At 38.3% G+C, this 72089-nt stretch overlaps 2 long non-coding RNA genes and 1 other non-coding gene across 4 annotated transcripts; 1 reads left to right on the top strand and 2 right to left on the bottom strand.

Annotated features, from left to right (window-relative positions):
- The first annotated feature begins 41094 nt into the window (after window positions 1-41094).
- On the top strand, window positions 41095-41201 carry LOC118489797. Its single transcript, XR_004887811.1, has one exon. It is a non-coding gene; the product is annotated as a small nucleolar RNA R71 (small nucleolar RNA).
- A 3096-nt stretch (window positions 41202-44297) lies between these two features.
- On the bottom strand, window positions 44298-56454 carry LOC110917605. Of its 2 annotated transcripts, XR_004872615.1 has the most exons (4): window positions 55897-56454; window positions 55371-55763; window positions 54108-54195; window positions 44298-44312 (listed from the first exon to the last, which is right to left on the bottom strand). It is a non-coding gene; the product is annotated as an uncharacterized LOC110917605 (long non-coding RNA). The 2 variants fall into 2 exon arrangements; XR_002580692.2 differs by lacking the exons at window positions 44298-44312; window positions 54108-54195 and having other exon boundaries at window positions 55236-55763; window positions 55897-56443.
- A 5497-nt stretch (window positions 56455-61951) lies between these two features.
- Window positions 61952-63173, bottom strand: LOC110917612. The gene is made up of 2 exons (XR_002580699.2): window positions 62627-63173; window positions 61952-62493 (listed from the first exon to the last, which is right to left on the bottom strand). It is a non-coding gene; the product is annotated as an uncharacterized LOC110917612 (long non-coding RNA).
- Between the last annotated feature and the right edge of the window lie 8916 nt (window positions 63174-72089).

Genomic DNA, 72089 nt, shown 5'->3' with positions numbered 1-72089 from the left:
TTTGTTCAAACATCTGTTCTGTGAATGTTGTCCACTGCTGAAAGTTAACCCCTATTCTCTCATTTCCTTGGTAATCATTGTTGTTCAAAATCAGTGTTTTCAACCACTGATAGGCTATCCACTGATAGTTTAAATTCACTCATTGTTTTCATTATAACCGTTGTAACCACTATTATTGCTCCATCAGTGGTTCCATAAAACAACTGTCTTCCATTACTCATCAGGGGTTGGCACGTGGACAGTACATAGCGGTCAGATCTTTTTTAACCGCTGCCACGTCAGCATTCACTTTTTCTCCTATAAAACCCTGATCAAAACCCCCAAACAGGGTTTTCACTGTCGAATCGAATTCAAAATTCCTTTCTCAAAGCAGTTACCATCATTTCACTCAAATCACTCATCATCTTCTTCCTCTCGCACACATACTCAAATCCCTGTTTTCATCATCTCACAAATTCATTCAAATGGCCACAGAAATCCCATTCAAAGCTCCTCACAATTGCTTGGGTGTACTCACAAAACCAACTCACACTGAAACCTTTGATTCCATCATTGATACTATGTCGTCTTCAAAGTACTAAACTTTGTTGACCTCTGATGCTCCGGTTTACTTGGCAACCCAGAGAGAATTTTGGAAGAATGCGAAATTTGAATCTCAAGATAAAACGCCCATAGCCATCAATTCCTCGATAAAGGGTGTACGAGTTAAAATCACACCACAAACTCTATCAGAAGTTTTTGAACTGAATGATCTTCAAGTAAAACTTCTTTTCCTAAAATAGAGTATCAAACATATTTTTTAGAAAGAGGGTATGCTGAGGAAATGAAAAAAGACACTTTGCAAAAAGGCAGTTTTCCTCCTGCCACAAGGTTTTTGTTTCATACCCTCTTAATGTGTGTTTCTAATAAGACCAGTGCTTTCAATGAAATTCCATTGAAGATCCAATACCTGGGTTATGCTATCTTGCATGGGGAAAACTTTAACTACTCCTAGGAGATCTTTGATGACTTGGTCAAAAAATGTTACTAAAAAATCATTTTTACTATTTCCAAGGTTCTTAAGCCTTACACCTGAAACATTTACAAGGCTGTCAAAACCATCTTCCAAGACACAAGCAGAGGCTCCTGAGCAGACTTTAGCAGCTACCACTGCTCCTCAGGCACCTGCTGCTGAGTCCAGTGCTCAAGGTGATCACAGTAGCAAAACAACTGCTGTGAAACCCACACCTAAATCCACCAAAAGACCAAAACAAAAGAAAACACAAAAGCCCCCCAAACCTACAAAAAAGGCAACTCTGGAAGATGAGGTCCCAGAGCAACTGCCAGTGACAACACAAAAGTCACCAGAAACCACTGCTGCTACTTCCTCATAGCAGTTGGCAGAACAATCTCAACCAGAGCCTCAAACTCCTCCTACTTCTTCTAAAAAAGAACAGGTTTTAAGAACAGGGACACCACAATATAATGATCTGGAATCACTTGATTCCATCATCCACAGCCCACTGCCCAGGGCAAATTCACTTTCTACACCCATCCTCATTTCTCAAATCCCCCCACAAACAAAACTTTTGTTGGATGCTCTTGGTTTAGCCCAAACACAAACCAGTTCTTCTCAAACACATGTTAATGAGAATATACCCGAACAAGTGACTGGGTCTTGTGTCTCAATCATTGCTAACCCACCAACAACTGAGGAGGTTACACTGCAGGAAGTACAAGTACTTCCTGTCAGTAGTTCAAGTGGAGCATCAACTACAGGTGTTGGATCCACTGATCTGCACCTGGCCAGTTGTTTCATCAATCAGACTCCCTTGAAGGCAATTTCCTCTCCAGCAACTCTGATATCCGCTGGGGTGTTTGTTCCAACCACTGGTACATTTAAAAGGTTATCAATTGCTTAGAAAAAAAGTCCCCAGTACCGAGAAAAAGGGGCGTCAATGGATGACTTTTGAGAAACTTTCCCTAAGGTAACCACTGATACAACCACTGCCAGTGGGAAATCAGATGATCCCATTAACTTGGGTGATGGTTTAATGTACCGAGAATTGACGGGTAGAGTTGACAAACTTGATACATCTGTTGCAGAAATCAAAGACATGCTGCAACAGTTGTTGAAAGCACAAAAGGTACCATCCACTGTTGCACCAACTCCAACAGCTGCTCCTACTTCCACTGAGCTTTGGAGTTTATTTCAACCTTTGCTTCAACAACAAAGATAATATGCTAATCAGCAACATGAAATTCAAGTTCAAAAGATCAGAAATATTATGGAAGCAAGGTTTAAAGACACCCAGGCAGATATAAAAGCCATCAAGGCTCACTTGCTGAACACCACTGGCACTGTTCCTCCCTCTATCATCTTTGTGGACAACCCACCACCAGCTGATGCCAAAAAGGGGGAGAAAATGAAGCAGTTGAAGAAAAAGGGATATGAAGATGGGTTGTACATTGCACCAGACAATTCTAGTATGCTTGCAGACATCCCTAAGCCAGATGGTACTAAAAAGGTTGATGTAACCACAAATACCATTGCTGATGCAAAAGCAAGGGTAAAAAGGGATATAGAGGCAAAGGATAAAGCAAGGTTTGAACAGGAGAAGAGAGTTTTTATGGAGAAGGATAAGCAGGGTACTTCTGAGCCCAAGGATGAAGAAAATGCTGAGCCTAAAAGAAAGCAGCCCACTAGAAAAGTGAGGCAACCCAAATCCATACCATCCAGATCCACAAAACATACTCCAAAACCTCCTAAAAGCTCCACACATCAATCTTCCAAACCTACAGATGTTAAAACACCTGTTGTATCAACAGATGTTGGTACTTAAGTGGTTTCAACATCTGTTACCCAAACAACTGCCACCACTACTACTTCAACACACACTCAATCCACTTCCTTACCACCACCACCAAAAATCACCTCAAAACCAAAAACAACTCCATTACCACCAACACCACCTGCTAAAAAGCAGAAGACATTAGGTGATACATCATCTGTTGTAATGGCAACAGTGGTTGAAACACCAGTTGTTTCAACAACTGTTAGTCAGACAACCACCACTCAAATCACCACCATTGAACCCACCAACACACCTCCAACCTCTCCTAAACCCAAAAGGAGAAGGGTAATAATCAATGATGAACCTTCACCACCTCCTACATCTTCACAACCATTGACCATTGTTACCATTCCAAACCCTGTTCCAATCTCTTCAGCACAAATCTCAAATCCAAACACTGCCATTGTTCCTGCAGGAGTCCAGTATCCGTTAGATCTTCCAGCAATTAGAGAGGAGATCAAATCCTTCTACTCTGTAGATGAACCTGCTAAAAGGAACCTGCCATCTGTTCAAGGATATCCAAGGCCTGATAACATTGAAGACTACTTGAAGTTAAAGGCTCAACAAGCAGAGGATATCTCCAAAAGAAATACAGAAGGAAAATCTGACAGAAAAATTCAAAGATATTACCAATATCTGCTGACCAAAGTTAAAACTTTGGAGCAGTTTTCAAAAAATCTTTGTCAGCAACTATCAGAAAGAGCTGATGAAACCTTGAGGAAAGATTATGTTGATAATATCATGGCTTACAAAAAGTATAATGGAGAAAGGTACCCGTACAAAGACTGGACTATTAGTGAGCTAGAAAGTGAAGCAGCCAGAATTCAAGATATGATTAAAAACAAGGTGAAGCAGACTCCACCTGTCTGGTCAAAATACATGAAAAATGTGCCAGACAAGGTGTTACAGCTGATGAGAATGAAAGAGGAACTTATTACTGCTGATTTTGGGTCAAGGAATCAGGTGACAAGGTGGAAAGAAGAAAAAGTCACAGCCAGCTACAAAAAGTTGGAAGAATTAAGAAAGAAAAATCCAAAGGTTCCTCAAAAGCCTGTTTACCCTTAAGCAGTGGTTCCAACAAGGCTACAAAAACTGCCTATTAGGAAACCCACTGTTCCACCTGCTGCCATCCTTTATCAAAGAAGGAGACAAAAGCATATGGATGCAGAAACACCAGAAGATGTAGCAGCAGGGGATGCTATTATAAAAAGTGTCCTTCAGCAGATGATAGCAGAGAACCCTGAATTGGCAAACACTTCAAGCACTGCTCAACCTGTTATCACTAGGCCACCATCTCCAAACTCATTTGCAATAAAACCTCTCCCAAGAAACCCACTTGATTCAAAAGTACTAAAGTGGAAATCTGACAAACAGACCCACGTATTGACGCTGATCAAATCCAGTGGTGAAATGAAGAAAATATCAAGGGAAAAAGCACTTGTCTTGGGTGTTGAGGATCTGCAAGATCTCCTTGATCTTACACTGTGCAGGGATGAGAATGACACGGATTCCTTGGACTTTGAATTATAATTCAAAGGACAAGTCAGGGAACTGTTGATGAGGCAATAAAGATTCACAATAATGAAGGGTTTTGGCATCATCTGTTCTGGGGGGAGATTGTTGGGATTGAACCCTACAAAGGAACAGTTGATTAAAGCCAAAACCGGATCAGAGTAGTGGATCCAGAATAAGCAGATGTTTGTATTCAATATCTCCATGTTAGGAAACTTTATATGTAAGTATTGAAGAAAATCAGATTCAACTGGATCTATGAAGAAGATAACAGTCCTGAAGATTACAACAAGAAGAAGAAGATCAGATAGGACAACTGAAATGCACAGCATCTACTTCAAAGAATCACAAGTTGATCAAGAGCAGAATTGGATTATCAGAGAAGGTCATTTCTGATGGATCTGATGATATTTCTGATGAAATATCATCAGTTTCTGACGATTCTGATCATCAGATTTTCTGATGATTTGTTCACCAGAATTTCTGATGAAGTGGTTTATCAGAAATTCTGATGAATACCCCACTTGTCTAAAACTCAGCTCTATCCTTCCACGATGACCGAAGCAACTTGACATTATTGGATACATGATTACAAAGGCAACTTGAACGTTGGATTCAATGAATATGTCAAATTGCTACTTTTTGCAGGACTTATTGCATGAATAAACTATTGTTTATTCATGTACCCAACCTTCTATAAATAGAAGGCTCAACCAGCAGAAGACAATTGAGTTTGAAGCTTAGCATTCGTACATACTACATAAACTCCATTGCCCTCTCACCCACAGAATTCAAGATTCATTTGTATTAGATAATAATCTTACAATCACCTTGTAAACTATTTTGTTTCAAAGTGATATAAACTTGATAATTCTGTAGGTCTTGTTTCTGAAAGTCTGATTTCCATTTCCGCACATCTTTTTCACATCTACTGAAATCACTTGCCAGATTTCGTGAAAAGAAGTTGTTTAGGCCATACTGGGTCCAACAATTGGTATCAGAGCAGATTAAATGAACTATTTTCAAACGATCAATCGCTCATCTTCTTTTCTCTAAATATGGCCAACTTTCAATCCTTGAATAATGCTTTTAATATTGGTTCTATGTCTAAACCTCCGACTCTGGTCAGAGAGAAATACCCCCAATGGAAAATCAGGATGGTCAATTTCCTCAATGGTCATGACCGAGCTCTGTTTCAATCCATTGAAAGGGGTCCACATATACCAATTACTGAAATACCAGCTATTCCAGCAATTGACCAATCACCAGGAATCCCTGCCTCCCGTGCTCCCAAAATTGAAATAAACTGGAGTGCGGAAGAAAAGGATCTGGTGGCCGGGGATGAATGGGCAAAGTCACTTTTAATTATGGCCATCCCCAATGACATATTTTCACAAGTTGATGCATGTGCATCAGCTAAGGAAATATGGGATTAGATGGAAAATCTTTGTGAATGAGGGGAAAGGATGAGAAGAAACAAGAGAACAAACAATGTTTCCTCATATGAGATGTTTAAAAGTTTACCCAATGAAAGATTAAATGATACATATCAAAGATTTACAAAACTTTTAAACGAGCTAAAGAAATTTGGTATAACAAAGTCAAATGATGAAAGAAACATAAAATTTCTTGATGCTTTACCTAGAGAATGGAGAAGTCTAACCATGACTTTGTCCTCAACCTTAGAATTAGGAAACATGAGTATTCATGACTTATACAGCATCTTGATCCCTGGCACATTCGCTCATAGAAAATCGCATTAACTTCCCCATTGCGTATTGGTACTTATCAATTCAACTCTCTCAAAATGGAATCTATTCCAAACAGAGAGGAAGAAATATTTGAAGAAACCATTCAAAGAGGGGGATCTTTAGCTCTTATCTCAAACTCACAAAGAACAACACCTACCAATGATCCACAACCATCAAACAGCCAAAGTTTTGAAATTTCTGATACTTCATCAGATTTTTCAGCTTTTGCTGAAGCAATAGCACTGCGCACCAAAATATTTGAGCAGAGGTTGAGGGGAGGAGGCCAGAGATACCAGAGAAGTGACAGAGGGAGGATGGATGGAAGATCTAAGGAAGAAGTTAGATCTAAGGATAAAGGGAAGGCTGAGGTTGTGTGTTACAAGTGCAAGCAAAGAGGTCATTATGCATCAGAATGCAAGACCAAGAAGCTGAAAGATGTTGCTTATTATGAGAAGAAGCTGGAAGAAGCTAAGAAGCAGCAGCAGCAAGTCGGCTTAATTGCTGGGACAGATACATGGCTATCTGATGATTCTTCTGATGAAGAAGAAGAAGAAATGGCAAATTTCTGTCTCATGGCACTTTCTGATGACATACCAGAGACTTCAGGACAACAGGTAAATTTAGACAATCTTGATCTTGAACACAAGCTAAATGAGCTTATGTCAGATTTTCTAAATCTGCAAGATAAACATCAATCAGATAGTAAAAAATCTGATGAGTTGAAAAGGACCATGAACAAAATCATTCTTGAAAACCAATTATTAATAGAAGAAAGTTTAGATCAAAGAGCTAAAATTGAGTTCTATGAAAATGAAAGAAAAGATATTTACAAGAAAATCAATGATAAAGAAATTAATGTAAGAGGTTTTCAACAAGCCAAAGAATTCATAAACTTCATTGAGTCCAGACGAAAGAACAAAGGAGAGGGTTTGGGTTATGTAAAAACAAGAGATAATAAACCCACTGTCTTTGTAAAAGCAACTCAACAGATTTCTGATAAATTTTCATCAGAATCTGATTCTGAATCTTGCAAGTCAACCTGTTCTGAATACTCTTTTGAAAAACCCAACTTTAAACCAAGCAGAAGTGAATGCAAACAAGAATCTTTAAAGACTCCAGAAGCAGTTCACTCATTTTTTTCAAAATTATCCACTCATTCCGTCACAAGAAAGAATATCAGAAAATTCTGATAAATCTTGTATGTGTGTTAACATACTGAAGCTTGTTCAACACCATCTCCAAAAGAAAAATGTAAAATCTGTTTATGGCTCAGCATATAATAGAATTTCTGATGAAAGGCTAACAAGGGAAAATAATTTGTTTAAAATCTCATCAGAAAAAGTACCCAAGCAAGCTTGGTTACCAAAAACCCTCTAACTCTTCCATTTCAGGACCATCATGTGCAGCAGATCTGGTACTGCGACTCAAGAAGCTCCAAGCACATGACTGGGGACAGGAGCTTACTCAGCAGCTTTGTTTCAAAGCTGGGTAAAATGGTAAATTTTGGAAATGGAGTGAAAGGGAGGATCATGGGATATGGATGCATAAGGTATGGATGTTTGACCATAGAGAAAGTAGCCTATGTTGAAGGCTTAAAGTATAATCTGCTAAGTTGTGGTCAATTCTGTGACAAAGGTTTTCAGGTAACCTTTTTACCAGAAAAATGCTTGCTGATAGGTATGGATGATAACAAAATCTATTTAAGTGGAAAGAGAATAAGACAATTAATATACTACTTTGATTTCAAAGAAGAAAACGAACATCCAAAATTATGTTTATTTTCAAAAATCAACAAAGGATGTAGTTGGTTGTGGCATAAAAGGTTAGCTCACTTAAATTTCAAAAACCTAAGCAAACTAGCAAGCAAGGGTCTGGAAAAAGGATTACCTTTTATATCCTCAAAGAAGGATAAAATTTTTGATGCTTGTGAGATGGGAAATCAAAAAGAAACTCACACAAATCAATTTCCGAGTCTTCTATTACACAAAATTTGGAACTTTTACACATGGATTTGTGTGGACCCATAAGTACAGAAAGTTTTTCTGGAAAGAAATACATACTAGTAATAGTTGATGATTTTTCCAGATATACATGGGTTGAATTTTTAAGGAAGAAAAGTGAAACACCTGATCTGATCATTAATTTTATCAAGAAAATTGAAAATCTATTAAAACTAACAGCCAGAAGGATCAGATAAGACAATGGGACAGAGTTTAAAAATTCAAAATTGAGAGCTTTCTTTTAAGTAAAGGAATCTCTCATGATTTTTCTGCTCCCAGAACACCTCAACAGAATGGGGTTGTTGAAAGAAAGAATAGAACCTTAGTAGAAGCTGCCAGAACAATGCTTGCTTATGCTAAAATGCCCACTCATTTTTGGGCAGAAGCAATAGCAAATGCATGTTTTACTCAAAATAGAACCCTAATCAACAAAAGGCTAAACAAAACACTTTACAACATTATCAATGGAAGGATTCCAAGTGTAAAATTTTTACATACATTTGGTTGTAGATGTTTTGTTTTTAATGATTTTGAAAGCCTTGAAAAATTTGACAGAAAAGCAGAAAAAGGTATTTTTCTTGGTTATTCTTTGTCCTCAAAAGCTTATAGAATTTTTATTATTAACACAAGGACAATCAGAGAAAGTCTGTATATTTCATTTGATGACTCATCAGAAACAGAGGTTTCTGATGAATACATGAAAGAAATAAATTTTTCTGACAAACAAGAAAATTATGAACATCTCTTTGAAATGATAACTGAAGATTTCTTAGAACATGATAATTCTCTCACATACAAATCAACAGATATTTCATGTACTAACCCTGCAGAACAAGTGAATAGTATATCAGAAAATCAAAATTCTGATACACTACACACAATTGAGGCAACTGTTCAGGGGAAACTTCAAATCCATCAGAACCAACAACTTTTCACAACAAGTTAAGATGAATCAAAGGACATGTTTATTCTGACATCATTGGCAATCCAACAGATGGTGTGAGAAGAAGATCTGCAACTGCACATGAGTGTGCATTTGCTGGGTTCTTAAGCAAAATAGAACCCAAGTCTGTCAAAGAAGCTCTGAATGACTCAGACTGGATTCAAGCCATGCAAGAAGAGCTTGATCAGTTTGAAAAGAGCAAGGTATGGGATCTGGTACCCAAGCCTAAGGACAAATCTTCATAAGCTCAAAATGGGTATTCAGGAATAAATCTGATGAGAATGGCATAATCACCAGGAACAAAGCAAGGTTAGTGGTCAAAGGTTATTGTCAACAAGAAGGTATTGATTATGATGAAACTTTTGCACCAGTAGCTAGATTAGAAGCTGTAAGAATTTTTCTTGCTTATGCTGCATCCAAGGATTTCAAAGTTTATCAAATGTATGTAAAATCAGCTTTCCTGAATGGTAAAATTGAGGAAGAAGTTTATGTGCAGCAACCAGAAGGCTTTGTTGACCCAAAATTTCAAAATCATGTTTACAGATTAAACAAAGCCTTGTATGGGTTGAAGCAAGCTCCTAGAGCCTGGTATGAAACACTATCATACTTCTTACTCAATTCTGGGTTTATTAAAGGTACTATTGACACCACACTTTTCCTCCAAACACACAAAGGTCATACTTTGTTGCTCCAGATATATGTTGATGACATTATATTTGGATCAACAAATGAAAAATTTTGTAAAAAGTTTCAAAAGTTGATGACCAGCCACTTTGAAATGAGTATGATGGGTGAGTTAACCTTTTTCTTAGGGTTACAAGTTAAACAAAGAATTGATGGAATATTTTTGAGTAAATTAAAATATGTGAAAACAATTCTACAAAAATACTCACTTGAAAACTGCTCTGTTTCAAAAACTCCCATGGAAACAGGGAACAAACTAGATTCTGATAAAGATGGAATAAGTGTAGATAGTAAAACCTATAGGGGGATGATAGGATCATTGCTGTATTTAACTGCAAGAAGACCAGATATTATGTTTGCAACATGCTTTCTGGCCAGATATCAATGTGATCCCAAAGAATCCCACCTAAAAGCTGTAAAAAGGGTTTTCAAATATCTAAAAGGCACATCAGAACTTGGTCTCCGGTATCCAAAGGATACAAACCTTGAATTAATTGCATATACAGATGCAAATTATGCAGGGTGCAAAATTGACAGAAAAAGCACATCTGGTGCTTGTCAAATCTTGGGAGAAAAATTGGTATGTTGGGTAAGCAAGAAGCAAAACTGTGTTGCCACATCAACAGAAGAATCAGAATATGAAGCAGCAGCAAGTTGCTGTTCACAAGTGTTGTGGAAGCAAACTCAACTAAGAGATTATGGAGTAAATCTGACAAAAATACCAATCCTATGTGATTCAAAGAGTGCAATTGCAATAACAGAAAATCCAGTTCATCACTCAAGGACCAAACACATAGATGTCAGATATCACTTCATAATAGATCATGTGGAGAAAGGTGAAATAGAGATGTATTTTGTTCCAACTGAAAACCAAATTGCTGATATCTTTACAAACCTCTTGATGAAAAGAGACACAATTTTTTGATCAGCAAACTTGGCATGGTTAATATAAAAGATGAAAATTTTTCAGAAAACAAAAAGACACAAATTGAAAACCAAATTGATGATCATCAAAATTCTGATAATCAAAGATTAATTAAACAAGATTCTGATAAAAAAAAATCTATCAATCTGATGGAACATCAGAAGGTTTGATAAATCATCAATGAATGTGATCATTTATCAGAAAATATGAAGAAGTATCAGAAAATATGATGAAATCATCAGAAATTATGATACAACATCAGAAACTTTGTTTAAACATCAAAATGATCACTGATCATCAAAAATCTCTCCATCCTCATGCATATCCCATATGTATAATTTGATAATTGTGTATAGTCTGTTTTTGTATTTTTTTAATTAAAAAAAGGGGGGAAAATAACATGCATTTAGATAAAATTCAATACAACAGAGAAAAATCAACCGTCACAAGAAAATTTTTGCAGAAAATTGAATTATTCTTACACTACCAATGCATGCAACATCATTTTTTAATAAGAAGTTTAAGAGACCTGTAGGCACTAAAATGATTAGGAGCTATGAAAGTACCCGCCTAGCTATTAAATGCTTACTCACACATGGGGCTTAGTAGACTGTCATATTCACTGCAACAGATATCGTCTTAATTGAAGAGATGAAAATGAAAACCTTTTGCTGTTAATATCATTTATGCGGAACTATCACTTTCATCTATAAATATTAACAACCTGAAAAGGACTTTCTTCACACCAAAATCATCTCTTCAAAAGCTCTTCATTAGAAATTTATTATTTTAAAATGGGTCGCCCAAAATCAATGAAAGTTACACAATTCCCTCTCCCTCTTCACAGACATCATAATCTTAGGCTAAGATCTAACTTGGAAGGACCTGCATGGGAGGACTGCAGGTATGTGTATAATATGATCATGCGAAGTCCCTTGGGCTTTGTTGTATCAACACATCTCACTATATATCTAGAACTTCTTCAAGAATTATGGTGGAATGCTCAAATCGTTTTAAGTGGCACTTCCATGTGGATAGATAGCAAGGTTATGGGGGTAAAAATCACCCTAAAGGAGGAAACACTCAGAGATGTCCTCCGGTTGAGTGTTGATCAAGAAAACACCTTCCTGGATAAGGCAGATGTGCAACTGACCTTGACAGAAATGGGCTATCATTCAAACAACGTGTCAAGGCAGGTTAGCAAATCTGATTTTATACCACCTTTCTAGTATCTGGTGACACAGCTAAGTGTCTGCTTCTCTAAGAAGATTGGGCACTTCAACGAGCTGTCCCATAGGATGATAGAGGTGATTCATGCTGTTGTACAGGACAAACCTTACAACTACACTAAGTTTCTCATGAGAGACTTAGAAGCAAACATTCATGACCGTCAACCTTTTCTGATCTACCCTCGATTCGTAACCAAGGTGATCACAAGACATGTATTTGGATATTTCCCTTGAACTCCGCAATATTTTTGATTTGGCATCAATAGTTGAAGGGAATTTTCCGAAGAGAAAATGGATTATGGGAGTGTGTGACTTGAACTATTGATTGGTCTGTGCAGATCTGTGCCTTTACAGTCAGCTGGACTTCGGAGGAGTGAGGAGCTGGTATCCAAGGGCTGAGCTGGCACTTCAAGAAAACATAAGAGAACCTACCCTGGTTGCATCAACGAATCGCACTGGACGAATAACCAGTCTCTCGTTATATGTGAAGTGCATGTACAACGTGCTGGATCAGGAGGAGGAGTAGTTGGTATTTGCTTGTTTTTTTTTGTGTGCGTTTAATTTTTTTTATCGTTATATATTAAGTTTGCCTTAATTTTTTTTTCTACTAAAAAACAACAACAAAAACATGTCAATAGATCTAGGGGGAACTTAGACAACATGTCTGATAAAAACAAGGAAAATCTGGTAAAAATCAACTGAAATCTGATAGGATTTAGTGAAACTAAGAAAATCTGTTGAACAAACAGAAAATCTGGTAATTTTTCAGAAAACCCATTAAGCCATCAGAATCTGTTCATACACCAGAAAATTCTCAAGATAAATAGAAAATTTGATAATATATCAGAAAATCAAATTTTTATCAGAAAAATCTCTTGACAACCAGGAAGTTTGACAAATCAACAGAAAGAAACATCAGAAAACATTGTCTTTAACCAGATTCAAAGAAACTTATGACCATCTAAATTTTTGAAATAAGTTTCTTTCAAAATATTTTTTTTCTGAGGACTGGAACAAGCTATATGACAAATACTTCCTGAAAATCTGAACAAAGGGGTGGAGTTCAGAACTGCAATGTAAGTAAAAATCTTGGAACTCTACTTATTCCCTCTCATCTCAAAAAAAAAAATGTTGATTCAATCTCTGTAAATGAATCAAATGCATTCTGATGATATATAAAGAAAATCCAACTCTCAAAAGTTTTACTCAAAAATTTTATGATATATATCATCAAGAGGAAAACTTGGGAAGAAGCACAATCTCAGAAAAGGTTTCTATTGGACCTTTTTGAAACAAAAGGGGTCCCACTTGGAGAAAAGGTGCAAGTTGGACATTAGTGTTTATCTGCTAAATCCTTGGAATCTCTAATTTTCTTTAAAAATATTTACATTAAATTAGAGATAAACCAAAGGTTTTTCAAAAACAGTTGTTTCCTTAAAGGATTAAAACATCATTAAGGTGTCATTAACCACCTTGAATACAAACAACCCACGAAAAACACTCAAAGATCTCTGTCTCAATACACTATAAATATCTCATTCAAAAACAGAGACTTTCATCTTCAACCTTCATTCTCAAAACCCTAAAAACCCTTTTCCGAAATCAAAACCGAAATTCTCAATGGCTGCTATCAACATCAACATACCAACAATCGAACACTCTGTTCCTTTCATCACCGAAGCTGAATTTCTTCCATTAAAGAGCAACAATGAAGCAATGAATGATAACATTGAAGAATATGATATAAATTGTCAAATTCTCATTGAATTTCTGATCAGATGCCCGATAGCTCAAGCTCTTACAAAGGCCAGAGAGGTACCAGAAAAACTCATACAACAAGCTGTAAAAACTCTCAAGGTCTCAAATCAAACAGAGCTAACAACACATGTTTGGGGAGATATCTTCATTACAATCTCACTAGAGAAAATAAGGGAATGTTTGGAACTACCCTTAAGCCAAAGCTATGAAGAAGAACCAGAAAAAGAAGATATGTTTTCACTACTTGATGCTGTAATGGGTTACAAGACAAAGATTTCAAAGATCTGTGAATTCAAGAGGAATAAGCTACCTGCCTTCTGGCAAGTGTTAATGGAGATTCTGAACAAGTGTTTATCATCAAAAATTGGAGGTTCAGATCAGATAAATATGAATGTTCTGACAATCATGTTCAGTCTCATTAGTGGGTTGAACATTGATTTTGGAATAGAAATATTTAATCTGACCAGAAGATCAATTTTGACTCATATTGGAAGGATAGATTCACATCTACCCTTTCCCAGATTTCTGTCAATCATAATTTCTGATGCATTTTCTGAAAGGAACCTAGAAATTCCAGCATCAGGAAAAATGTGGAAATTCCAGCATCAGGAAAAATGTGGAAATTCCAGCATCAGGACTGCTGTAGGGTCTTGGAAGTCAGATTATGATGTACCTGTTCTGTCAGAAAGAATGATGTATCTGATACCAGAAGATTCACCATACAGAGCAGAATACCTAAAGATGTTAAGAAAAAAGCCAGAAAACAAAGAAGGTTTTGAAAATGTGTCCCCCATGGAGCATGATGCACAAGAGTCAAGCACACCAAGAATGGAGCACCAGGGTGAATCTGATCCTCATGCAGCTGATGAAGATGTGAATATGAGTCCTGTGGCAGAAGAACATCATGCTGAAATCTCACATATGGGAGAAACAGGTGCACAACACTCTAAACTCAATATATTTCATAATTATGGGAGTGATTCTGATGTTTCAATTCAAGGAAATTATGAAATTTTACATAGAGGCACTGTTTCTACAAAACAAAATGTGAGTGAAACTAAAGACCCATTTTCTGAATCAGATTCTGAGGAGGAAAATGTGGTGGCAACAGGTGGAGATCAGTCTACTGATCAAGGAAACCTGGATGAGAAAACTAAGAGTTTCTCAACAACTCATGGAGAACCTTATGACAACTGGCACCCAACCGGTAATTTTCGTACACTTTAATTATTATTTAGTGACTGCAATTATGTGCCTAAATGTCAACATTGTCTGATTACATACTATACAAGTGAATTCATGCACGTTTTATACTACAGGATATTGCTTTATGCATTAATGAACAGCGTTGCGTCAGAAATACTAGTAAATTCACCGGTAAGACACAGTGTGTCAACAATTCTGCAGAAAACAGTTAGACACTAGAATTGGGGCCTAGGTGTAGGTCCAACATCAATAATACATTAAAACCCAAGAGTACATACAAGGGTTAACATATAGACTTTCCGGAAGCTAGAATTACGCACTAAAAAGCACCTGAAACACACTTTAAATGCTGAATTTCATACATTTCAGCAAAATTCAGCATTGAAACAAGATTGTACCATGTAAAAAGATGACAAATTGATCCAGAATACTTTCCTGTGTGTCGGGAATTGAAAGTGTCACAAAAGAATACTTAAAAGACACTAAACAGTGCAATTTAGCACTTTAACGAACCGGTATTTAACCGAATAACCGGACATAACCCGGAACACCAAAATATTGCTAGAAGCATTGTTTTACTTTTTCTGAGCTAGTTATGGTCCCCGAACACCATAACATCCCTTATAACACAATAACACATTAAATCCTTAAACTTTATACTTGAAACTTAACTTACTATTGTAATTAGAGATTGGAAGTTTCACTTTACCCCCCTCCCCCTTAAGAGTGGACGGTCACCATGGGGGTGACCCCACCAAAATCTTGCCAAGATCCTACATGATCTTTCTTGAATCTCCTTGGATTCACTTTGATACACTTAGATACTATAAGATATCTTTATGATTAAAGTTTACACTTAGACCCCCCCCCATATCCTAATAAAAATCGGCCATGTGCTTAATTAAAAGATTGGTAGATTTGTTTAATAGATCTTGTATTGTTCTATGGGTGGCATAAAACCCAAAGGATAACATGAGAGTATGGTTTATAAATATACATATCAAGTTCATGACTTCACACTACAACACTTCACCTCATCTTCCTCTCCTCACTCTCATCTCGGCCGAACCCCAAGCCCCACACCACCATCATTTTCGATTCAATCTCACCCATTTCCAAGTGTGCACATGGTGTAAGATGCAAGATTAGGAGGTTTGGTGGTCTCGGATCTTGAAGGACCTCACCCGTTTGCTTTTATCCACTTCATCTTCACACTTGTTCTTCCCTAGCTTAAAGCGAGTAGTAAGATTCTTTTTAACCTTGTTTACTTCCATTTTGATTGGTTAAAAGATATATTATGATGAAAATCACTAGAACCATAAAAGACATAATCTTGAATCTTGAAACATAAGATGAAATATGATGAAATCTTGTTGAAATGATGTTGTTTAGTACATGAATGATGTTTGCTTGTTGATTACTAGAAATATTGATGTTGATCACTACATGGAGCTTGCTAGATTGTGATTGAACACTTGATCTAGCAAGTTATAGGATGATTATGTGTTAACACAAGAAGATCATCCTCATACATAGACATGAACTTGAAAACAAAGTGATTTCTTGAAAAGTAATAAACAAAGTGAGCTAGTAAACTTATAGATCCAAGATTTATGAATGATTTTCCAAGAAAACCAAGTTCAAAATATGATTTTTGAAAGATCATGGTTTTTACTAAACTTACACTATTTTTGGTGATAAAATAAGTGTAAAAACACTAGAGAAACAAGAAGATGTCATAAATAAACATTTTCGTAAAACATGTTTACAAGTTGTAAACAACTAAATCTTTCAAAAATGAGATTTATAAAAAAATAACCATGTTTTTAAGGGTAACTAAACCCACTAAATAACATGGTAAGTTACTACAAGTTTTCACAAAAACTTCAAGTTCATGATGTAGTGTGATTTACATGATCTTGGTTTGTGGTAAGTCTTGATTGTGTTGTTGATTGTTGTGATGATTTTAAAAGAAAATAAACACACGTTTTGAAAACATGGGAAACCTCCATTTTTAGGGGAAACTATGCCAAAATTTTTATAAATTTTGACACTTAGAAAAATATAAGTTTTTGAGAAACTTATTCCCTAAAAATGTATCTAAAAAATATTTACCAAGGTTTCCATAATTTTTGTGTTAAGAAATGATGATTTCTTCAAGATTAAAATTGATATTAAGTATGTATATTTTTGAGAAAAATATATATATATATTTATTGATCACCAATTTTGTGCTAAGTGTATGTAGTATGTATTACATGTAATAGTGTATTAGGACTCGAACATACACTAAATACTCCTAAGAAGTAAAATACGAAAATACACATACAACATGCTTAGACAAATACAAGAAAATATATTTATGAAAATACATCACTTGATAGATTATATAACTTGGATAAGTTATGAACATGAAATGAAGATTTGGACAAAATACATAATTCGGGTGAAAAATACAAGATACTTATATTTATTTTTGAGAAAATAATATAAGTAAGACACATAGTTAAAAATATAACTTAATTTTAACACAAGAACAAATACATAAAAGATGGTGACTTGTACTTGTGCGAACAAGTCTAGTGACTAACGTTAATAAAACACGTTTAGGTCACGACGCTAGATAAGCAAAAACCGGTGAGGTTTACGGCGCAAGGAACGCAAAGTTGTGAGTTCATGCTCCCCCTTTTCTTTTAACTGTTTTCAGTTTTATAACTTCAGGGGTGAAATACATGTTACAAATGTTACAATGTTTACAAATGGTATGATGGATACAAGAATTGAGGAATGATACAAGAAATCGTGTCACGAATTGGGTACCATAAGCACCATTAATCGTGTACATACTAAGACCGCAGAACAAAAGGTTAGATCTAATGGGTTTTCGGGCAACCACACTCTTGGTGAAAACTAGTACCAAGTAGTGCTTTTGTGTCTCAGTCGTGAATCGACAACTAGGAAAAGGCCTATGGTTTTGATGTTTCCTATGTCGTGTCACATGTTAATGGCCTTGCAACCCATTAACATCTAGATACATACAGAAATACTTGATTTATACAAGATACATACCATGTTTTTCATACAAAGTATACAAACGTTCAATACAAGAACTGCATGAATTCGCACCAACATTATGTTGACGTTTTTCCAAAAACTCACATGTATTTCAGGTAACCAAATTGGATGTGCGCGCGGTCATACTCTTGCTCATGGATGTTGTTTATGTTTATCGTTGAATAAAGTTGTAAACTTTCAGACAATATGTTGTCTTGTGTTGTAAACTCTTAAACTATGATTTCAGTTATGTAATGTTTTGCATTTGGAGTTATTTTTATGAGCATGTAGTATGTTTACCAATCTTATGCAATGAAAACCTTTCATAATCACACCTCGTGCTTCCGCCTTAGAAAGGGGTGTGACAAACCTGAAAGGGTTCAAGGATATGAGGAAAACCAGAACTTGAATATGTTTTAATTTTCTGGTGAGGAAACAGAGAATATGGAATATTTCCATCATCTTAACCTCAGAACAGAAGAAAATGTGTTTTCTGCTGGTGTTAGAGGTGGAACATTTGTTGTTCCTCCTATTTACCAAGGACATCAATCTATGTCCACTGAACAACTTCACAAGGAACTTGAGGATACAACTGCCACTGAGAAAACAGCCACAGAAAAAAAACTTGATCTGATACCGGAAGAAATCAGAAATCAAAAATCAGAGATCAAAGTTTTATCAGAAACTGTCAAAGTTGTGCAGAAGCAGACAGAAGACAACACTGTAGTCCTCAACAAACTACAAGAGCCATCAGAAAACAGAGAGAGCTCATTAGAATTCAAGAAAGCTCTCAATGAACTGCAAGATATCAAGAAACAGATGGCTGGAGTTGCAACTGCAGGAGAAAGCTCAAGTTCAGGAAGTATTATTGAAGAAATATAGTTTCTCAGAGCCAACAACAGCAGCATGGCTGAGACTTTTGAGAAGCTAAAGGTGGAATTGACTGCACAAAGAAATCAAGAAAACCAGGAGTTTCAGAAAATGAAGAAACAAGAAGAAACAAATACTCAAACTCTTGCTAATGTTCATTTGTTTGTAAAGAGATTGAAGTATAATGTTGCCAGACTAGCAAAAGTTGACCTTCATGAACTGAAAGCCCCAATTCCACAAGAAAGAGAAGCAAGAGGATCAGAAACTCCTCAATAACAACCAGAAACCATTCAACAAGATCAAACCAAATAAACAGAAACTCCAACAACTCAAAAACAAAAGCAACCCATGGGTCCACCTCCAGATAAACAAAAGTTACTCATGGGTCCTCCACCAAACATCCCAAAGCCAGATAGTTCAAGGGTCCAACAAAAAGAACCTGTTCCAATTTAGTCTTCTTCCACAGCTCTCACAGGAGAACCAGAGTTCAGCATAAAGATGGATACAAAAGAAAAGAGAAGAATGGAACATGAAGTGACCTACTCAAAAAGGCCAAGAAAAGTGATGAGAGAAGATTCAGATGGAAACATCAAAGAAGTAGAAGTGCTGAAAGGTGATTTACACATAATTATGTACCCTGAAGAACATCTAAAGCACTACTACTAGAAAGGTCCAGAAGACAACCCAAAAAGGCCACTCTATCCATTGAGTAAAGGTATTGTTAAAATCAGGAACAATGGAAGCTGGGAAATCCTACACAAACAGATGACCAATCCATTAATATCCATTGAAAGAATCGATACTTTGACCACTGGAGGAGGTATCTTAGGTAATGAAGGACAAAACAAGTATACCTTGATCAGAAAAGATAACAGTGAACAAAAGAATACTGATGGGAATTTGGCTGATGATATTCACCCAATGGGCATAGTCAAAATGAAGAATATCATTGATAGAGAGAAAGGTAGTTCAGTTGAAATCAGAAGAGCCCTTGACAGCTTCAAAAATGCAGGAGCAAAGCTATACAAAAGGGCTGCACTGTCAGACTTTGATCTATGTATCAATTTTGAGTATAGCAACAAGGTGCTAATACCTCCTCCCAACACCACAATCCCAGCTGAAATTCCTTCTAAACTGGTGAGAACTGGAGCAATCTTTGGCAAACCAGAAATGTGTGTAGTCTTCAAAGATGCTCATGATGAGAAAGCTCTGTTCAGAATCAATGAAATATGCAGGTATTCAAATCAAACTCTGAAATATATAAGGAACTGCTTGAATGAGAAACAAGAGCAGCTCAAAAAGAAGGGAAAGAACAATGAACAGCTGAGAAAAACAAATGAAGATTGCATTGAAAACTGGATGGAATCAAGAGGATGGTACAAAGAAATGTACAAGGAAACTCAAAAGGCAATTGATCACAAGAAAAAACTGAAACCAGGGGATAAATACAGAAGTGGAGTGAAGATCAAATAATGAATTGATGAGATTAAATTTCTGTTTTTGAACAATATTTTATTTTTGTATGTTTTGAACAATGGTTGGTTTGATTATGTTTTATGTTTCTCAACTTAGTTGTTTGATTTTTCTTTTCAAGGATTAGTTGAACGTTGTTTATGTTTGATATAGGTAGTTCATTTTCTTACAATACTTAGGGGGAAACTGTTAGGAAACTTTATTTGTAAGTATTGATGAAAATCAGATTCAACTGGATCTAGGAAGAAGATAACAGTCCTGAAGATCACAACAAGAAGAAGAAGATCAGATATGACAACTGAAATGCACAGCATCTACTTCAAAGAATCACAAGTTGATCAAGACCTGAATTGGATTATCAGAGAAGGTCATTTCTGATGGATCTGATGATATTTCTGCTGAAGATTCTGATCATCAGATTTTCTGATGACTTCTTCACCAGAATTTCTGATGAAGTGGTTTATCAGAAATTCTGATGAATACCCCACTTGTCTAAAACTCAGCTCTATCCTGCCACGATGACCGAAGCAACTTGACATATCATGATTACAAAGGCAACTTGAACGTTGGATTCAATGAATATGTCAAATTGCTACTTTTTGCAGGACTTATTGCATGAATAAACTATTGTTTATTCATGTACCCAGCCTTCTATAAATAGAAGGCTCAACCAGCAGAAGACAATTGAGTTTGAAGCTTAGCATTCATACATACTACATAAACTCCATTGCCCTCTCACCCACAGAATTCAAGATTCATTTGTATTAGATAATAATCTTACAATCACCTTGTAAACTATTTTGTTTCAAAGTTATATAAACTTGATAATTCTGTAGGTCTTGTTTCTGAAAGTCTGATTTCCATTTCCGCACATCTTTTTCACATCTACTGAAATCACTTGCCATATTACGTGAAAAGAAGTTGTTTAGGCCATACTGGGTCCAACACTCCCCTTGTTAATGGCTCTAACATCTGATGGATTCAACTACTGCCCTCCCAACTACTGCTGATCCAAAAGATTGATGAAGACTATGTACGGATGCTCAAACAACTGCCTTGTCTTAAGTACTGCTGAATACTAAAGCACTGCTGGAGCCTAAGCAGTGGAATGAAGAAATCAGTAGTTTACTTTATTTCTTGTAATGTATTGTAATCAGTTGTTTGCTATCAGTGGTTGTAATAGGTCAGTAGTTGGAGTTTGTTAGGAGGTTAGATGTCACTATCATGGTGACGTCAGCAAAGATGCCATAGTGGTTTGTTCATGCCTATTAATAGAACAGTACCCTGTAGTGTTCTATTAGCTCTTTCATCACTTTTCATTTTGTACGAACAAACTGTTGTGAGCTCAGGCTGAGGGGGAGTTTGTGATACATGCATGCATTGTAATTGAAGCTTGAAATAAATTCAATCATTCGGTTCTATGTTAAACATGTGTGTTGAAAGCATTTCTCCTATTTGATTGTGTGTGAAAGTTTTTTTTCCATTTATATTCTGCTACAATTGTTCTTGTTCATCTTCTTAAATTTCAAACAAAAACAAAATCATAAGAAACTTAGATCCTAACACTTCCCGTATCATCTATTCGGTCACAGTAACGATCTTCTTCTGAATCTCTGCAACAATCGCTCCTTTACCTTCTGCTTCTAGTGCATCAAATCTGGCACTTTTCCAAAATTCTTGAACAAGGCATTCATAGACGACAGGATTTTCTCATAAAGCGTGAACTATTCTGCAGCTATTCAAACCCTTGATCAACGACGTATACATCTTCTTGTGCTTCTGTGGAGGTGGTGCTAAATAGCCTGCTTGATTGTGTGTCGAGATAAATTTCAAATCCATATCCTACACAAAACAATAATATTAAGTATAGAATCATGTTTGAGAAATTCAATGTTAACTTAGTTAAATTTCACAAAGATGCAAAATTTTCAAGTCAATAAGTTAGCACAGGTCAATAAGTCATGAGGTTTTGAGTCGAGACCGCGTGGTTTCGAGTCGAGACCATGTGATTTTGAGTCGAGACCTCAGTCGAGACCTCAGTCGAGACCTTAGTCGAGATCAATGAGATTTTGACTCGCAACCACATGTCTCGAGTCCTCATGTGTGTTCAGTCGCAATCTGAGTCGAGACCGCATAAACAACTTTCATCAGTTTGATTTTGGATCAAAATCCAATAACATCTTTGTTTTTCATTGAAGACCAAAATAAGCTCATAATTAGGGTTCTTGATTATGGTCAAATCTTCAACAAATCTTCATCTAATCTTCAAACCACCTGCAAATCTTCAAACAAAACTTCATAATACCTTCAAATAGGATGAATCGACCGAAAAATGCTTCGAAAACAAGAAACTTTGCCAGAATAAGAGAGTTCGCCGGAATATTCTAGAGAGAATTTGAGAAAATTTGTAGCTGGTCTCGAGTGAGAAATGAGGTCTCGACTCGAGACCTGCCTTTTATACCACAACCCTTGTGTGGACTGGGCCATTTGTATTGGGTCGAGACCAAGATTTGGGCCGAGACCATCTCATATTCACAATCAGTTAAAGGACTTTGATTTATTATTATATTTTTACAATTTATTTCAAGAATCCTTTAAAAAACCAAGAATAATTTTAATAACCCAGCTCACTTCCCGAGCACGTTTTACGAAAACAAAAACCTAAAACACAAAAATAAATAATATAAACAATTATTTACAAAAACAAAATAGGAATTGTTGTAATTGCTCAGGGATCAAATCACAAGGCTTCGGGCTTGACTACACTTATCAACACTGATCTACTGCTGAATGATCGAGACGATTGCCGGTATGTTTATCCACCTAAACTCATCTCCCTAGACCTTTTCCATATAACTGCATGTAACTGATTTTATCATGTTTTGATTTCTTAACACTGAAAACCTAAACAAATACTAATCAAATCCTGGAATTATAGGTAGCACACTCTATCATGCAAGCAGATTCCCTACCACATATTTCCACAAGTCCGTTCCAGACTTCTGAAACCATAACTGGGACTAGATTGAGAAGAGAACAGAATAGATCATAAGCAGAGATGATATAATATACAAATAAAATGAGTTTTTTTTTCATTTTGATGTAGGTTACTAGGGTTTCTTTTGGGCATTTGAGGGCCTCTCTCGGGTGTTAATTGATCTATAAGGCGACAAACGCTCAGCTAGGTCTTTGCTCACGCAAAACAGAAGCCAAACGCTGCCTAGCACCTCCAGGTCTTTGCTCACGCAAAATAGAGGAGATACACGACTTTTTCAGAGAATATTTCAGAACCAGACCAAACTTGTGTGTATCGGGACATCACACAAGCATTCAAATAGAAATGAGCTAATTCCCAGTGACTTTCTTTCCTGGGGTCATTAACTATTTTAGGTTCTGAACAGAAACAACCAATGTTTCCAACCATAAGTATAGAGTCTACCAACACATCATACTAGAGTCAAACGATTTTGATACTAGTTTTACATGAGTCAGCCCTTTACCACAATGTGAAAATTCATTTCATTTCCCATATCATGCAATGCCTTTTTTTGTATTTTTCTAAATTTTTAATGTTTTTGTATTTTTCAAAATTTTTCAGTGTTTTTGTATTTTTTTTAGATTTCTCCCCCTAAATTTGTGCATAAATAAAAACTACCTAAGAATAGAAAACTTTATGTATAAATTTACCTAAGAAAACAAAAACATGCTCAGTCGGTATAACGGATCATTTTCAGAAAATCCACAAGCACTTCAAACTTCGAGTTGCTGATAGGTTTTGTGAACAAATCAGCAACATTTGCATCTCTGTCGATTTGCTCCAGTTAGATAAGACCTCTGTCAAAACAGTCTCGTATAAAATGAACTTTAATATCAATGTGCTTGGTTTTTGAGTGGAAGACATGATTTTTCACAATTTGTATAGCAGCATCGTTATCTCAGTAAATGGTAGTGTTAAGATAAGTCAAACCGTAGTCCAACAATTGATGCTGCATCCACACCACTTGGGAGTAAGACGCCGAAGCCGCAACATACTCTGCTTTAGCTGTTGAAATCGCCACCGTTTGTTGTTTGTTGCATTGCCAAGAAATGAGTCTGTCACCCAAAAATTGACATCCAGCTGATGTGGATTTCCTGTCCTTGTCAGTGCCTCCAAAATTACTATCAGAAAACGCAAACAGGTCAAAATTGGAATCCCTCGGATACCACAGACCAAACCGAGGTCAGCCTTTAAGGTACCGAAAGATTCGTTTAACAGCAGTAAGATGAGAAGTTTTAGGATTAGCCTAATATCGCACACAGTTGCAGACAGCAAACATAATGTCTGGACGGCTCGCTATCAGATACATCAATGACCCGATCATAGACCTATAAAGGCGTTGATCAAAAGGGGATCCTTCTGCATCTTCAGTCAATAGAGGTCTTTCTACCATGGAGTTTCAGCCGGTTTAGCGTCAGTGAACTTGAATTTTGCTAGCACATCGTCCACATACTTCCCTTGATGATTAAGAATGCCTAGAGAATCCTGTTTAACTTGTAAATCCAAGAACAATGTCATTTTTCTGAGCGCACTCATCTCGATCTTTTTTTTTCATAAGTCTCTCAAATTCCTTGCAAAGCTCATCACTTGTCGATCCGAAAATAATATCATTGACATAAATTTGAACCAAGATCAGATCCTTGCCCACTCTCTTGATAAACAGAGTCTGGTCTATCGTGCCACGCGTGTACCCATGAGCCAGAAGATGTTCAGTCAGAGTTGCATACCAAGCTCTTGGTGCTTGGTGCAATCCATATAATGCCTTATCAAGTTTGTAAGCATATTCTGGATGATCTGGATGGACAAAACCCGGTGGTTGCTCAACAAAGATTTCCTCCTTCACGTCTCCATACAAAAACGCAGTCTTGACATCCATCTGATAAACAGTGAACCCCATGTAGGATGCGTATGCTAAGAAAATCCGGATGGCCTCAAGTCGGGAAACTGGGGCGTAAACTTCATCATAATCCAGTCCCTATATTTGTCTGAATCCCTGGACCACCAATCTTGCTTTGTTTCGAATAATGACTCCTGCAGAATCTTGCTTGTTTCTGAAAACCCATCGAGTTCCAAGCTTGCGTTTCCCTTTCCGCAACTCCATAAGCTTCCATACTCCTAGCTTTTCGAACTAGTTTAGCTCTTCATGCATAGTCTCGACCCAGCCTGGTTCCTGCAAAGCTACATCAATGGTTTTAGGTTCAATTTGAGAAATGTAGCTAGAGTGTAAGTAAAGATTAATGGTTCCTGATTGGCACCTTGTTTGAACTCCTGCATTGACAGGGCCAATCACGTTCTCAATAGGATGATTTCTTTGAACGTTTGTTGGAATGGCAAATTTAAGTATGGTCTCGTCTTGAGGTGTGTTGATGTTGCTTGACTCCCCCTCATTAGATGCTACCATGCTGTGAATCACAGGAATAGTAACAGTACAATCTTCATGGATAGGATCAGCAAACAGATCTAATCCAGATGTATTTGAGGAAACGCCTCCTGATGGTGCACCTTCAGGGGATTGATGTGACGTTGGATGCTCAGTAAATCTCATTCCTGGTGGATCAATAGTATGATTTCGTGAGCTCCCTTCATCATGTTCCTCTTCTTCTGTATCACCAAATGAAACTGGTTATTTCGGAGTCGAGACACCTGTATCAGGGGAAACACTAGAAAAAATGTTAAAGGATTTGAACAAATCAGCATAATCATACAACCAATCTGGACCAACTCTAGCGTCCGTAGAATTTTCTTTGAGCCATTCAATGTTACACGACTCGAGACTTTCTTGGTTACTTTATTGTACACTCTATAGGAAGATCCTGTAGCGTATCCAATAAAGAAACATTCATCCCCTTTGACCTCAAACTTCCCATTAGTGTCCATGAGCAACAAGACACACGGACAACCAAAGATACGGAAGTGTGAAACTAAGGGTTTACATCCTTCCAGAATCTCGTAAGGAGTTTTCATATGACGTTTGTTTACTAAATCATGATTCTGGATGCAACAAGACGTGCTAACTGCTTCGGCCCAGAAGAAACTAGGAAGCTTTGAGTCGGCCAGCATGGTTCGAGCCGCCTCTATAAGAGTACGATTTCTTCTCTCAGCCACTCCATTTTGTTGTGGAGTGTTTGACTCCCATTTCTGTGCAGAATATATCTAAGATGATATTCTTGAAATCCGTCCCATTGTCTGATCGGATTTCCTTTACCCTTGTACTAGCTTGATTTTCAACTAAAGTAACGAACTGTTTGATCAAACTCGCAGCCTCATTCTTGTGACTAAGAAAGTAAACCCATGTGTAACGAGAGTAGTCATCTACGATCACAAGACAGTACGACTTCTTGCCAATACTGAGCACATTTACAGGACCGAAAATATCCATGTGCAGTAACTCAAGTACAGCTTTTGTTGAAGGTGTAGACTTGGATTTATGAGGCTTTCGATGAGCTTTTCCTTTTGCGCAAGCAACACGCCTTTCTACCAGCATGAAGTCTTTGATTGGTAGATCACGGACCATTTGACCTTTAGCAAGATGATTCAGATTCTTCATGTTCACATGCCCAAGGAGACGATGCCACAATAGACCATTATGTTTTGAAATCTTTGTAAAGTTTTTCATTTTTCTTTACAGAAAAATTTTGTCTTTTCATATCGTTATAATCTTGGATCAACTCAGCGTTGTGTAACCGGTATGCCTCAACTTTATCGCGACATTCAGGAGTACAAAAAACAGAACTTACCACTTCAACAGTGAGTCCATGAACGGGAGCTGACAGAATCTGAGTCATAAGTGCCAAATTTTCAGCTAGAACCTCATCCCCAGGTGCTGCTGAATTCTTATCTTCAGAAGCTGAAGTCATGAAAGCAATGTTCTCTGAGGCAGTCTGATTTTCTAGAGCAGGGATGTTCAAACGATGAATTTCTGCATTCCAATCAAAGGTAGCATTTGGTTGAACTACCAGGGCTGAACTTTGAGTGCTTTCATCTGCAGCTGTTGAAATGTCAGTAGTAGTAACAAGAGCTCTTTCAGGGTTCAGTAGAGCAGGTTGTGCTGGAGTCTGTTCTCTATTGACCCTCGGCTTGGTGCAGTTTCGAGCCACATGTCATGGTTCATGACAGTTGTAGCAGCGTAACTCAAACAGAATCTTGGTGGGTCCTGTAAAAGTGAGACCATCCCACTTGTTTCTTCCAGTTCTTCTTACGAAGTTCTTTGCTCTGAAAGTAGCCATAGCCATCTGCCATGTAATGTCCATCTCTTCCACACATCAGGATGGATCTGATCTAGATCATCCATAGAGTATCAAGGAGGATCCAGTTTACCTGCAACAAAAGAATTTAAGCAATTTATAACAGATGCAGCAATATCCAGATTTTCTTTAGACTGTCGTGTGAAGAAGGCAATCATCTCCTTCTTCACATGAGGGTTGGCAGCAGTAGAGGCAGCAGTTGATGGTGCAGCAGAAGGAGCGGGCGATCCAGATCCAGAGTAATAAACATTTATAGAAGTAGGAGCTGCCTTAGAAGACGCTGTGCTGCTGAACATTTGAAATCCACCTTGAGACATGAGGGCAGCATTGGTGTTGCTTGATGCAGTGGGAGTAGCAGAAAAACCTGCAGCCAGCATACTATTCTTATAATTTGTTTCCCTCTGTTTGTCATCTAGCTCACATGCCATGATATGAGAAATCATCTTAGACAAACTACATCAAGGAAGATCCTTAGTTTTCTTGATCATGGCGACGTGATGATCCCAGCTCTTCGGTAGAGCATTAAGAACCTGTCGATTAGTAGCAGCGTTAGAAACTAGTATTTCTTCCAAATTCATCTGAGTAACAAGCTTCACAAACCGCTGAATTTGGTTTTCTACTGTCTCCCCAAAAATGTGATTGAAGTTGTTGAAGTTTTGGCTGAGCAGATTTCTCCGACTTTCTTTCATATCTTCATTTCCTTCGTAAACATCTATCAGTGCTGCCCACAACTCTTTGGCAGACTTGCAAGTTCGAAAACCGATGGCAATATCTGGTGCCAATTCCATTGTAAGATATGACAAAGCTTTGTCATCTACCTCGACTATAGCAAAATAATCTTCAGTATAATCAGCAATAGGTTTCTTGACTTTAACTCCTGGAGTATTTTCTCGTTCAACCACAATCTCCCTAGGACCTCTTAGAATGCTTCTTCAGATCTTAGCATCCTTAACTTTCACATGTTGTTCAAAACGCCATTTCCACTATGGGAATTCATCACGGCTTAACAGTCTGGGAATACGGGTGGTGGTCCCAATAATGGAGTCTAGTTCCTGATGTTTGTTTATGGCTGCCAGGTCAACACTCTGATTATTTATAGTCATTTTTAATATGATTAATTAATTAACTTGTCAAGTTCAAAAGTCCAAAGTCCAAGATTCCAAGTCCAAGGTTCACAATCTACGTTGTAGAGTGTCATTTCGAGTCAAGACTGTGAGTCGAGACTAAGATTGCGAGTGATGAAGGCTTGAGTCAAGACGGGTGATGCAAGTCGAGACCAGGAACAACAAAGATCTTGTTTCGAGTCGAGACTGTTGATTTCGAGTCAAAAGTTACAACTCGAGACCACTGTTGATGCTAGTCGAGACCTTGAAGTTCAGTTACTGTTGAGTCGAGACGGAAATGTAGACAACTCGAGACCACTGTTGATTGCGAGTCAAGACTGAATTGTTCACAACTCAAGACAGCTGGTTGCGAGTCGAGACAAGCTGGTTCCGAGTCGAGATCCTGCAAAACAGATTGTGAGATAAAACCAACTAAAATCCCTTATTTCCAGCAGCTTCCAAAATTCAAAGATCTCGAAATCTTTGAATTTTTATCCCCAACTACCTCCGACAATTTAGCAAACACCTTTTCAGAGAATCACAGAACCAAAATCAGTACTTTGATGTAATATTTGCGAAGAATAGTTTGAGTGTTTGCAAGTTCCATAATCAGAAAATCACAAACCAACTAAAATCGCTGTAAAACACACTAGCAAAACAAGATCAGTAACTAATATGGCCTTTCTTGAATCAGAATGATATCGAACCGAACCAAGAATTCGTTTCTTGGCTCTGATACCAATTGTAAGACCCGAAAGGATCTCTCAATGATATCAAACGTAACTTGTGAAAGTGTGGAATCCAATCACAAGATGATTCAAGAGCAAATAAATGATAACCGAAACAATATGAATTAAAAAAACAAACCGAGACTTGCATTCAACGATTGTCGAAGACGGATACAAGACTCCAAAAGCTTGGTTTCGGCTGGCCTCTAGTTCTCGATGACTGATCAACCTCAAACTCTAGTTTGAGGTTTACTTAAATACAAAACATGTTGGGTCGAACCCCTAAAGGCCCACTCGAAACCAACCAAGACCCAAACCAAACATACATCGACCCAAATAGACATTAAGCAAAATATTACATATCAACCCATATACTATTGTAATCCTCTATGAATAAACCTTCAGGTTCCAACAAAAAGAATTAGAGTTTATTATATAAATTTCATGTCTTTATCTTGTTGAAAAATATAAAAGTTGTTGATTGATAAGTTGAAAAGTTATTAATGATGATAATTAAAGGAACTTATTGATGTTGAATAAAGGGAAATATTGGCATTTTAGGGGACACCATGCCAAAATTTCTAAAAATATAAGTTGTGATTAAAAACTTGATTTACCAGGGTTTTGCAAGGTTAAAATGGATCAAGCTTTTGATGAAAAACATAAGTCAGTATCACTAGGGTTTTCGTGATACTATATATATAGGACACGATATATATATTTAGCAAACTATGACAATGTGTATATATTTTGTGTGTACATGTATATGGTACTATGATATAGGAAAATATCTCTAAACATATACAAAGTATTTATACTTACAAGAACACGAGACAAAATATGGTAAAGTATACATATATACATACACATATCCACAAGGAACATGAGATTCATTGATAAAACATGGAAATGATATCGGACAATCGGACAAGTTATAAACATATATATATATATATATATATATATATATATATTGAACAAAGAATATATATTAACAAGGCTCGGTGAAATATACCTAATTTCGGACAAGTAACAACATATATAATTTCAACAACGTATAAGAAATATATATTTTTACAACTGATCACCAAAAATATATTATTTTTAGAAGAACACAGAATCGTATTTCTTAACATACAATTTGTTGAAAAACCTATAAAAGACTAAGTGTGGATTAATTCAAGAAAATACAAGTGTGTATATATACACACTTATACGTACAAATACATGCCTACGTTACCATAACACACTTGGTAGAATACAAGGTTACAAGTACTATACATATGTATACGTATACATACAAATATGACACAAGTACCTACTTGAGAAGTATATAAATAAGTATATATACATAGATACACATATACATACCAGTACACAACAAATACATGGATTGAGCAACTATATAAGCAAATATACATACATGTATACATATACAAGACAATGCTAAAAATATTATTTTTAACAAGCATCGAACAAGGAAAAATATATTTATTTCCAAGAATAAATATATTTGTTAATAATTAAATTAATGAAATCATGACATACGATATAAGAATATATTTTTAGAAATAAAATATATTATTTCACTAAACAAAATTGTGACACCTGTGCCTCTGCGACCATCAAACAAAACCAAATCAATGGAATATTGTGTTTCATACTTGGGATTTGTATAAATATGTGTATCATGTGCACATATCAATTCATGTTCGATTTCGAGCTTTAAATCGCTTTCTGGAAGGTTATACGCGAACTGATGCGTAAATATAACCAGTTTAATGCAACAAACACTCTGGAACAGTGACATACGCTTAACATACCTTAAATAACCTTTACATAACTTAGAAATAAGTTTTGGAGGGTTTGGTGCGTTGAAATCAAGTTTATTCGCTTACAGGGACTAATTTCGACAAACTGCGAAAGTATGCTGATTCGTACTGTAATGAACATTCCGGAACTTGATCATAAGTTAAATATGGCCTAAATATCCTTTACATAGCTTAGAAATAGGCTTTGAGGTGTTTGGTGCACAAAAATAAACTTTCTTGATCACTATGGACTAAAAGCGTCAAAAAGTGCATAAGTTTGCATTTTCGCGCATATCTTACGTTCTGAATATATCCGGACTTCCAAAAATTTATGTAATCATTAAAATACGTTATTGTAGTGATTGGCATGATAAAATTACATTCGTCACTTAATTTGGATCGTTTTTGCGTTCGTTACGACTTCCGTCGTAATTAACCAAATAACGCAACCGTACGACCAAATGAACCGACATCTGAGATATTTTGAGCATATTCTAAGTTCCCTATACTTTAACTTCATTTTAGATCCTTGAAATGGGGTTAACGGGACTTAAACGTGTCGAAAATGCATCGAAATCAAGTTTCTAGGCTGCAGGGATTGTTTTTGCCAAATCTGCCAAAGATGGCTTACACGGGGCGCGTAAGACTTCTCTAAGTCTTACGCGGGGTGCGTAAAACCCCCAGAGTAGCAGAATGTTGTTCACAACTTGTTCCAGTTGTTCCCTGGGTTTGCAAATGGTTTTAAGCATTCTATGGGCTTGTTTAGGGGTGCGCATAGTATTCAAATCAGTGGGCACACATGGATGGTTGAGATTGAAGCTCGGGAATCGAGAAACGATCTTAACGGTGGACCGAAATCTATAAATACCCACCAAGATTTCATTTGCAATTCACTCATGATCTAATTTTATGCTCTAAGTTGAAGCTTTATGCTTTATACCTGAGTATTTAAATCAAGATCCTCCTAGCTTGGACCCTTTGTAAGCTTCTTTCGTTCTTTTATGCGTTTTTAAGCGTAAAAGTCAAACAGTGTTTGACTTTCTTCTTTAACCAGTCAATGGTCAACACGAAGTTCGTTTGAACTTCGTAACGTGAGCGTAATCACGATGGTTATAGTCTCTTGTGACTATACCTACTGATTACCACGTTATTTAGGCATAGTGAGGAGTCATAGTTTCGGTCAAAATGCGTATTCTTGTGTATTTTGCAACCAAGCTATTCTTGGGTATCAAAACCCTTTGTTTTGATACAAAACTTGTTTTCAAACTTCGTTAAACATGTTCCAACATGTTTACCTCGTCACTTTTAGATTAGTGCTTGTATAGGATCGTAAGATAAGCGGTCTAAACAACCGCTTAGACTTTCGAACCCGACCCGTTTGGTCGATCTTAGGATCCGACTAAGCATGTTTAGTGACCATAGTTGTATAGGGAATAACCTTCCAAGGTTATACCTTATGGTCACTACGTTTAGTTAGTTGTATGATAGGTAATTTATATGCCTTAGGAAAATGACCAAAATGCCTTTTTTACGCATAAATTCATTTTAAGCATATGTAACATAAATTTTGGCATCTAAACTGATTAGGCAACATTATTAGACATGTTAAGGCATATAATACTTGTCATAGGACTAGTTAGGCGGTCCGAACGCGTTTTACGTGAACGACGCGTTAAAGTGGCGTAAGCTACCTTAACGAGTCATAATGGGTCGTAAGCACTTAGGTTAGGTTTCGTTTTAGTATGTAGGTTTTGTTAAACCATATCATATGAGTTTCAATACTCATTTGGTTTACAAAACCTCATTCTATCCGATCCTCCGAGTTAGGTCCGTTTATTAAGATAGTTACCTATATTAGGTGCCGTTTGATTTTCTGTGATCCCTCTAGCTTTGCTTGGTTGTTAGTCAAGACTTCTAAGCATCCTCAAGTGAGTACATAGTCCCCTCTTTTACTGATTTTCAAACGTTTTGGGGTGATACACATGTGCCTACTTGTTACTTTTGTGCTTTTCATGTTTTTATATCATATGCTTGTTATGTTCATTAGTACATATATAGTACATGATTTCATTATGTTTTACTATGTATGTTCACTTAACATGCTAGCACATTGATTTTTATATATTACATTTTGTTGCATATGTTCATCCAGCATATGGACACATTGTTTCACATTTTGAACCATGTGAAGCTGTTTGATTTATGTGAACCGTTTGAAGCTGTTTAATTTATGTGAACCGTTTGAAGCTGTTTGATTTATGTGAACCGTTTGTAATTGTTTGATTTATGTGAACCTTTGAATCTGTTTGAACCATTGGGTTAGGTAAGTGATAAGGTAACGGGGCGGGTGTAATGTGTTAAAAGCATGGTGGATGCGCCGCTGGTACTTCCTATATATAAGTGCTTTTAACACATTATATATCGTTGCGTTATCTAGATCACTTGGGCAAGGATATCAAAACAAAGTTATATTACAAGGTTTTTCTAACAATATAAAACATTCGAGTTTTATTTCAAAAACGATTTAAAATTTGGGTTTACTTAAACAAATGTTTTGAGTAAGATTCATGGTATCGAGGTTTTATAAAATAAATCTGTTTTGACATGGTTATTTCAATTTATATTACAAGTATTTTACAAAACTTGGTTTTCTAATTTATTAATTAACAAAGGTGTCAAGTTATATTTTCAAAACATAAACGAGCCATGAATCTGACACTCACATAAAACCTATGTACTCGTCGGCATTTTTATGCTGGCGTATTTTCACATGTGTTTCAGGTACCATAGTTGGTGATGTTTGATGATGATATTGATGCATACTCACATAGGAACGGACGAGGCTTTAGTGACTTAATAACAATGAAAGTCTATTGTTCATGTTTTGTTTCTAATTTCAATGTAATGTAATACATTTAGTTCAATAAAACAAAACTTCAATCCATGTGTTATGAAGCAATGATTCTGTTACAACACTCCCCGACGTTTCCACCACGATTTGTTGTTTTACGTGGTCGGGGTGTGACAAAAATAAATGTGTGGGACATGAGTTCATACAAGGGGCTAGGCCCCGGACATAACACAAACAAGTACGAAGCAATCGTGTGGGACACGAGATCATACAAGGGGCTTGGCCCCGGACATACACAAACAAGGATACAAATGCATGTAGATACATTGCACATATGGTCATTTGGATAATCAATCACCAACGAATCGAAACAAGCAAATGTTTTCAAATAAACAAAACAAGTTCAAGTTTTAACAAGGTTTATGGTGAAAGGCGTGTACATGAGCAAACAAGTAGACCTAAGTGTCTTAACAAATTTAGGACACTTGTAGATCGGGTACAAACAGGAACATAGCAGAATTGCTAGCACATTGTCGAGGTTTGGTTACTGGCTTATGGCGACACATATATTAATGTCCTTACAAAACATTAATGATCAACGAATTTCAATGATACTACGCATATCGGTTTTTATTAAAAGCATCAAATGTTTAAAGTTTCATTTGTGTCAAAACAAAACACGTGAACCCATCGACATTATTGTTGACATTGTTCTTAACATGTATTTTAGGGAAATAAGAAAAATTGCATGATTTGGAAGTCAAGAACATGGGATTTCAAGGAACGATGTCATCTTTTGGAGGGTTTGCCTCATATATTTCGCCCTCGTGCGGAATATAGATATCAAGCCTCATTTCAAATATCTATATTTTGTTTAAGATCATTTTGTGACATGAAATACTTAGCTTATATTTGTGAGCAAAACATTTTGAACTTGTATTATCAACTCAAGTAATATATATTTGGCATCGTTGTTTATTTTAAATTTTGGAGGTGTTCACACTATCGAATGCTATGAAAACCTTTTACAGTCACACCTTCGCGCTTCCGCTATGAGTAGGGTGTGACAGTGTAGGATCATAAGACCCTTATATCCATACAATCCCATTGTTTGACCAAGTTGACCCAAGACCCGTTGGTGACCCAATAAGTGAATTAGTGTGTTTTTATGTTCATACAATCATAATAAACCAATAAAGTACATCACATTGCACGTTTGACTAATATCTAAACTTTATTACTAATAAAGTTTCCCTTTCTAACAAGTCATGCATGGAACTCTAGTTCCCAAGAATTCTACACACTGACACTTCTAAACATTCATGGAACTTTAATTCAAGCAAAAGCATACAAATCAGATAAACAATTGTCAGCAAACACTAGACACATCAATTAGTTCAATTGGGATTGAATTTCGATAATCTAGGGTTTTCGACCGAATCTTGAAAAAGATAAAGTCTAACGAAATTAACCAAGAAACTTACTTGTAAGCGATAAAAGGTATTGGAATTGATCAAAAACACCATCTATTGTAAGATCCAAGCAAGTATAAGAGGTTATTGTGGTGGTTGTGAGTGTCGTGAGTTTGAAGAGAGGGAGAGTCGTGGGTTCTTTGTGCGATGTAGGGTGAGTTTAGGGCTGGGTTATCTTATGTTTTATTTTTATTTATTTTTTTAATCCAACTATAGGTAACTATGGGCTTAAGAAAGGGCTTTAGGATCCTCATGTGCCCCTTTTCTAATAAAAACACATTCTTAATTAGAATTTCCCAAAGATACAATTTTCTAAAATTCCCCTGTTATAATCAAAATACAAATCGAAGTAATTACGCGTAATTGCACTCGATTTCACGTAATTTCACATAATGCTCGTTGGTGTGTATAAGATGTGTTATGTTTTTATTGATATTTTAAGCCCATTTTACACATTATTCATTTTAAATTTATAAAAAACACGATATTCTACTAACACTAAACACACACATGGGCAAGTGAACCCATCGTGAGCGTAGTATAGCGTTGGTAAGATACCAAGGTCGTCCAAGGACACAAGAGCTTTTAGTACCAGTTTATCCTCAACATCTAATCAAATCAAAATTTTTAGAAAAGATCCTAAACATTAAAAATAAAAACTAAAATGCCGAAAATAAAAATAAAAGTAAAACAGACAGACAAGATGAATCACTTGGATCCGACTCGCCTTTAATGTAACCTTTGATGATTTCCACACTTTTGTACTTTTTAAGAGATTATCTTAGTTATAGTAGTAGGCCCCTCTTTTGAAGGTGACGTCACCCTCAACCCAGTGGTTTGAGTCAGCAAGGATACAATCCCAAAGGGTCGGAATATTGAAAGATAATTAATTAAGTTATTAATGCATAAAGTGGTAGGCCCCTCTTTTGAAGGCGACGTTACCCTCGGCTAAGTGGTTTGAGTCAGCAGGGATACAATCCCAAGTAGCCGGTTTAATGTATTAATAGTAGTTTACATATGAGGGGATCAAGCCATTCGCACCCCCACCATCCAATACTAGTGGGTATTGAAGGAGGTCCTAGTAAGCTTGGCCCAGTTCCTTACAGGATCTATACACTGAACAAGGCAAGAACCTTACCAAACCATTCCCTTAACCCCAGACCAGGTAGCCAACATATCTCTATATAGATCGTAGAGATATGAATGGTGAAAATCTTTTACTTTATATAGACATTAAAGTAATGCCAATACACCACGGACAAATGATAAGGAAGTTTCACTTTCAACATAAGAAACTAGTTATTAAACTCATTAATTAAAAACCAAATAAAAAGTACGAAAAGATAAAAAATCGAAAGTATTACATTAAATGCTTGTCTTCACCAAGTGATGTAAGAGACTTAGCCAAACACGGCCTTTGATTGACAAGAACTCTTACGATCAATCTTGGATCCCGAGACTACTACACATACTCTAAGGTGGATTATGGATGATGGTGGTGGATGTGGGTGTTGTAGTGGTGGTGGAGTGGTGGGAAAGTGGGAGAGAGGTGGTTTGCCAAGGGATGCCTTTGAAGTGAGCCAAGCACCCCTATTTATAGCCTGAACAGAAGCTCGGCCACGGCCCCGTGTCCGCTGGACACACCCCCGTGGCCATCCTCTTTCTCATCCTTCATTAATTGCTCTTGTCTGCATTAGGCTCCACACGGCCCGTGTTCGTTGGGCACGGCCCCGTGTGCAGAAGCGTATCTGTACTATCAAGATTTGCAAGACTCTACAAATGTTAGCGTTGACCACGCCCCGTGTTGAGCTGGGCACGCCCCCGTGTCAGGAATAGAAGCTTCCACAACTTTGTCCATTTCTGCAGACACCTGACCATGCCCCTGTGTCCGCTGGGCACGGGCCGTGGTCAGCCTCCTGTTTCTTGTTTTTGCTTGGGGAGATGCTGTCGAGGGGTCAGGCATGCCACGTTTATTCGTTTTCTTTGTATTTATGTTAGTGTTTGCTGCATATTTGTTCCTTTTGTTCATTTAAGCTCCTTTGGTCTTGAAAATACAAAAGGAAGACAAAAGCACACTTTTTCCAACAATAGTAATAAAAAAGAGTTAGTTTTATGCCTCATTTGATGTAATTTATATATTGCATTTTACACACATTAAATACCCACACACTTGAATCTTTGCTTATCCTCAAGCAAAACTCTTTATTATGTGGCTTACACACCCAAATGGAATGGGTAGAAGAGAAGTTTTGGGCTTGTCTTGAGTGTTGGGAATCCAAGATCTTTATTGGGTTTTATTTTTATACTATTTACAATCCTATTCGTTATGATTTATTTAGAATGTTTCATAAGAGAAATTACTTATTTGGGCATAACATGCCTTTTTAAAATTCCATTTATATACAAGTTCACATACCTCACGGGAGATCACTCAACACTCGGCCGAAGATGTATTTTTGTTAAACACTTGAGACCAGCATGGAACTTATCTCTACCATATGCTTGCCAAGCAATCAATCTTTCTCCTTTTTAACTATAAACCTTTGTAAATATCAAGAGGAATTGGGGAAGGGTTAGGCTTGGGCTAAAGGTAGGTGGTTTTGGGTTAGTGGTTAGTAAAAGGGCTAACAGCGTAAAAAGCGTCGGTCGTCGTAAAACTTTTTATTTTTGTGACTTTTATTCAAACTAACCATTTTCAAACAAAGTGTCTTTGAGGACTTTGTTTGTTTATTGCTGGACTTCATTTTCTTTTTTGATAAAGAAATGTCATAAGAAAGCCGAGCTTTTTACTAAAATAAAGGGTTGAAAAGAAAAGGGTTTTTGTGGGTGAAGGGTGTTTGATTTGTGGGTTTAGAAATGAAAAGATTTAGGCTCAAAGGGGTTAACTAGGGGGATTTTGGGTAGGTGAAAAAGAAAATGAAAAATAATGGTGTTGAAAAGAAAATGGGTTAGTCCTAATGCCTCTATCATTTACTTACTTAGGTTTAAGTTGGTAAGGCTCGGGAATGTATCGTCTTGGCAAGTTCTAGAGTCGTAAGAACCAAGCGGCTATTCACACAAGAAACGAAAAAAATTAGCATTTAATTTAAAGATGTATACTTGTATGCTCAATAAAGGCTCAAAACTCACTTATTGTGGGAATGGGTTTATAATGTGACCAAGTATATATAATCAAATTTTAACTAGATTTGTCATGTCATTTCATAATTTTCTTACGTTGGTTCTTTTTATCATGACGCTATCGGTTGTAAATTTATAAAAATATAACCTTTTGGAAATTGTTATTCCCAAATTAAACTAAGACAAGTAAAAAAATGAAAAGTTTTTGAAAAAAATTAGGGTGATTAGCGGTTCCAATAGAGTTTTGTGTAAGGCTTATTATTAGGACTTGCAAAATTCAAGGTTTTAGCATCCCCCCCCCCCTCACACTTAAATTACACATTGTCCTCAATGTGTCCCAAAAATAAGTTTTTAGGTTGATTGAATGTGTAAAAAGGTGTTTAAAAACAAAATTTATGTTACTGGGCGTCTAGACACGGGCCCGAGTTGGTCTGGGCACGGCCCCGTGCTCAGATTGCCAGTATCATATTAAACAGAAGGCTAGGAACGGGGGCGTGTTCAGTGAACACGGCCCCGTGTCCAGTTACTTGAACTAGGCGTTTTCTGCAGAACGTTGGGCACGGGGGCGTGTTGGGCTGAGCACGGCCCCGTGCTGAACTTGCTGTAATGAAGGAAAATTGTTGGGAGGCTCTGTTTTTGTGCATGGGGTGTGGGTTATTCTTTCCCTTGGTAACCTCCACCTTTTCGAGTGTATTTTATTCCTGAAAAGTAAAGCTAAACTAGAAAACATAAAAGTTAATCTAAACTAAAACTAAGAATAGTTCCGCGGAATGCCTCTGTGGTGCGCCACGTTTATAAGGGTCCTTGGCTAGACCCAAGTCAGTCATATGTTACCCAAGTGGGATGTTTTGCATCCCATGTTGCACCGTCAGAGAGCATCATCCAAGCTTGAGTCTATGACATTTATGTAGCTGACCGGGTCATCGTCTTCTACTCTTTTCCCAACCCCGAACTCCATCTCTTTGTCCCCAACCCTCAATGTTAATTTCCCACCATTCATATCTACCATTGCGTGAGCGGTGGCTAGGAATGGTCTTCCTAGAATGAGTGGTACTTCGGTATCTTCCTCCATATCGAATATGACAAAGTCGCCCGGGAAGAAAAAGTCTCCGACTTTTACCAATAGATTTTCGGCGACACCTTATGGATATTTGATAGACCTATCGGCGAGTTATATGCTCATCTTTGTGGGACTTGTTTTACCTAGTCCGAGTCGGTCAAATATTGATGCGGGCATGAGATTGATGCTAGCCCCCAGATCAGCTAGGGCATTGCGTATGGATGATCCCCCAATGGAACAATGGATGGTGAAGCTTCTGGGGTCGATTTGCTTCTGTGGGAGTTTGTTTAGTAGTACGGCGGAGCACTCTTCACTTAAGTTAACTAATTGCAGTGTTTCAGTTTTCCTTTTGTGAGTGAGAAAGTCTCTCATAAATTTTGAATATTTAGGCATTTGAGTGAGGACTTCTACAAATGGAAGATTGATGTGCAATTGTTTTAGTAAGTTTACGAATTTTGTGAATTGCTCATCGGTCTTTTGGCGAAGTAACCGACCGGGGAAGGGCACCGAGGGGTTCTTGGTAGGTTCGTAATTTGGCGGAGGAGTTGTCTCTTTTTGGGGTGTTGGTGAAGTTGTGGTTTGGTTGGACGGACTCTTTTCAGATGGAGGTAGTGGAGCCTCCTCGGGAGCTACAGTCCGGTTTCTCAACGTGATGAGATGCACTTGCGCCTTTGGGTTTGTCTCGGTATTGCTGGATAACGCGCCTTGTGGTCTCTCGGAGAAATTTAGAGCTAGTTGATTTAGTTGTTTTTCAATGTTTTGAATACTAGCTTGTTGATTTCTAAAGCTCGATTCCATTGGTTGGAATCAATCCGAGTTTTTCTTTTCGGTGTCGGAGATGAGGCGTGAGATACTCTCTTCAAGCCTCTCTCGTCCCCCTTATTATTGTTGAGAGAAATTTTGTGACTCATTTCTTGGTTGTTGAAAGTTTGTTCGTTGGGTCTGATTTTGTTGGTTACTACTATTGTCGGGTTCTCTCCAACCAAGGTTAGGGTGGTTACGCCATCCTTGGTTGTAGGTACCCGTTGGGGGACCCGACGGCCTAGGTCTATTATCAATGTCGTTTACCATTTCTGTTTGATTATCCATTTCTTTCATACAACTCCAATTTTCATGTGGCCCACCACACCCTTCGCAAGCCATAACCGAGGCCGTTTTTGCCATTTCTAATTTTTTGATTTTCGAAGAGAGGGCCTCGATTTGGGCTTGTAAAGAAGTGTTCTCATATACCTTGTGGGCGCCTGGAGCAATAGATTTTGTGCCTCGGGGAGTGTGCCATTGAAAATTGTTTTGAGAAATTTCCTCAATTTGATTATAAATTTCGTTTAGGCGGCGATTACCTAAAAGTCCCCCGGAGCTAGAGTCAAGTGTTTGTCTTGTGTGTGGCAACAACCCATTATAGAAAGTGGATACTTGTTGCCATACTGCAAGATCATGATGAGGGCATTTTCTTAATAGCTCCTTGAATCTTTCCCAAGTTTCATATAAGGATTCCCCGTCCTCTTATGAGTATGTGTTAATTTCAGTCATTAATTTAGCCGTTTTAGAAGGAGAAGCCAAGCCTTAGCTAGGTCTTTTAGTGAAAATGGGAACATTCGGAGGCGGATGGCGTCATTTGATGCCCCATTGATCCGAAAAGTATCACATATTTCCAAAAAGTTGGTAATATGTAAGTGGGGATCTTCGTCCGCAAGCCCATGGAAAGTTGCGGAGTGTTGGAGCATTTGTATCAAATGCGGCCGAAGCTCGAAGTTGTTGGCATCGACATTCGGTGCATTGATAGCGGCGCCAAGATTACCTACCGTGGGCCGTAGGTAATCCATTAAGGTACGCCGATCCGCCATTGGAAGTGGGTCCCCTGTAACTTTCTCTTGTGTTTTAGCTTTAAGTATTTTTCTTAGAAAGCATTCAGGTTCGTCTAGCGGTTCTTTTATGTCTTTATTGGAACTGGAGCTCATACACTGCATAGGAAGTTCAGGTGTGGCGCTTGGGTCCCAAGTCATGCGATAAAAACAAAAGATATTGTTGGTCAGAAGTCTTACCACGGCCGCGTGGTCGCTGACCACGGCCCGTGGCCGTGGTTACAATGATTGTTTTCTGGATCCCTGTTACTGGAAAGTTCAACATGGCCCCGTGCTGCACCGACACGGCCCCGTGGTCACCTTTCTGTAACTCAGAAAACAAAAACTGCCAGTAAGGATGCTGGCCACGGCCCGTGTCCGACCAGGCACGACCCCGTGGTCACCTTTATGTAACTCAGAAAACAAAAACTGCCGGTAAGGATGCTGGGCACGACCCATGTCTGACCAGGCATACAACGGCCGCGTGGTCGCTGACCACGGCCCGTGGTCGTGGTTATAGTGATTGTTTTCTGGATCCCTATTACTGGAAAGTTCAACACGGCCCCGTGCTGCACCGACACGGCCCCGTGGTCACCTTTCTGTAACTCAGAAAACAAAAACTTCCAGTAAGGATGCTGGGCACGGCCCGTGACCGACTAGGCACGGCTCCGTGCTGAAGTCTGTAGAAGCTGTAAAATCTAGAAAAATCCTAAAAAACAGAAAAATAAGAAAAAAACGATTAGGTCGTTGATTCCTAACTTTCTTAAAATCCTTGTGTCCCTGGTAACGGCGCCAAAAACTTGGTGTGTGTAAGGTGTGTTATGTTTTTATTGATATTTTAAGCCTATTTTACACATTATTCAAATTTTAAATTTATAAAACACGATATTCTACTAACACTAAACGCACACATGGACAAGTGCACCCATCATGAGCGTAGTATAGCGTTGGTAAGATACCGAGGTCGTCCAAGGACACAAGAGCTTTTAGTACCGGTTTATCCTCAACGTCTAATCAAATCAAAATTTTTAGAAAAGATTTTAAACATTAAAAATAAAAACTAAAATGCTGAAAATAAAAAAAAAGTAAAACAGATAGACAAGATGAATCACTTGGATCCGACTCGCCTTTCATGTAACCTTTGATGATTTCCGCACTTTTGCACTTTTTAAGAGATTATCTTAGTTATAGTAGTAGGCCCCTCTTTTGAAGGTGATGCTACCCTCAACCCAGTGGTTTGAGTCAGCAAGGATACAATCCCAAAGGGTCGGAATATTGAAAGATAATTAATTAAGCTATTAATGCGTAAAGTGGTAGGCCCCTCTATTGAATGCGACATTACCCTCAACTAAGTGGTTTGAGTTAGCAGGGACACAATCCCAAGTAGCCGGTTTAATGTATTAATAGTAGTTTACATATGAGGGGATCAAGCCATTCGCACCCATGCCATCCAATACCAGTGGGTATTGAAGGAGGTCCTAGTATGCTTGGCCCAGTTCCTTACAGGATCTATACACTGAACAAGGCAAGAACCTTACCAAACCATTCCCTTAACCCCCGACCAGGTAGCCAACATATCTCTATATAGACCGTAGAGATATGAATGGTGAAAATATTTTACTTTATATAGACAGTAAAGTAATGTCAAGACACCACGGACAACTGATAAGGAAGTTTCACCTTCAACATAACAAACTGGTTATTAAAGTCATTAATACAAAACCAAATAAAAAGTGCGAAAAGATAAAAAATCAAAAGTATTACATTAAATGCTTGTCTTCACCAAGTGATGTAAGAGACTTAGCCAAACATGGCCTTTGATTCACAAGAACTCTTATAATCAATCTTGGATCCCGAGACTACTACACACGTTCTAAGGTGGATGATGGATGATGGTGGTGGATGTGGGTGTTGTAGTGGTGGTGGAGTGGTGGTAAAGTGGGAGAGAGGTGGTTTGCCAAGGGATGCCTTTGAAGTGAGCCAAGAACCCCTATTTATAGCCTGAACAGAAGCCCGGCCACGGCCCGTGTGTGACACCCGGATTTTCAGGTCGTACCGTACAATTGTAACACGTGTTGTGAATAGATAAAAGGTTTTATTTGACTGGTTATGATGTTTATGTGTGGAATTTAATGAGTTGGAAAATTTAAACTTTCATAAAAATTATGTTGGCAACGGTAAGATACACGCTTATCACGTAACGATTAAAATGCGAAACGAAGGTCGGTGACCACCAGATCAGTGTTAAAATCCTAAAAATAGTCTTTTATGATTAGAATAATATTTTTAATCATATTCGTGTGGAAAAATAAATTAAAACGCTAACAAACTCTATTTTTCGAGTTTTTAGCGCGTATTGCGCGAATTAAACAAAATACTGTCTACGCAGCCAGTCAAGGTAACCGGTAATTATTTCAGTAATAATTTTGAGTGATTATTTTTATAGAATGATAAAAATAATTTAAAACGCACTAAAACGGGATTAAAACGCTAGATATAATACTCGGTCCCAAAATCCACATGCGGAACACCACCGCTTGGAGGCGTGACTGACCAGGATCCAGCCACCAATTATACTGAGCAATTTAATTAATAACATAAGTAATACTCACCAACCACAAGGTTGGCAATATCATAATCAAAGTTTAAAAGCATTTAAGTTTAAGTAATAGTTCAGATAAGTAGCGGAAGCATAGACAAAATAGTTTAGAACAAGATTCTTAGTTCAAGTTTGTTTAGAACCCAACACACGGGTTAGACGACCACTACACATCCGCAAGCTGCAAGCTCCTGAATCACTGGGTACCTGCAAAGCATGCAGTAAGGTGTCAACGTAAAGTTGAGCGAGTTCACTAGTTGTCCAGTTTTAGTTTTCGAAAACATAAGTTGTTTAGATAAAGCATTTATAATCACGTTGTGGGGAGCTACCCCATCTGTAAGCTCACTAAACTGTAGATACCGAAACTGTTGACGGAAAGTTGTTGTGCCCCGAGTCAATGTCTATCGTCATTGACCAAGATGCAAGGTCTACTAGGTCACGCCCGATCTCCCCCGGTCACGGTGTGAGGTTGTCAAACCTAATAGCGCTATCAACTAATAACCCGTTCGCCCCCGGCGATTAATCGGTACTGTAAGCAGGGACTTAAAGTGATAGAGTTTCGTTTAGCTTGGCTGGTTGTGATTTATAAATAATATCCAAACGTATCTCCCCCGGAGATAGTAAATACCCATTCGGATTTCCCCCGGAAATAATAGTTGAAAAGTATTTTTCCCAAAGTTGGCAGTTTGTCCGTGTCCCTCCTTGGGACGCATGCTGTTAGTGTGTGAACTCACCTTGGGTTGCTCGGCAGATTAGGTTACTTGTCAAACACGCTGGTCACCACGTCCTAAGATGGTTACCAGTATAGGTCAGGTTTGGGTACAGAGAATGTCATGTATATTTACACATAATCTAACACATAGCATGCATACAGTTACATGTTGAGTTATTGGGCCTGTTCTACTATTGGATCAGTCAACAGTATCAACTAACACATAGTTCAGTTAAACAGGCAGCCCAAACAAATCACGTTGTGGCCCAATAACTAAAGTGAACAGCCCAGTCGAGACAAGGTGGTCTCGACTCGAGAACATGCGGTCTCGAGTCGCAACCAGGAGGTCTCGGCTTGTAATGGTTGGTCTCGAGTGGTGCAGGCATGACTCGTAACCCCGGATATCTCGAGTCCCGTCTCGAGTTGTTACAATGTGGTCTCGAGTCGAGACCTTGATGGTCTCGAGTCCCTGAAGTCCGTTTTGAACAGGTCTCGAGTCGCAACCGTTGCGGTCTCGAGTTACAGCTTCATGGTCTCGAGTCGCAACCGCTGGTCTCGAGTCGTTTACCTGCTGATTCTGATGCATCTGCCCGAATTGTACTATGCAACAGAATTCTGATTTCCTGAGGTTATGTACTATCCAATGATATTACATAAACATGTTTCCTTGTCTAAAACTTAACCAAAACAGATCAAAACTAGCATTTTTCAAATCTTTACAACACATTCATACACATTCAACACATATTCATCATATGTTCATCATTTTAGGGTTTTCATAACTTGATTATTCAACCAACACCTTCACTATGATCCACCGATTTATTCACGTAGACATAGAAGCGAAGCAAATCAATAACCTTCAACACATTCAAACATGCATTTCACAAGCAACAATCAAGTAACATTTGTTTTAAACACTATGACCTATACTAACAAAATAAATCGGATGATCATAAACACTCTACCCTATCAATCATTCATTGTTCAACTATCAAGAGCTCACACATATCATCCATCATTTCAATCATTTAAGGCAAATAGCACTATTATACACATAAACATCTAGTGAAAGTCAAAGGTGCTAACCGGTTGATGAAAGGATACCGAGTCAAGAAAGGAGGTGAGAAAATGAGGTGTCCGAGTGATGATGACGAGCTTGACCGAGGTTCCTTGTTGCCGGTTGAATCCGAGAGAAAGGAGAGGAGAGGTGATGCTTGATTGTTATGGTTTAAGGTTTTCTAGAGAGAAAGGGAGTGAGGATGAAGTGAGGGAGAGTGTAGAGGGGAGTGTGAGGGTTTTGGGTTTATATATTAGGTGGTGCACCCCAAGTGGGCTTCCGAGTGGGCTAAGGGGGTTTGCGGCCCAACCGGCCCCAACTATCTACGGTTCACTCGAGACCGAGTGGTCTCGAGTCATGGTCTCGGCCCACTAGTATTTATACCCTTATATATATATATATATCATACACACAACACATAGCATAACAAGTTAATCACAACTTTCATTTAATAATTCGTACGTACACATTGCTAATACAAGAGGGTTACTCGGGAAAACCCGAAGTGTCACATACCGTACAATTGTAACACGTGTTGTGAATAGATAAAATGTTTTATTTGACTGGTTATGATGTTTATGTGTGGAATTTAATGAGTTGGAAAATTTAAACTTTGATAAAAATTATGTTGGCAACGGTAAGATACACGCTTATCACGTAACGATTAAAATGCGAAACGAAGGTCGGTGACCACTCGATCAGTGTTAAAATCCTAAAAATAGTCTTTTATGATTAGAATAATAGTTTTAATCATATTCGTGTGGAAAAATAAATTAAAACGCTAACAAACTCTATTTTTCAAGTTTTTAGCGCGTATTGCGCGAATTAAACAAAATACTGTCAACGCAGCCAGTCAAGGCAACTGGTAATTATTTCGGTAATAATTTTGAGTGATTATTTTTATAGAATGATAAAAATAATTTAAAACGCACTAAAACGGGATTAAAACGCTAGATAAAATACCCGGTATCCAGTAAAATACATGTTTTTATCACCAATCTACATATGTATATGAATATATATATATATATATATATGATATGTGTGTATATAGGAGAGAGAGTGAGTAGGTGGCGGCTTAGGGAGGTGCCACCCACCTTGGAATTATGAGATTTTGCCAAGTGGACCTAGTGTCTTGAGTTAATCATTAAAACCTTCTACACACACTTCATTTACATAAATCATGATTAAACTACTCTTTCTCTTCCCTTCTTGAACCTCACGGCCAAACACCCCTTCACACATACACATTCAAAAATTTTAAACCGTTCCATGAAGATTCAAAGGCTTTTCAAGGTGATTTCAAGCTTGTAAGGAGGTTTGGAATTGATTTCAAGCAAGATTCAAGCAAAAACAAGCCTCGTATCACCATCTTTCGTCAAAAACGTACTTAGAAACCTTGAAGGTATAAACTTATTTTTACAAATCACATTCTTGATTTTTAGCGATGATGGAGATGTTAGATGGTTTCTCTTGAACTTGGAATAAATCACAAACTTGTAACAAACAAAGAATAAGATTTCAAACAAAATGGAAGTGAGTGTATATATGTGTGTATGTATGGCCGAAAGTTAGGGGTATGTGTGTGTTTAGTTGTGTTTTGATCTTTGTTAAATGATTTATGGATGATTTGATTCTTGAAAGATGGATACATGCATGTGTTAAAAAGATGTCATAAAATAAGGTTCTAAAAGAATTATTGTGATTTGAGATGAATGTGATGTAAAGTGATCTTTTGGAAGTTCATATGTGTGTGTGTATGTGTCGTATATGTATATGTATATATGTATGCATATACAAAGTTTTGTCACATGTAAATAAATGAAGGAATGTTTGCATTTATGTGAAAATGATTTGGTGATAATGAAATGGATATGTTATGATTTATATGAACATGATATAAATATGGTCTTTGATGCATTTAAGAACATGTTGGATGATGATGTTATGATATGGGTATACTAGATGCATATACTTAGACATGCATGATGATATGTGATCATAAAAAGGTGATTTGAGTATGATTTAGTAAAAATCAGTTTTGTGCAGATTATAAACACTAAAATAAAGTTATTTTAAAGTGTTTAGTGACATATAACTTTGTCATAATGTTTGCTAGCTTTGCATGTTGTACTTGGTGCATTAAAAGTTGTAAAATACATGAAATCGCAGGATTTATGTGGCTTACACAAAAAATTCACTAATCTGATTATTACCACTACTTTAATCATTAAATAACATGTATTGTGTTAAAATATCAAGTCGTTTCGAGTTGGGATGATTATAGTAGCGTCTAACGCAAAACTATGCGTTAAAACGGTCAAAAATCAGCTTTTCGATTGATTACTGTAAAACTGATTTAGATCAGTAAGTAAACTGATATTTCTAGTTTAAAAATAAGTGTTTTAACTAATCTAAAGTTTACTTGGTGTTTGGTTGGTCATACGTGACTTCTGACGCCCGAAAACGTTACCTAATCGGTAAAATACGCATTTTTTAAAGTACACTAGTATGGGTAAAATTTTGGGTGAACCTTATGTGTTAAAATGTGTAATGTGATTTAAACATGAGAATGTGAAAATATGTTAAATTTTTAACATGATATTAGAAATTTAGCTTATACATGTATGCTTGTGCGTTTTGTGCGGTAGAAACGGTAAAAATCGCGTTAAATGTGTAACTTGTTTGTCGAGCATGAAAATTGGTACATATAAAATATTTTATGTATATTTGCTTTAAAAAAGACAAAATAGTTAAGTTAACAAGATTACGTGTGTTTCGATGATAAATTATGCGAACGTTTATGTATATATATTACGACGCGCAAATCGTAGATATATTGCGTATAAACGGGAGTGTTAACGGATTTACATGATAACGGTCACCAATAAAATCGTTCAAGTCACAAAAATACTATATATATATATATATGGACTCATATGTATATATATATATATATATGTATACGTGCCAACATAATCAAAAATGATAACTTTTCGACAAAATCTCAAAGTTATGTGACAATTCTAAGAAAACAGAGAAACTTCGGATATTTTTGTTATGTATGTTGATTTAAAATCGTTCATATATATATATATATATATATATAATAGGACGTGTAGAAATCAATCTCTGGGATTGCGCTTTTTAAAATGCGCACCAAAGGTGATTGTCATTAAACCCCTCTTTTTACTGCTTTGCACATATTTTGGGGGTAGCACACGCCAATAAAAGGGTTTAATAATGTTTTTGGATTAAAACATACCTTTTAATATAAAATATATATATTTTCGTTGAAAATATATGGAGTTTGATAAATCATACGTTTCGAGATAAAAGTTTTGATGAATTTATGTTTGGGGGAAATTGGGATGATACGGTGTTTTCGAGGTGAAACAGACCGTAAAGTTGTGACGAATGCCGGCCTGGTCTCAAGGGAGGGGATTCAGGGGGTTCGTACAACTTCGTGTATTAAATTTGTCATATTAGTAGGATAAATATATTGTACGTGAGGCAGACAGCATATTGGTCTCAAAATGGACCCTGCGCCCATGATGTCGTTTAATCATTTAAGTATTGCACACGAGGAATTGTTGGTAGATCTATCGGGTTGACAACCCCGTCGTGACCGGTCGCCCCGTGTCAAGTCAAGCGATGAATTTAGATTCTGTTTACTGTCTAGCATTGATTATCCCTACATGGTAAATATATAGTTCGTATTGTCTAGCTAACATACGAGTCTGAAAATTGACGCTATGAATTTAATATACAAAACCTGGGTAAGAGCTTTATTGTCGGGTTTTTGAACTGCGACAGATGACCCGTGGATTTTATTAAGGATGTAAAATGGACTTTCTAAAATTATATGGATGTTTTAAAATAAACACATAATCATAAAGTTTTCCTTTGGGATAAATTGTTTGAATGTGAATATGTGAACTCACCTTCCTTTGTGTTGACACTTGATTTTAACGTGTTCTACAGGTACTTGAGTTCAGCTTCGGGAATCATGGCGTATCTTGTGGTTGAATGATGCATGTTGTTTTGTTTAAAAATGTTGGACGACTTTTAAACTTTCTGGGACGCATGTAATAAGATCCGTGAGGATCAAAGACAACTTAACTATGTGGTTGTGTCGTGTCTTAAAACGTAATGTTTAAATAACTTATGTTTAAAATAAATTAAAATGTCCAACAATTAAATGCATCGATCAACAAGATATAAATGGGCACCAACTTCCGTCACCACTACGTTTAATATTCCGCTGTGACGTTTTTGGGGTGTGACAGAAGTTGGTATCAGAGCCAATGGTTGTTAGCGAACTAGATGTTTTTGGGAGAAAACACTAGACTTCAACCGGAGAATTATGAGATGTAAAGTCCAAAATTCTCGAAGCCAAGAATTTTAAATAAACATGGAAATTTGATCATGTATAAAAACTCTTATGTGTTTATGTACATACGTGATTTTCTGTTTATTTGGGCCTTATGTGTTACTATTCATGTTGATCACACACTTACTTGTACAGTTACATATGTGTCACAGATGTCGCACGAGCACGAGGTCATCGAGATCAACGACTCAGATAGCGAGCCAGATTTCAAGACTTCACCCAGATCCATTCTACCAGAGATACCTATCACGACCCCACAGATGGTTGGTATGGCTGAGTTTGCTTCATCATTCCGCGTTGACCCTGCTGCTTTTGCCAGTCAGGTAGACCCCCGATATGCTTCCACTAGCAACAGGTAGATTGATGACAACGATGACGCTCCCCTCTCGATTCATGAGACGGGACAATCATCTGGCACAGTACCAGTTATCGATGACGTGATTAGAGGTGTCCCTGTTATTGGAGGATCTCTTAGTATTGCACCAGTGGTGGATTCCACTATTGTCACTACTCGAACATTAGAGCCATCTGTTGCTCCACCTGCTACTGTGATCGATTCTATCGCTGAGATCCCTCCACCTGTTCTGTCAGATTCATCTTTACCTATCTTAGAGTCACGCACATCTACTACGCCTCTATTAGTGTATTATCGTCGTGGGAAGAGGGTTAGGCCTGCTTGGGAGATTGCTTCTACATCACATGCTGAGACTGCATCTGCTTCTAAGAAGCAGAAAGTGGTTTGGGTAGATCGATGTTGCCACTGTGACCGACAGTTTGCTACCTTGCGCGAAGAACTGTAAACGACCAAGGGTAAGATGAAGGACCTCGAGGGGCAAATGGACTAGTATGATGAGTTGAAGGATTTGGACAACAGTGTGATGGACCAGACGCATTGGAGGATAGTGGATCTGGAGGAGTTGGTCAGGAAGATGCTAGATTTTATAGGGATGAAGTGTTAGATGTTGGTTGTTGTTTGTTTATGGTTGTTTGTTTATGGTTGTTATGTTAGACACTTTTTAGTACTTTTGTTTTGGGGGCCTGCGAGCCGGTTATATATATATTGGTGATATTAAGTAGAAATTTTTGTGAAAACTTGTTTTGGGTGTCGATGTAGACATGCCAAGGATAGTTGGGATGTACTGAGAAACAAGTTTGTAAATTTCTATGTTAATATCAAATGATCTACTTTTGGTTTAAAATTTTTCTCATTAATATGTGGATATTACACATGCACAATGTTTGGTCCACTAACATTTAATGATTGAATTATTTTTGGGTTATCGTCTCATGTGATTATTATTGCTGTAAATAATAGAAATGACGAAAATGCCGCCAAAAGCAAGACAGGGTACTGGACTACCTGCCACACCAGAAGAGTTGGCACGACTCATAACCCAACACGTTAATACTGCCTTGGAACAGCGTAATGCTAACCAAAATGATGGCCAGGAACATGGATACGGTGTTCACGGGCACAGTCTTGATAGGACGCAGATTGGAAACCCTCCAGGTAAAATAATGATCGGAAAGTTTTGGTAGTTCATCTGTTATGATCTCATTGGAACGTATTCCTGATTTTCATTTACCGTATGAACAGTGCACAGGAGCATACAAAAAACAATCCACGGTTTTAACCCAAGATCATTTACTGGTGTCCTATGCAATGATGTGACAGCGATATGCGTGATATCGGGCTGTCAAAACGAGTCGATCATCCGAGTGATTCAACATTCCGAACCTAGAACTAGATATTCGAAGAAGTGCAAACCTGAGAGCTCCAAGAAGATTCCCGAAGAGTAACGTGGGAAGAAACGTATCTTGGAGAAAGCGAGTGTAGCTAATCCGAGATAATCGGGAAAGGGTAAAGTCGGTGACGGACAAGAGAAGTGCACCAGGTGTGGCCAAACTGGTCATGTGACTCCAAAGTGTTATGCTAAGAGTATGTTGGATGGAGTTGCGCTTGAAGGATGCTTCGCATGTGGTGAACAAGGACACAACAAAAGAAATTGCCCAAAACCGAAAGGACAGGATGATAAGGGTAAATCCGTTGAGGCGAGTGCTGGGAAGGCATGTGAGAGTCCTGCTGCTGTTACTGGTATGTTTCGAATCAAAAGCCATTCTATGTTCATACTTTAATACCAAGGCTGACTTGAGTTTTGTTCGAAAAACTTTGAACCATTATTGTGTTCACCAACAAGTGAGCTGAGTATAGAGTGCCCGATAGAACTAGCAATTGGTAAGTGGATAGAAACTGGTGAGGTCGTTCGCGATTGTAGTATTTAGTTAGGTGATCGTAGTTCTAGTGTCAATTTATTTCCAATGGAGCTGGGGAGCTTTGACGTAGATACGAGGATGGATTGATTATCTGAGAACAAAGTGGGGACTATCGTTTGAAGAAGATAGCTAGGATATCTCGGCCTGATGACGGTAGAAAGGTGGTAGTTGTTCACAGAGACCGACCGAGTTGAGTGTTGATAGTTGAGAGTCGTCAGTGTCGTGAGGATGCTCAAGTTGTTGCGAAAGGGCTATCCTGCATTTTTAGTGAATGTGGTGGATACGGAAACCGAATGTAGGAATATCGGAGAGATTTCTATCGATCGCAACTATCCGGAAGTCTTCCTAAAAGGACTCATCTGGATTGCCCCCTGCAAGACAGATCGAATTTTCGAATTGATCTGGCGTCCGGTGCTGCACTCAATTGCACAACATCCTTATAGATTAAGCTGTCACACCCCGAAATATCAGAGCTGGCGTGACTGGACCGGTATCTTCATTGCACAGCGGAAGCAAATAAGCTAAGACTTCTCGAAAATGAACGCCGCTAAGTACTCGAATTCCCATGGGTTCTCCTATTCCAACCGTTCCATAGTTTTAAAAATGCAACCTGAGAAAGAAACATGCGAAAAATCAACATAAAATTGAGCGAGTTCATAGTTTGTTTTGAAAAGATTTAATATAAATCTTTTAGATAACCGGTTTTAAAGTTGTTGAGAAAATATAGAAAAATCATTTTCTCGGCATAATATATGAAAAACTGTGAGTCTAGCCCACGAGAGTCTTTGTGCATTGCACGAGAGAGAAAGGGCCGAGCCCAAACGAACCTTTGTAAGCAGGATCAGCGCGTCCTCTTACTTAGGTATAATTTGAAAAGCGTTACCAAAGTTTGTAAATCCATGTATTTGTGAGTTTCCATCAAATGAATCTTAAAAACATTTGAAAATTTGAGTATCAAAAGCTGGTATGTAAGCGTCTATGAACAGATCATTAATGTTTTGCAAGGACATTAATATGTGTGGCGACATAGGAAGCACTCAACCCTAGCGGATTTCCCCCGGTCCACCCGGTTAGAACAACAAAAGCACTACATGGGCCACACAAGGACCCAAGAGTGGGGCTCGCTACACCCGATAGATCTACCACTTTTGCCCTCGGTCTTATACAAGATTAATGGCACTTAAGAGAGATTACTATTCGCTCACCTGATCTAACAGTTCATTCCCTAGCTTAACCATACCCTAGTTAACGTATAATGTGTGAGTTATTCATGTCCTTGGGCCTCTACCCATGTCCTTGGGCCTTTGCCCACGTCATTTGTGTTATTAAAACTCATGCATGTTTCGAAAAACACTTATGTTTTCATAAAACCGGTATGTTTAGTATAATCTTTTCGTAAACCATTTGAGTTCGTTGAAATTCGGTCGCAAAATGGTTTATAAATATGTGATATTGATTTATCGAAACCTTGTGTGATTTTGCAAAACTTGCATGTCTTTCCACCCCCGAAAACATTTTATAAAAAAAATGTAAAACAGTGAAAAGTGGGGGTTATGAACTCACCTGGATATTCCTGTGTAAAGCTAGCTTAGTGTGATTCCGTAGTGTCATCCCAAGAATGTGAACTCGTTAGCATGCAACTAAAGCATTCCTAATCAAGGAATAATTATAAGTTTCTAACTAAATTGACGTAGCTAAACTACGTGTCCGAGCTCTACCGAATCGTTAACTAAACGATTCTATTAAGGTGCTATCTTGATTTAAAATAACCATTCTATGGTTAATTGATCCCGTTTATAATCGGGATAAAACTAAGTCGCGAAATCGACTTAGTTGTCGAGCATTATAAAATATGTATTTATATATATAAATATAAATATAAATGTACTTACGAAGTCGTGTTAGTCGTCACGAATAAAATGCGTAGATGAATAGTGGTACGACTCTTCGTAGTTTTCGTAGGATGGAAATAGGTAAATATATATACATATATTTATATAATAAAAAAAAACTTGATGTTTGAAACGACTATCAACAAATATACCATTGTTATAAAAACACCCGAAAATATTCGCATCGTCGACGCTTGAAATGAATATAACAACTATATCTAGTTCTCAAAAGTGTTTAAAGTTGACGTGTGAAATAGACATTCGTATTCGCGATATTTGAAATAAATATAGACTAGTATATTCATGTTATAAAGATGCTCGGATTATCGTATACTAAATGTTTGGAATTTATAAATTCCGGATTCCGTCGTTTGAAATAAATATAAAACAATTATATTTGTAAATATAAACGACATTTAAAATAAATATAAATAATTATATTTATTTTATTTAAAAATATATTATACGAATAACGACGTTTAATGAAATGTAAGTAATTATAGTTTCGTTGTGAAAGTTTACGAGGTTTGGGCGTTTGAAATAAGTATAAATAATTATATTTATTTTAGATTAAACACCGGTTCTTGTTAACTTATAGCGTCGTAAAAATAAATGTGTCTTCTTATTTATGTTATAAGAAAAGCTCGAATTTCAATAAGTGTTGTGTAAACAATGAAATTACGTTTTGTATTTCGGGTTTTTATCGGAAAACGGACAGCGTTTCCTCCGTTTTTAAAAGATCCCGATAATCGAGTGTCGTTTTATTTTGTCAAAATTCAAAAATATTCAACAATCAATATATATAACTTTTGTCAAATTCCAAAACGTAATTAATCACTAATGTATAAACGTTATTTAGTCGGGTCGAGCTCGGTTCGCGTAAAATAAAAATCTAAAGATAACGAAAAATTATCTCGCTACGTCTAAACTTTACCGGGTCCTGAGTTGACCGGGCGTTGACCAAAACTGAACTGAGTTGACCAGGTATGCCCGAGTTGACTCGGTTTGACTGAGTCAACCCGAACCATGAACCTAACCGCTGCTGACTTATGTTGACCGAACCGAACGCACTGGCGTGAACCGTGACCCGAAGTCTCTGAACCGAGACCCGAACCCAACTGCTACAAAGTAACTCGAACCAAACACTTCCGCTTCCATTGAACCTGATTCCGTCACCTAAACTGGTGTTTAATTTAACCGATCCTGAACCAAACCGAACTGAAGGTTGAACCACCTTCGCCGACCCGAACTCGAAGTAAAGCAACCATACTAACCAACCACTGGAACCGAGTCCACGACTTGAATCGAAACCGAGTCTAAGCAGGACCTGAACAAAAGAAAAAAAAAACAAACCCATCTGTTGTGTGAACCCCTCGTGCCGGCATCTGATCCGAGCCCAAAACAACCGAAGAAAAGAAAAAAAATAACTTCGAACCAAAAGAAAACTGGAACATGTTTACCTATTCACTGTCGCCGCCGCTGTTGTAGCTCCGATGGTGCCGCCGTCGGCCACCCCAACACATCATAATCATCACCGTCATCTCGTATCATCATCATCAGCTTCATCATTTCACCGGAAAATCGGCCGAAAATCGAGGTTTTGGGGTCGAATCTAGAAGAAAACGAGATGAAGATGACCTTTACATGTTGTCCGTACACCATCGAGGCACCGCCGCCGCTGCCGCTGTGTCCCCTTTCTTCCCCGATTTCTCTCCTTTTCGTCACACCTCTCTCTGGTTCTCTGATGTCCACCGTTTGCCGTCTTAAGCCACCACCCGAGGGTGGTGGTTGGTCGTTAATCGTGAGCAGGGGGTGTTGTGCGAGTATAGCAGCTAGGGGGTGGCAGGTGTTTGTTTGGGGGGTTTGTCGGAGGTGCAAGAAGACCGATGGCCGGTCGGAGCCCTCCGGTCGCCGGTGCTCGGTCACGAGAGAGAAGCAGGGAGTGAGGGTTAGGGGTGTCGTGTGCGTGAATGTTGTTAGGGTTTTTCAAAATGCCATCTGATCATAAGTGTCCATTATATACATAGGGTTTTTAGTAAGTGGGTTGGGCCTAAAAGCCCGTTAGCGCGTATCTTGAGTTTTGTGTGGCCCATTAGCATTTTCTGAAGCCCGTTGTTTAACCCGATTACCGTAAAATGTCGTAAAATATATTGTTTAGTCGAGAATACTCAAAGTTACTTCGATATTCGATATTTGAAGCGTATATATATTTTTTTTTGTCAGTTGCGCTTAAACGCGTAAACTGCTTCATTCCTTGTTTCTGATCCGTTTTCCGATCCGATTTCGACTGCGGATACTAAAATTTCATACGGAACTAAATAGAACGTAAAATTTATGTTTTAAAGGTAATACGCGTGTCCGATGCTTCCGTTTCGTTGTCGGTGCGTTTTCTGCAGTCGCGTTTTTCATTCTCGTTTGCGTTTTATGTCGTTCAGAAGCGTGATAAATTAGTTAACGAAACCCATGAGTATGAATTATACATATAAACTTCGTATTTGTTGGCGTTTTCAGTAATTTGTACGGTGTCAGTTCGTTATCGCTTAATAATCAGTAGATTTCACGAAAATACTCATACACGCACTGTAACGTCCGATCAGCGTTCCTAGGCATACCAAGAGCCTAATTAAGTTAATTCGTGCCTTAAACACTATTTATTATCGGCTTAAACGTTTGTTAATCATGTAATTAAAAGCCGTTAATTACCGGTTGTCACATTCTCCCCCTGTTGTAGAAATTTCGTCCTCGAAATTTAGTCTATGTTATCTCCTCAGAGTTGTGTCGTTACTAGGTAAGTCCGAATAACACCAAAGTGAATGACCGCGTAATCGAATTAAGACTTATTCGAATTACGTGAGTGTAAAGACATTTTGCATCGATAAGAATCCAATGGTTCAACTGATTTTGTTCTAGAAATCGATGTCAAGTGAACGAGATGTTGTGATACTATCACCAATGTGACTAGGTTCACTGGGTTCAACAAAAGAGGAAAATTCAACCCATGGAATTCCAAATGAACGTTCACAAACTGCAAATCAATTTTTGAAACAACATAATTTACTACCAACGGAATCTTGCGTTGGTTGTCAAATAATTGAAATTCGAATTTAACAAGCTTGAATAAATAGAATCATAAAAATGATTTATCAACTATCGAACCAATAAATGAATAAGATAAAATCAAGGTGTTGACATTGTTGAGTTGCAAGGAAACACCGAAATGAAATACAAACGAACCTGGTGTATCATCGTCGTAATATATAGTTGCATTAAGACTACTTAAATGATGTGTCAAACGAAAAGCATATATAGTTTCACATGAGACGGATGATCGTGATTAGCACAAGCTACAAGTTTATACCGACGCCACAAGGTGTCGTGTGAATGAAATAACTCGATGATAGCGGTGACCGAACAAGTATCACCGTGTATTTGCATGAAACGCTCGATCATGATTAGCCCAAGCTGCAAGTTTATACCAACACCACAAAGTGTCGTATTGAATGAAACAATTCAATAATGGCGGTGACCGAACAAGTATCACCATGTATGAAATCAGATGAAAGGTTCAACGAAGTAATCTGAATGTTTGTTTCAAACAAATATCATAGGATTTTCAATTGAAAAATGAATCAAATGATGAATGTTTTTCAATCAAAGATGAAAAAAGCAATAAATATCACGAAATGCTCGATCGATGCTCAAAGAACCATTAAGAGGTACACTGAAATATTACATAAATTTGTGTACCGTTATCTTAACACACGATTGTGTTAAGATGGCTTTAATATGATAAATCAACAAGGCGGATTTAATATCAATAAACAAATGAATAAATAATTAAATCCGTACATGAGGTGAGCAACGAGATTAGCGCAAGCTTCAAACTTGTGAAAAACGCCACCACAAGGTGATCGTGATCAAAGAAACGATTCAATGAAGTTGAAGACCAAACAAGCATGTTATGGTTCAAAGCAAATGAAGTGCTTGTGGGATTATTTCAAATATGATGGCTTCAATCCATCATATGGAATCTTGAATCGAATATATATAATGAGCAAGTTCAATCAATTGAACTTGGGTTAAGCGCAATCCAACAATGATTACATGTATCAACAAGAAAGTTTTGGCATGGTTACAACGAAAAACCATGTATGTAGCTTGAAAAGAAAGGAGTTTCAACGAGTTTCGTTGACTCGATATCAAAGAGTCAACATTATGCAATAACGTGGTTTAGCTAGATCGCAATGCAAGGAGTGAAGATAGCGAAATAATATTTGAACTTGATAAAGCAACAATTTCAAGTGAAGCCACATGCTTAACAAACAACGCATGTGTAACATATGAATTAGTCAAGAATGAAGCAAATGAGTATTCGCTATTATGAAAGAAAATTTTTGTGATGCAAGGATCATTAGGGGGAGTAGAAATATGAAAGTCTACTCGCTATATGCAAAAGTCAGAATTTCAACAAAAGAAGATTAAGGACTTTACCTGGAAGTTCACGTGATGATTGGTTGTTATGTGACATTACAATAGAATGTCGTAGGTTGCATAATCACCATGAATGAAGTAGGGGGAATGCGAAGATATGTGACTTCTTTTGCAGCGCTAATAGTTGCGAGTCTCTTTAGACTAAGTATCGATCGTTACGAAATCTTGTTTCAACGTACCTCAGCATGATTCGTGTTGCTTGCAGGATCACTTGGCAAACTGCCGCATTTCGAGCAGTAATTCTCTCATTGACGGAGTTAACATCGTTGTTGTCATCCCCAATCATGCTTTCCAAAGGCCTTGCCTCGTAAGTTGGGTGTGATGTACTTCGACATCCGCTGACGTATAGTTTAAGTTTCATGTATAGTTGTGCAATAGCGTTTCGTTCCACGTAGATTACCTGCTCGGTTAGTTAAAATAGCATAGACGACATAATGTAATGGTGTTTGTTCGAGTTGTTAGTCACGGTTCCTACGTGAGGACCTTTAATGAGTTTCGACATAAGTTTCTCATCAAGAGTTTTCCAAAGGTCCTATAAGCGTGTTATCAAAACTCTTAAGGTTTTGCTTACTGTATGTAATCATTCGTGTATCGTGTATCAAACATAACTCTTGTGCATGTTTAAAGTCGAAACAGTTGACTCATTGTTCTTGGTAACGGTTGGAACCCATATTCAAGTCTTAGGCGTTCAGTATGTGTTCAATTCTTGATATCTAAGTCCCCAGAGAATAGTGAGGTTAAAGCTTAGGTATCTCTATAGAAACCTAATTCACTGTAACCTATAGCTCTGATACCAATCTGTCACACCCCCAAATATCAGAGCTGGCGTGACTGGACCGGTATCTTCATTGCACAGCGGAAGCAAATAAGCTAAGACTTCTCGAAAATGAACGCCGCTAAGTACTCGAATTCCCATGGGTTCTCCTATTCCAACCGTTCCATAGTTTTGAAAATGCAACCTGAGAAAGAAACATGCGAAAAATCAACATAAAGTTGAGCGAGTTCATAGTTTGTTTTGAAAAGATTTAATATAAATCTTTTAGATAACCGGTTTTAAAGTTGTTGAGAAAATATAGAAAAATCATTTTCTCGGCATAATATATGAAAAACTGTGAGTCTAGCCCACGAGAGTCTTTGTGCATTGCACGAGAGAGAAAGGGCCGAGCCCAAACGAACCTTTGTAAGCAGGATCAGCGCGTCCTCTTACTTAGGTATAATTTGAAAAGCGTTACCAAAGTTTGTAAATCCATGTATTTGTGAGTTTCCATCAAATGAATCTTAAAAACATTTGAAAATTTGAGTATCAAAAGCTGGTATGTAAGCGTCTATGAACAGATCATTAATGTTTTGCAAGGACATTAATATGTGTGGCGACATAGGAAGCACTCAACCCTAGCGGATTTCCCCCGGTCCACCCGGTTAGAACAACAAAAGCACTACATGGGCCACACAAGGACCCAAGAGTGGGGCTCGCTACACCCGATAGATCTACCACTTTTGCCCTCGGTCTTATACAAGATTAATGGCACTTAAGAGAGATTACTATTCGCTCACCTGATCTAACAGTTCATTCCCTAGCTTAACCATACCCTAGTTAACGTATAATGTGTGAGTTATTCATGTCCTTGGGCCTCTACCCATGTCCTTGGGCCTTTGCCCACGTCATTTGTGTTATTAAAACTCATGCATGTTTCGAAAAACACTTATGTTTTCATAAAACCGGTATGTTTAGTATAATCTTTTCGTAAACCATTTGAGTTCGTTGAAATTCTGTCGCAAAATGGTTTATAAATATGTGATATTGATTTATCGAAACCTTGTGTGATTTTGCAAAACTTGCATGTCTTTCCACCCCCGAAAACATTTTATAAAAAAAATGTAAAACAGTGAAAAGTGGGGGTTATGAACTCACCTGGATATTCCTGTGTAAAGCTAGCTTAGTGTGATTCCGTAGTGTCATCCCAAGAATGTGAACTCGTTAGCATACAACTAAAGCATTCCTAATCAAGGAATAATTATAAGTTTCTAACTAAATTGACGTGGCTAAACTACGTGTCCGAGCTCTACCGAATCGTTAACTAAACGATTCTATTAAGGTGCTATCTTGATTTAAAATAACCATTCTATGGTTAATTGATCCCGTTTATAATCGGGATAAAACTAAGTCGCGAAATCGACTTAGTTGTCGAGCATTATAAAATATGTATTTATATATATAAATATAAATATAAATGTACTTACGAAGTCGTGTTAGTCGTCACGAATAAAATGCGTAGATGAATAGTGGTACGACTCTTCGTAGTTTTCGTAGGATGGAAATAGGTAAATATATATACATATATTTATATAATAAAAAAAACTTGATGTTTGAAACGACTATCAACAAATATACCATTGTTATAAAAACACCCGAAAATATTCGCATCGTCGACGCTTGAAATGAATATAACAACTATATCTAGTTCTCAAAAGCGTTTAAAGTTGACGTGTGAAATAGACATTCGTATTCGCGATATTTGAAATAAATATAGACTAGTATATTCATGTTATAAAGATGCTCGGATTATCGTATACTAAATGTTTGGAATTTATAAATTCCGGATTCCGTCGTTTGAAATAAATATAAAACAATTATATTTGTAAATATAAACGACATTTAAAATAAATATAAATAATTATATTTATTTTATTTAAAAATATATTATACGAATAACGACGTTTAACGAAATGTAAGTAATTATAGTTTCGTTGTGAAAGTTTACGAGGTTTGGGCGTTTGAAATAAGTATAAATAATTATATTTATTTTAGATTAAACACCGGTTCTTGTTAACTTATAGCGTCGTAAAAATAAATGTGTCTTCTTATTTATGTTATAAGAAAAGCTCGAATTTCAATAAGTGTCGTGTAAACAATGAAATTACGTTTTCTATTTCGGGTTTTTATCGGAAAACGGACGGCGTTTCCTCTGTTTTTAAAAGATCCCGACAATCGAGTGTCGTTTATTTTGTCAAAATTCAACAATATTCAACAATCAATATATATAACTTTTGTCAAATTCCAAAACGTAATTAATCACTAATGTATAAACGTTATTTAGTCGGGTCCAGCTCGGTTCGCGTAAAATAAAAATCTAAAGATAACGAAAAATTATCTCGCTACGTCTAAACTTTACCGGGTCCTGAGTTGACCGGGCGTTGACCAAAACTGAACTGAGTTGACCAGGTATGCCCGAGTTGACTCGGTTTGACCGAGTCAACCCGAACCATGAACCTAACCGCTGCTGACTTATGTTGACCGAACCGAACCCACTGGCGTGAACCGTGACCCGAAGTCTCTGAACCGAGACCCGAACCCAACTGCTACAAAGTAACTCGGACCAAACACTTCCGCTTCCATTGAACCTGATTCCGTCACCTAAACTGGTGTTTAATTTAACCGATCCTGAACCAAACCGAACTGAAGGTTGAACCACCTTCGCCGACCCGAACTCGAAGTAAAGCAACCATACTAACCAACCACTGGAACCGAGTCCACGACTTGAATCGAAACCGAGTCTAAGCAGGACCTGAACAAAAGAAAAAAAAAACAAACCCATCTGTTGTGTGAACCCCTCGTGCCGGCATCTGATCCGAGCCCAAAACAACCGAAGAAAAGAAAAAAAATAACTTCGAACCAAAAGAAAACTGGAACGTGTTTACCTATTCACTGTCGCCGCCGCTGTTGTAGCTCCGATGGTGCCGCCGTCGGCCACCCCAACACATCATAATCATCACCGTCATCTCGTATCATCATCATCTTCATCATTTCACCGGAAAATCGGCCGAAAATCGAGGTTTTGGGGTCGAATCTAGAAGAAAACGAGATGAAGATGACCTTTACATGTTGTCCGTACACCATCGAGGCACCGCCGCCGCTGCCGCTGTGTCCCCTTTCTTCCCCGATTTCTCTCCTTTTCGTCACACCTCTCTCTGGTTCTCTGATGTCCACCGTTTGCCGTCTTAAGCCACCACCCGAGGGTGGTGGTTGGTCGTTAATCGTGAGCAGGGGGTGTTGTGCGAGTATAACAGCTAGGGGGTGGCAGGTGTTTGTTTGGGGGGTTTGTCGGAGGTGCAAGAAGACCGATGGCCGGTCGGAGCCCTCCGGTCGCCGGTGCTTGGTCACGAGAGAGAAGCAGGGAGTGAGGGTTAGGGGTGTCGTGTGCGTGAATGTTGTTAGGGTTTTTCAAAATGCCATCTGATCATAAGTGTCCATTATATACATAGGGTTTTTAGTAAGTGGGTTGGGCCTAAAAGCCCGTTAGCGCGTATCTTGAGTTTTGTGTGGCCCATTAGCATTTTCTGAAGCCCGTTGTTTAACCCGATTACCGTAAAATGTCGTAAAATATATTGTTTAGTCGAGAATACTCAAAGTTACTTCGATATTCGATATTTGAAGCGTATATATATTTTTTTTTGTCAGTTGCGCTTAAACGCGTAAACTGCTTCATTCCTTGTTTCTGATCCGTTTTCCGATCCGATTTCGACTGCGGATACTAAAATTTCATACGGAACTAAATAGAACGTAAAATTTATGTTTTAAAGGTAATACGCGTGTCCGATGCTTCCGTTTTGTTGTCGGTGCGTTTTCTGCAGTCGCGTTTTTCATTCTCGTTTGCGTTTTATGTCGTTCAGAAGCGTGATAAATTAGTTAACGAAACCCATGAGTATGAATTATACATATAAACTTCGTATTTGTTGGCATTTTCAGTAATTTGTATGGTGTCAGTTCATTATCGCTTAATAATCAGTAGATTTCACGAAAATACTCATACGCGCACTGTAACGTCCGATCAGCGTTCCTAGGCATACCAAGAGCCTAATTAAGTTAATTCGTGCCTTAAACACTATTTATTATTTGCTTAAACGTTTGTTAATCATGTAATTAAAAGCCGTTAATTACCGGTTGTCACATAAGCACCGTCTGAGAATGATAGAAATATCGAGTCAGTTTCAAGAGCTACTGGACAAGAGTTTCATTCGATCAAGCTTTTCGCTTTTTGGCGCATCTATTTTGTGGAGAGAAAGAAGGATGGATCCTTCAGGATATGTGATGATTTTAGAAAGCTGAATAAGTTGATTATCAAGAATTGGTACCCTTTACCGAGAATTGACGATTTGTTCAATCAAGCTACCGGGACCCAGCTGCTACACGAAGATCGATCTACGATCAGGATATCATCAGTTGAAGGTAGCTGACGAAGATATTCTGGGGACTGCTTTTCAAAGGTGATATGGCCATTACGAGTTATTAGTCATGCCTTTTGACTAAATTAATGCGCCATTTATATTCATGAATCTCATGAACAGGGTATGGAAACCCTAATCAGATAAATTCATGATAATATTCATTGATGTGACAACCCGAGTTTTCAAGGTCTCTACTCGACTTAATACTTGTTCGCAAAGTGTTGTTTATATATATTTGATGTGCAATATAAGTGCATTTGTTGATATATGTTTTGTATGGATAAAATATTTGTATAATTAATAAAAACAAAATGGAACCTTGGCCGAAATCCCCACCCACGAAAACACCCCCTGGCGAAGACCCCTACCCCACGAAAACACCCCTGTTGGCGAAAACACTTTAGTTTTTTCATCCACTACTAACTGACGAAAACAACAAATGGGCTTTGGCCCAGTAGTGATTAGTTATAGTGTTTATCCTTAATCTTCACACGAAAACTGTAACTGGAAAACTCTAATCCCCTCTCACCCTCTCTCTCGCTCTCCTTTGAAACCCAATGGCAGCCGTGAGCACTCGAGCCTCATACATCGATCGATTTACTATCTTTCCTGCTTAGGTTAGTGATCGACCATTTACGATTGTTTGATTGAAAGCACTTGACTAATTGTTGGCATTATGAATTAACTGTTAGCATGTAATGATTGTGATCATATGATTTGAATTGATTTGTATGTTAGGGATCCTTATAATCTGATGTAAGATCAGTTGTGTTATGCATATTGTCTATGTTTGATTGATGTTGATGATCTTGTTATGTTGATGGTATGATAGTAGATAACTAGCAGATTATGGTTCTATGTTTAAACATATGTCGAATACTGAATGATCATAACAACTTGCTGATATTGAATAATGGTTGAACGATAATCATGATTGTGTAACGATTTAGTAATTGCATGAATTTGTTTGATTGAATGATTGTATGATGAAGGCGATGTAACTGTTAGATAGTCGCTAGGGTTTTGATTTTGTAACTGTTCGACGATGACACCCTACCTCGACGAAATCAAGCCCAGACGAAAACACAGGACCAGACGAAAACACTAGGTGTTTTCGCCATACTTCAAGTCGACGAAAACCCTTGGGATTTCGTCGCCCAAAGGGTTTTCGCCAGAAAAGGGTTTTCGCTACTAAGTGTTTTCGTCACATGTGATTTCGTGAGTGTTCTGGTATATTAACTCTGTTAAGTCTTTTACTCTGTTAGTATGTTAACTCTGTTAGTATGTTAACTCTGTTAGTATGTTAATTCTGTTGGTATTTTAATTCTTTTAGTATGTTAACTCTGTTAAATCTGTTAACTGATAACCCATGTTAGAATAGACTGAAAACTCAACTATGTGGAACACGAACTGTATGAACATGAAATAACTGTTTTGTGTTACTTGATAATGATTGCCTAAGCACCCTTTGTGACATAGATTGCATGTGAATTGTTACAAACATAATCTGATTGTGATTGTGACACCCCAGGATAACCGGGAAAACCATGCAACTTAACTAGCTTCCTCAGTGAGTGCCATCAAATTTCGGGACGAAATTTCTTTCAACTTGGGGATGATGTGACAACTCGAAATTTAGAACCTTTCGTTGTAACTTGCTTGTACGTTATGTGACTAGTTAAAATGATAACGTGAACCTTTTTATATGATAAGTGCTTTGTTGCGTGTGTATTATATATATATGTGTACGTGTTATATGTGAACCGAGAACCCGACACGAAACAACGGACCCGACTCGAGACCAAGAGGTCTCGAGTGAATAGTGACCGAATAGGCCTTTGGGCCGAGAACCTTGTGGCCGGTTGGGCCATTGGGCCGTGAACCCCCACTCGAAACCCACTAAGGGTGCACACTCTTGGAACTTGACTATATAAACTACCCTTAGTTAGTTTTTGCCATTTGTTGAACAATACAACACACACACTCTCCTACTTTTCTCTCTAAGCCTTAAGCACACAAACCCACCTCCAAGACTCTCGGATCTAATCGGTTAGCACAAGAACTCTCGGGCTTGGAACTTCGGATCGACACACACACACACTTCATTAACCGGTTAGTGCTTTTAATGTTTATGGATTTATGTTAATCATGTTAAATGATAAAATGCATGAGATGATGTTTATTGTTAGTATTTCTTGATGATTATTGATTAGTTTATGTTATGTTTGTGTTTAAATGGATGCATGAATGAGATGAAGTTTTATGTATGTTAACAAGTTATAGTGTTGGAATGTGTTGCTAAAGAACTCATGACATCTTGTGTTAAATAGAGTTAAACTACTAGATCTTGATGATACATGAAATCGGATTTGCATTTCTCATGAAATCGGACATATATAAAAACCGAGTTGTGTGCTATGTTTAGTGTTTTGATGCTTGTTCATAGTTTTGTTTGAATAAAGGATGAATACTTGATGAATATGTGTTTGAACATAGGAAGAACACTTTGAATGATAGTTGAAGATTGAAAACCCTTGTGATTTTGATCCATCTTTGACTAATAACCTGATTAGGAAATATGTTAGTGGAATTCTATTGGTTATTTCCGGATTTGGGCCTGATTATACTGTACCACTAATCTGACTACATCTGCATCAACACGTGAACTTGAAAACGACTGTTACCGACTCGCAATCACCCGTTGCGACTCGCAACCACAGCGTGATGACTCGAGACCACGCGGTTGCGACTCGCAACCATAACAGGACAAGCCGAAACCACAGGTTACGAGTCCGGTTGCGACTCGAGACCTTAGCATGATGAACCGAGACTACGGTTGCGACACCGGTTGCGACTCGCAACCATCCATGATCAACACACAGCATGACTCGAGACCATGCTTGCGAGTCCGGTTGCGACTCGAGACCACACTTTGGGCCTTAGTTAGTGGGCCGGACTTATGAACTTCTGTGCTACTGTTGATGAGTTATTTGGGCCTGTTATCACGAGCCCAACTGTTTGGACTTTGAACATGTGATTAACTGTTACCTATGAACTGCTACTGATTAAACGTGTCTGCCATACGTGTTGAACATTTGTGCACTACTTGGTTCGAATCTGATTATACGTGATAACCGTGATAGGACGTTATTGACTACTTGCGACTTGATTGACTTTCTGTGATTAACTGCCGAGCAAACCGAGGTGAGTTCACACCCTTTACAAAGCATGGGATTCCCTGGGTTGGGAACGGGATTCAGGAACGTGGGTTCCTCGTCTACCTTTGGGTAGGACGTCAGTGGTTCAGGAATGTGATTCCTCGTCCGGATGGACGGATAAACGTACTAGACTAAAACTCTATCACGAAGTCCCTCCTTTTTGTATCGACTAATCGCCGGGCCAATGGCGAGCGGGTCATTAGTTAGATAGCGCTATTTAGGTCTGACAAGCCTCACACCGTGCCGCAGAGGACGGGCGTGAACTAATGGATCTGGGGCACGTCAATGATGATAGACATTGATGTTTTCAGGGCACATAAACATGACTACAGTCAGCAATCGATACGGTAACGAGTCTAGTATACACATGGGGTAGCCCCCACGGCTGGAGAGCCAGATGATGTACATGGGGTAGCCCCCACGGCCGAAATGCCTGATAACTACATGGGGTAGCCCCCACGGCCGGAGTGCCGGAGTAACTGGGAACGAACTGGTCACGTTTTTTTAAAACTATGGGGTAACCCCCACGGCAGGATGCCAGATAATGTAAACTGTTTTCGAAACAACTAAAACGAACGCCCACCCGTGAACTCACTCAACTAGTTGTTGACTCGTTACTACATGCTTTGCAGGACCATAGGTACTCAGTGGGAGCTTGCATGGAGGAGGATCGTTGTGGGACAGGGATTGCTACAAGACTATGTTAAACTTGAAACTTTTGGAACTTATGTTACAACTTTAAACTTATGCTTCCGCTTACAACTTAAACTTATTTGTTTTGGAACACCAATCGTATTGGTTAAACTTTTATAATTACTTATATGCTTGTTCAGTATGATTGGTGGCTGGATCCTGGTCAGTCACGCCTCCAAGCGGTAGTACTCCGCAGGTGGGATTTTGGGGGTGTGACAGATTGGTATCAGAGCCATTGGTTATAGTGAACTTGGTTTTAATAAAGGAGAAACGTTTTTGTTAAAACCAGACTATAACCGGTTTAGTGCTCAACGGTCCACAACGACACTTCGCTCCTCATGCAAGGCTCGACGTTCTAGGTAATATAATGTATGTATATGGCCTACTTGTTAGTTGCGTAGTACATTGCTCATGGTATGCTTGACTAGTATAACTACTGTTGTTTGAACACATGCGTACTTACTCTGTCCTACTATCGTGCTTTCGCGAACCTCTCTCACACGTATTGCTTTTATTATGAAGAACCATGTCTGGACGCGTTAACATGACACAAGCCCAGTTGACGGCTTTGATCAACGAGCGAGTTGCCGCAGCGCTCGCAGCTGCACACGCAGGAGGTATATCCTGCAGTCCGAAATTGTTCTAGGATCATTTGGATCCTACTCTCGTGAACCAACCTTTGTGTTAAACTCTGTCTTTTCTTTCACCTACCTTAGGTCAGTATGCTCAGGCACCGGTGTGCACTTTTAAGACCTTTATGGACTGTCGACCCACTACTTTTAGCGGAACTGAGGGAGCAGTAGGTCTCCTGCACTGGTTTGAGAAACTGGAGTCTGTGTTCGAAATGTGTGAATGCCCTGAAGCGCGCAGGGTGAAGTATGCTACTGGTACTCTCGAGGGTTTGGCTCTCACGTGGTGGAATGCTCAAGTGCAGATGTTAGGGTTGGTTGCTGCCAATGCCACCCCATGGGAAACTTTCAAGGAAATGATCAGGGAGGAATACTGCAGTCGTGACGACATTCACAAACTGGAAGATGAGTTCTACAATCTTAAGATGTCGGGGTCAGAAATTGAGGCATACACTAAGAGATCGCATGAGCTTGCTTTGTTGTGTCCTACCATGGTGGATCCTCCCTACAAGCGAATTGAACTCTATCTCAAGGGCTTGGTGCCAGAGATCCAAAGTCATGTGACTTCAGCGAGGTTGACTACTATCCAGCAGGTTGTACAGTTGGCTCACCGTCTCACTGACCAAGCGGTGGAGCAGAACAAGTTACCGAAGCGCATAGGTGCTGCAACTACTTCTGGTGCTTCTAGTGGGGATAAACGGAAATGGGATGGAACTTCAAGCAGGGGTTCAACTTCGGTGCAAACTCAGTCTCAGCAGAGAAAGACGGACGATCACAAGAGCCCCAGTCAGCAATCGTCTGGTGGTCAAAGTCATGGTGGGTACAAAGGAAATCACCCCAAGTGCAATCGTTGTAGCCTACACCACAGTGGGCCATGCACCAGGGGCAACTGTCATCGATGCAACAAGCCTGGTCATGTTGCAAAGGATTGCAGAAGCGCATACCCCGTCAACCAGAATCGTCAGCAACCTCAGCAGAACCAGCGACAGCAGCAGGGTAACAACAAAGGGTGCTTTCAGTGCGGAGCTGAAGGCCACTTCAAGAAGAATTGTCCCCAACTGAACCAGAACAACAACAATCAGGGGAATGGTAACAATGGGAACAACAACAACAATGGTGCTAGGGGACGTGTGTTCGTGATTGGTCAAGGAGAAGCAAGGAATGATCCCAACGTGGTGACGGGTAAGTTCCTTCTCGACGACTTTTATGTTACAGTCTTATTTGATTCGGGTGCCGATACTAGTTATGTGTCACTAGAAGTTAGTAAGATGCTTAAGCGTATTCCTACACCCCTGAGCGACAAGCACACTGTCGAGCTAGCTAATGGTAAGAGTTTGGAAGCCTCACACGTAGTCAAGGGTTGCCAGCTTATTCTCGCTAACCAGACTTTCTCTATCGATCTTATTCCTATTGTCTTGGGTAGTTTCGACGTTGTCATTGGGATGGATTGGTTATCCCAACACCGAGCAGAGATTCTTTGCAACGAGAAGATCGTTCGTATTCCTGGTTTAGGTAGTGAACCTCTCATGATTCGTGGCGACAAGAGAAGTGCTGTTGAGAACATCATCTCTCTTCTTAAGGCTCAGAAATGCTTACGAAAGGGCCACACTGCGATTTTGGCTCTAGTTACTGATACCACAGAGAAGGAGAAGAAGCTAGAGGATTTTCCGGTTGTACGCGACTATCCTGAGGTATTCCCTGAGGAATTACCTGGTCTTCCGCCCCATCGCCAAGTCGAGTTTCAGATTGATTTAGCTCCTGGAGCCGCGCCTGTAGCCCGTGCACCTTATCGTTTAGCGCCATCAGAGTTGGAAGAACTCTCCACGCAACTACAAGAACTCTTGGATAAGGGTTTCATTCGTCCTAGCTCATCGCCTTGGGGAGCTCCAGTGTTATTTGTGAAGAAGAAGGATGGTACCTTCAGAATGTGTATCGACTATCGCGAACTCAACAAAGTGACTGTGAAGAATCGTTATCCTCTACCGCGTATTGACGACTTGTTCGACCAGTTGCAGGGGTCGAGCTACTATTCAAAGATCGATCTGAGATCGGGATATCACCAGCTGAGAGTTCGGGAAGAGGATGTCTCTAAGACGGCCTTTAGGACTCGATATGGGCACTATGAGTTTCTGGTCATGCCGTTTGGGCTGACGAACGCACCGGCAGTTTTTATGGATTTGATGAATCGAGTGTGCAAACCGTATCTGGACAAGTTTGTTATAGTCTTCATCGACGACATCCTGATCTATTCTAAGAGCAAAGAAGAGCACGAACAACATCTACGACTTATTTTGGAACTCCTTCGGAAGGAACAGCTTTACGCAAAATTCTCGAAATGCGACTTCTGGCTTCGTGAAGTCCATTTCCTAGGGCATGTGGTGAACAAGGATGGGATTCACGTTGATCCATCCAAAGTGGAATCTATTAAGAACTGGCCTGCGCCTCGCACACCAAAGGAAATTCGCCAATTTTTGGGATTGGCAGGTTATTACAGGAGATTCATTAAGGATTTTTCTAAGATCGCGCAGCCCCTCACGTTGTTAACACAGAAAGGCGTTGTTTATCATTGGGGAAATGCACAAGAGTTAGCTTTTCAGCATCTAAAGGATAGACTTTGTAGTGCACCTATCCTTTCACTGCCAGAGGGCACAGAAGATTTTGTGGTTTACTGTGATGCATCAATTCAAGGTCTTGGTTGTGTATTGATGCAACGAGATAAAGTCATAGCTTACGCCTCACGACAACTTAAAGTTCACGAGAAGAACTACACTACGCATGATTTAGAGCTGGGAGCTGTTGTTTTTGCACTTAAGTTATGGCGGCATTACCTGTACGGAACCAAGTGCGCCATCTACACCGACCACAGAAGTTTAGAACACATATTCAAGCAGAAGGAACTGAATATGCGGCAGCGACGATGGGTCGAGCTGCTGAATGACTACGAGTGCTCTATCAGGTATCACCCGGGCAAGGCCAATGTTGTGGCAGACGCCCTGAGTCGGAAGGACACTACGCCTAAGCGCGTAAGAGCTTTACAACTCACGATACATTCTAGTCTACCTTCGCAAATACGAGCTGCTCAGATAGAAGCACTGAAACCAGAAAACGTTAGAGCAGAAGCTCTACGCGGGTCAAGGCAACGCTTAGAACAGAAGGAAGACGGTGCTTATTATGTAACAGGACGCATTTGGGTCCCACTCTATGGCGACTTACGAGAACTTGTGATGGATGAAGCGCACAAATCTCGCTACTCGGTACACCCTGGTTCGGACAAGATGTACCACGATATTAAAACCACGTATTGGTGGCCTAGCATGAAGGCCCACATAGCAACGTACGTCAGCAAGTGTTTGACTTGTGCGCGAGTCAAGACGGAATATCAGAAACCTTCAGGCC

This window comes from Helianthus annuus, chromosome 2 (assembly GCF_002127325.2).
Source record: "Helianthus annuus cultivar XRQ/B chromosome 2, HanXRQr2.0-SUNRISE, whole genome shotgun sequence".
In the NCBI taxonomy this organism is placed as follows: Eukaryota; Viridiplantae; Streptophyta; class Magnoliopsida; order Asterales; family Asteraceae; genus Helianthus; species Helianthus annuus.
The sequence above is the reverse complement of the archived record's forward strand: the minus strand, read 5'-3'. Positions and strand labels throughout refer to the sequence as shown.